The sequence below is a fragment of the Engystomops pustulosus genome, chromosome 10, assembly GCF_040894005.1.
Source record: "Engystomops pustulosus chromosome 10, aEngPut4.maternal, whole genome shotgun sequence".
Lineage (NCBI taxonomy): Eukaryota > Metazoa > Chordata > Amphibia > Anura > Leptodactylidae > Engystomops > Engystomops pustulosus.
Genome location: NC_092420.1, coordinates 2,171,733 through 2,243,821, shown reverse-complemented (window position 1 = coordinate 2,243,821; position 72,089 = coordinate 2,171,733). Strand labels below are relative to the sequence as shown.

Below are 72,089 nucleotides of genomic sequence, written 5' to 3'. Positions count from 1 at the left end.
CCCACAACCCCTGTCCCCCTCTCCCATGTCCATGGTGGCCCTGATCATCAAGGCGTCTGGGGCTTATGATGGTCTTAGGACATTTTCGGAATGGGCCACCACTGAGCTTTTTATTTTTATGTGAACATATTATAACATCTCAATTCTGTCATCCCAATAGGTGATGGTGTAATATTACAATTAATATTGTATAATTGATCAAGAAACATTAAACCTGATAGAGTCCAATGTACAGCATATGAATATATCACTATATATATGTGTATATATATATATTAATCTTCTATTCTGCCTCAACCACCAAACCCTTCCCAGATATCACATATAACACACAGCACATACATCCGCACCTTTCAGATGAGGCTCCGGGGCTGAAGTCTGGACGTTACTTTTCCTTCCTCTTCCTCCTCCAGATTCTCCGGGAATCAGAGAGAATTCAGCGTCTTGTATATTCTCCTTATACAGAGGGAGGTGTATACAGGCAACTACTGCCCCCCCCCCATTACTAATACATTAATTCCATCACTGATACATTATATCCATCACTGATACATTATAACCATCACTGATTGGACACTCCCCGCTCAGGATGTGGACACAGATTTACTGAGAAACACTAAAAGTCATAATTATCACTCAGATTAATAATGTATAGAATATAACAATGAGAAATTTCTGTAAACTTTAAAATGTCAGGGAAGAAGAAATGCAAATATCAAATATCACAGCAGAATAGTGAGTGCAGCTCTGGGGTATAATACAGGATGTAACTCAGGATCAGTACAGGATAAGTAATGTCATGTATATACAGTGACTGCACCAGCAGCAGAATAGTGAGTGCAGCTCTGGGGTATAATACAGGATGTAACTCAGGATCAGTAAAGGATAAGTAATGTCATGTATGTACACAGTGACTGCACCAGCAGCAGAATAGTGAGTGCAGCTCTGGAGTATAATACAGGATGTAACTCAGGATCAGTACAGGATAAGTAATGTCATGTATGTACACAGTGACTGCAGCAGCAGCAGAATAGTGAGTGCTGCTCTGGGGTATAATACAGGATGTAACTCAGGATCAGTACAGGATAAGTAATGTCATGTATGTACACAGTGACTGCCCCAGCAGCAGAATAGTGAGTGCAGCTCTGGGGTATAATACAGGATGTTACTCAGGATCAGTACAGGATAAGTAATGTCATGTATGTACACAGTGACTGCACCAGCAGCAGAATAGTGAGTGCAGCTCTGGGGTATAATACAGGATGTAACTCAGGATCAGTACAGGATAAGTAATGTCATGTATGTACAGTGACTGCACCAGCAGCAGAATACTGAGTGCAGCTCTGGGGTATAATACAGGATGTAACTCAGGATCAGTACAGGATAAGTAATGTCATGTATGTACACAGTGACTGCCCCAGCAGCAGAATAGTGAGTGCAGCTCTGGGGTATAATACAGGATGTTACTCAGGATCAGTACAGGATAAGTAATGTCATGTATGTACACAGTGACTGCACCAGCAGCAGAATAGTGAGTGCAGCTCTGGGGTATAATACAGGATGTAACTCAGGATCAGTAAAGGATAAGTAATGTCATGTATGTACACAGTGACTGCACCAGCAGCAGAATAGTGAGTACAGCTCTGGGGTATAATACAGGATGTAACTCAGGATCAGTACAGGATAAGTAATGTCATGTATGTACACAGTGACTGCACCAGCAGCAGAATAGTGAGTGCAGCTCTGGAGTATAATACAGGATGTATCTCAGGATCAGTACAGGAGGAGTAATGTCATGTATGTACACAGTGACTGCACCAGCAGCAGAAGAGTGAGTGCAGCTCTGGGGTATAATACAGGATGTAACTCAGGATCAGTACAGGATAAGTAATGTCATGTATGTATACAGTGACTGCACCAGCAGCAGAATAGTGAGTGCAGCTCTGGGGTATAATACAGGATGTAACTCAGGATCAGTACAGGATAAGAAATGTCATGTATGTACAGTGACTGCACCAGCAGCAGAATACTGAGTGCAGCTCTGGGGTATAATACAGGATGTAACTCAGGATCAGTACAGGACAAGTAATGTCATGTATGTACACAGTGACTGCACCAGCAGCAGAATAGTGAGTGCAGCTCTGGGGTATAATACAGGATGTAACTCAGGATCAGTACAGGATAAGTAATGTCATGTATGTACACAGTGACTGCACCAGCAGCAGAATAGTGAGTGCAGCTCTGGGGTATAATACAGGATGTTACTCAGGATCAGTACAGGATAAGTAATGTCATGTATGTACACAGTGACTGCACCAGCAGCAGAATAGTGAGTGCAGCTCTGGGGTATAATACAGGATGTAACTCAGGATCAGTAAAGGATAAGTAATGTCATGTATGTACACAGTGACTGCACCAGCAGCAGAATAGTGAGTACAGCTCTGGGGTATAATACAGGATGTTACTCAGGATCAGTACAGGATAAGTAATGTCATGTATGTACACAGTGACTGCACCAGCAGCAGAATAGTGAGTGCAGCTCTGGGGTATAATACAGGATGTAACTCAGGATCAGTAAAGGATAAGTAATGTCATGTATGTACACAGTGACTGCACCAGCAGCAGAATAGTGAGTACAGCTCTGGGGTATAATACAGGATGTAACTCAGGATCAGTACAGTATAAGTAATGTCATGTATGTACACAGTGACTGCACCAGCAGCAGAATAGTGAGTGCAGCTCTGGAGTATAATACAGGATGTATCTCAGGATCAGTACAGGAGGAGTAATGTCATGTATGTACACAGTGACTGCACCAGCAGCAGAAGAGTGAGTGCAGCTCTGGGGTATAATACAGGATGTAACTCAGGATCAGTACAGGATAAGTAATGTCATGTATGTATACAGTGACTGCACCAGCAGCAGAATAGTGAGTGCAGCTCTGGGGTATAATACAGGATGTAACTCAGGATCAGTACAGGATAAGAAATGTCATGTATGTACAGTGACTGCACCAGCAGCAGAATACTGAGTGCAGCTCTGGGGTATAATACAGGATGTAACTCAGGATCAGTACAGGATAAGTAATGTCATGTATGTACACAGTGACTGCCCCAGCAGCAGAATAGTGAGTGCAGCTCTGGGGTATAATACAGGATGTTACTCAGGATCAGTACAGGACAAGTAATGTCATGTATGTACACAGTGACTGCACCAGCAGCAGAATAGTGAGTGCAGCTCTGGGGTATAATACAGGATGTAACTCAGGATCAGTACAGGATAAGTAATGTCATGTATGTACACAGTGACTGCACCAGCAGCAGAATAGTGAGTGCAGCTCTGGGGTATAACACAGGATGTAACTCAGGATCAGTACAGGATAAGTAATGTCATGTATGTACACAGTGACTGCACCAGCAGCAGAATAGTGAGTGCAGCTCTGGGGTATAATACAGGATGTAACTCAGGATCAGTACAGGACAAGTAATGTCATGTATGTACACAGTGACTGCACCAGCAGAAGAATAGTGAGTGCAGCTCTGGGGTATAATACAGGATGTAACTCAGGATCAGTACAGGATAAGTAATGTCATGTATGTACACAGTGACTGCACCACCAACAGCAGAATAGTGAGTGCAGCTCTGGAGTATAATACAGGATGTAACTCAGGATCAGTAGAGGATAAGTAATGACATGTATATACACAGTGACTGCACCAGCAGCAGAATAGTGAGTGCAGCTCTGGGGTATAATACAGGATGTAACTCAGGATCAGTACAGGATAAGTAATGTCATGTATGTACACAGTGACTGCACCAGCAGCAGAATAGTGAGTGCAGCTCTGGGGTATAATACAGGATGTAACTCAGGATCAGTACAGGATAAGAAATGTCATGTATGTAAAGTAAATTAGATTTACTATAATTAACAGAGATTTACCAATGACACCAGGGATGCTATAAGAGGAATAGCAGAACAACTTGGTCCAATATCCCTAATGACATGGCAGAATAGGATAGTCGTAGGTATGTTGTTAACTGAGGTTTGTAAAATATCTGTCTCTTATTGTACCTGTACTATTGTTGTATTTGAACTTTTATCCCAAATCATACAGCTCCAGATGGGAGCATAACCAAGGCATTAGAGGGTCTTACATCACAATCGGAAGATTTGGCAGAAAATTCTGGTAACAATAGCACCTTTTCAAATTGGCTTAAGTCTTTTCTGAAAAAGAAGGATTGATAGGGGGAGCATATAATTAAAATTTTAGGGAGATACTTTTAATCTTTAGTGTTTCAGACATAATTTTGGTGATAGACCTTTAACCTACTAAGGAATCAAGATGTTCTTTGTTTAAGGTTTAAAATCTAAACATTAAAAATATCTAGCAAACCCACCTGTGACAACATAAGGGGAAGTGATACTTTGAAACATAATGAAACATTCCTGGTGAAATGTTTTACAACACTCTGAAAAGTAATCTAACAAAGACAACGATCTATTCAAATAAAGTGAGCTTTTTGCTCAGACTAACTTTGAGTCTGTGTTGATTGCACGTTGTTTGCCGGACCAGACCTAACACCCCCATACGATTGTGTGCATAAGACCCAAAATTGTGCACTCCAACTTCTCCTACCAAGTTGTTATGCGCTGCTCAAAGTGCTGCATGTATCTTCTAACAGGTTTTTGACAGACAATCACAAGCCTACCAACCCTCCTCAATAATTTTAGGCCTCTAACTTATCATTTGCCCCTTTAAGAGATCGGTGAGCTCATAGAAGAAGAGGATTAGACTTTGCACTATAAACTTTTAGTTTTCGGCACCATAACAGTTTCTCCCCAAGTTTCCTCTTCAAATGATTTGTTTTTACATCATGCCGTGCAAGTCTTAAAGGGATATTCCTCCCACGAAGACAAGTTTCGTATATGTACTCAGGATAACAAAATAACAAATTGTCCAATTCACTGTTATTTACAAAAATCCAGCATTTCACAGATATAATTCCAACCTGTCTCTAGCAGTCCTGGTGTACACAAATTCACTTGCCCCTAGACAAGACCCTGTAACTTCTGACTTTAGGGTTGTCAGCCATCTTGGTTTTCTGTTTCACGGCCGTAGAGCTGAGATTTCTTTCTCTTTTGTTTCTCTGCCTCTAGCCCCGCCCCCTGCAATCAAGTCCCGCCCCCTGCAATCTAGCTCCACCCCCTGCAATCTAGCCCTGCTCCCTGCATTCCGGGACAGAGCTCACACTGACACATACACTGACTTCCTGCAGGCGGGAGCGTAAATAGTGTAAAGCTACACAGACAGATAAGTCTGAGATAAGATATCGGGAGAGGGGGAGGAAGGCAAAGCAGATCTAGTAGTGTGTTTGTTGCTGAATATCAAAGATGTAGCAGAGCTGACTGTATCATTGTGTGTAATCTCATGGATCTCATCATCTCTGATTTGTCTCAACTCTCTTCCTATGTGTCAGATACTAATACAATGTTCAGAAATAAAAGTGTAGATAAACCTTGGACCCTGATAATCTAACCACATTTTCAGCTCACGGAACTAGATGGATTATAATGTGTCTGCTCAGAGATTCCCCACCCCCACCCTGGAATCTTACATCACTGAGTGATAGGAGCTAAAACAGCAATACAACTGAGTAACACTGTAGTAAAGTAAAGATTCAAGTAAAGTGTTAAAATGAATCTTTATTGTGTAAACATCACTAGGGGATTAAAATTTGAGAATTTTCTGCCATGGAAAAACCCCTCTAAGTATCAAGTAAATGATAAACGTTCACAAACTACTATTTTAATGTCCCGCAAGATGGGTCATCTATGAGTTTATCACCTTTAAAGGGGCTCTACAGTCATAGAAAGTTAGAAAATCAGTGGGGGTCTCAGTGATGAGACCCACATGGATCTCAAGAGCGGGGGTCCGTTGTACCCCTGTTACACTTGAGATGTAGAGAGCAGCAATGTACCGGTTGCTCTATTCATCTCTATGGCATTGATGAAGATTGGCGAGTATGGAGCTCGGCGATCTCTGTCAGTGGACCCCCATTCTCGAGATCCAAGGGGGGTCTCATCACTGACACACCCAATGATCAGCAAGTTAGGACCTAACTCGCAATGACTGGAGAATCCCTTGAAGCGGTTTCATTTAATCTATGTTATAGTTCTTATAAACCTGCTCATTTGCTGCCATCTACTGCCTAAAGGGAGTCTTTACATTGGTCTTACTTCGCTCCTGCTACTAAGGAGTTAATGTGCTATCTATTAATTAATTATTAATGTGACTTTCCTCCTGAATCCCAGGCTTGGGTGAAGTATTGTTATGTGTTTAATGAAAATGCTTTTATATTTATATGCCTGATAAATGCTGAAACTAAGAGGAATCTTGACTGTGGATGAAGATTGATGACAGTGTGATAACACACTCCTGCGCAGAAAAAATGTAACACTCCCTGGGCTGATCTACGACACTACCGATTCCAGGGAAAGAGACGTCTTTTGTTTCTGCGATGCCCATGTGATCATTTACTAACCAATGAACTATAGACATTACTTCTTTATCGTTAACTAACCAAGCCCAGGTCCTGCCCCACTCAAAGTTTCTGTATAATCCTTTGTGACGCAAATAAAGCCTCTCACATCTGCCCAGCCTTGCAAGGCATCAGTTCTCCGCAGAGATTGAGAGCTTATATCATACTTCTGTCTTGGTGTGATTTCTTTGAGCTCACTCATTTTATGAATAATTAGAGAACCTGAGGTTGTGTGAACAGGGGCAGAACTCAACACCTGTGACCGTTTGGAAGGCTCAGAATATTCCCAAATTGTCCCTACAGAGTAAGTCTTTGAATTCAAGCTCTGTTTATGAGATCTAAGTTATTTTATCCTGCCTTTACTCCCTCCCCTATTCCCCTAATATTCTGTCCTCCTGTCCCCCATCTTATCTCATATTGTAGACTCTTTTCTCTATGGTTGCCTCCTGACCTCCCCTCATATTGTGGCCTCCTGTCCTCTTATATTGTGGCCGCAAGTCCGTCCCTCATCTTTTGGCCCCCTGTCCCCCCTCATATTGTGGCCTCCTGTCCCCCCTCATATTGTGGCCCCCTATCCTCCCCTCATATTGTGGCCCCCTATCCTCCCCTCATATTGTGGCCCCCTATCCTCCCCTCATATTGTGGCCTCCTGTCCTCTCATATTGTGGCTCCCTGTCCTCCCCTCATATTGTGGCTCCCTGTCCCCCCTCATATTGTGGCCCCCTGTCCCCCCTCATATTATGGCCCTGTGCTCCCCTTATATTGTGGTCCCTTGCCCTCCCTCATATTGTGGCTCCCTGTCCCCCCTCATATTGTGGCCCCCTGTCCCCCCTCATATTATGGCCTCCTGTGCTCCCCTTATATTGTGGTCCCTTGTCCTCCCTCATATTGTGGCTCCCTGTCCCCCTTCATATTGTGGCCTCCTGTGCTCCCCTCATATTATGGCCTCTTCTACTCCCCTTATTTTGTGGTCCCTTGTCCTCCCTCATATTGTGGCCCCCTGTCCTCCCTCATATTGTGGCCCCCTGTCCTCCCCTCATATTGTGGCCTCCTTTTCTCTCATATTGTGGCTCCCTGTCCCCCCTCATATTGTGGCCTCCTGTCCCCCCTCATATTATGGCCTCCTGTGCTCCCCTCATATTGTGGCCCCCTGTCCTCTCATATTGTGGCTCCCTGTCCCCCCTCTTATTATGGCCTCCTGTGCTCCCCTCATATTGTGGCCCCCTGTCCTCTCATATTGTGGCTCCCTGTCCCCCCTCTTATTATGGCCTCCTGTGCTCCCCTCATATTGTGGCCCCCTGTCCTCTCATATTGTGGCTCCCTGCCCCCCCTTTTGTTGTGGCCCCCTGTCTCCCCTCATATTATGGCCTCCTGTGCTCTCATATTGTGGCCCCCTGTCCCCCCTCATATTATGGCCTCCTGTGCTCCCCTCATATTGTGGCCTCCTTTCCTCTCATATTGTGGCTCCCTGTCCCCCCTCATATTGTGGCCCCCTGTCCCCCCTCATATTATGGCCTCCTGTGCTCCCCTCATATTGTGGCCCCCTGTCCTCTCATATTGTGGCCCTCTGTCCCCCCTCATATTATGGCCTCCTGTGCTCCCCTCATATTGTGGCCTCCTTTCCTCTCATATTGTGGCCCCCTGTCCCCCCTCATATTATGGCCTCCTGTGCTCCCCTCATATTGTGGCCCCCTGTCCTCTCATATTGTGGCTTCCTGTCCCCCCTCATATTGTGGCCCCCTGTGCTCCCCTCATATTGTAGCTCCCTGTCCCCCCTCATATTATGGCCTCTTCTGCTCCCCATATATTGTGGTCCCTTGTCCCCCCTCATATTGTAGCCCCCTGTTCGCCCCTCATATTGTGGCCTCTTCTGCTCCCCATATATTGTGGTCCCTTGTTCTCCCTCATATTGTGGCCACAGTCCTCTCCAATTCCTATGTATTAAACAAAAAACAACATACCTACCTTTCCATTCTTTGCCTCCTGCTTCCTCATCTCCCATTTCTGAGATGGCTGCGGAGGGGTCAGGGGCAGCCAGGGGACAAGATACCTCCACACATATCTGCTGTAGAGTAGTGTGAGATGTGTGGAGGCAGCAGGAGCTGATCACGCCTCCTGGTCCCGGCTCTACAGCTCTAGTGGGTCAGGGCGGGGACTAGTAGCAAAAATTGGTGTTTATAGAGAAACACATACAGACACAAACACAAACACATAAGACTTTTTTTGTACCATAAGGAAAGAGAAGCGATTTTTTTTCTAAAATTTTACTTTTATTAGTATTCAGGTAAAAAAACCCACACAATTTTAGCACTCGATGTTAGGTTAAAATTAGACCAGTTTGGATGCTTCTTGGATCTTCTAGACTATAGTCATAATACTGTAAATGTTGTTTCAAAGAGCCTTACAAGCGGAAGCCACACATGCGCAGGATCTTAGTGACTCCCCGCACAGCGCATTATACACGGACAATGCACTTACATGCACCAGGAAGAAGAAGGTGAACTCCAGGGACCTGAGCGGGGAAGTGACACATGCAGGATATCGGGCGCAGGATCTTAGTGACTCCCTGCACAGCGCATTATACACGGACAATGCACTTACATGCACCAGGAAGAAGAAGGTGAACTCCGGGGACCTGAGCGGGGAAGCGACACATGCAGGATATCAGGCGCAGGATCTTACTGACTCCCCGCACAGCACATTATACACGGACAATGCACTTACATGCACCAGGAAGAAGAAGGTGAACTCCGGGGACCTGAGCGGGGAAGCGACACATGCAGGATATCGGGGGCACAATCTTAGTGACTCCCCGTACAGCGCATTATACACGGACAATGCACTTACATGCACCAGGAAGAAGAAGGTGAACTCCAGGGACCTGAGTGGGGAAGCGACACATGCAGGATATCGGGCGCAGGATCTTAGTGACTCCTCGCACAGCGCATTATACACGGACAATGCACTTACATGCACCAGGTAGAAGAAGGTGAACTCCAGGGACCTGAGCGGGGAAGTGACACATGCAGGATATCGGGTGCACAATCTTAGTGACTCCCCGCACAGCACATTACACACGGACAATGCACTTACATGCACCAGGAAGAAGAAGGTGAACTCCGGGGACCTGAGCGGGGAAGCGACACATGCAGGAATTCAGGCGCAGGATCTTAGTGACTCCCCACACAGCGCATTATACACGGACAATGCACTTACATGCACCAGGAAGAAGAAGGTGAACTCCGGGGACCTGAGCGGGGAAGCGACACATGCAGGATATCGGGCGCAGGATCTTAGTGACTCCCCGCACAGCGCATTATACACGGACAATGCACTTACATGCACCAGGAAGAAGAAGGTGAACTCCAGGGACCTGAGCGGGGAAGCGACACATGCAGGATATCAGGCACAGGATCTTAGTGACTCCCCGCACAGCGCATTATACACGGACAATGCACTTACATGCACCAGGAAGAAGAAGAACTCCAGGGACCTGAGCGGGGAAGCGACACATGCAGGATATCGGGCGCAGGATCTTAGTGACTCCCCGCACAGCGCATTATACACGGACAATGCACTTACATGCACCAGGAAGAAGAAGGTGAACTCCAGGGACCTGAGCGGGGAAGCGACACATGCAGGATATCAGGCACAGGATCTTAGTGACTCCCCGCACAGCGCATTATACACGGACAATGCACTTACATGCACCAGGAAGAAGGTGAACTCCAGGGACCTGAGCGGGGAAGCAACACATGCAGGATATCGGGCGCAGGATCTTAGTGACTCCCCGCACAGCGCATTATATACGGACAATGCACTTACATGCACCAGGAAGAAGGTGAACTCCGGGGACCTGAGCGGGGAAGTGACACATGCAGGATATCGGGTGCAGGATCTTAGTGACTCCCCGCACAGCGCATTATACACGGACAATGCACTTACATGCACCAGGAAGAAGGTGAACTCCGGGGACCTGAGCGGGGAAGCGACACATGCAGGATATCGGGGCGCAGGATCTTAGTGACTCCCCGCACGGCGCATTATACACGGACAATGCACTTACATGCACCAGGAAGAAGAAGGTGAACTCCGGGGACCTGAGCGGGGAAGCGACACATGCAGGATATCTGGGGCATGATCTTAGTGACTCCCCGCACGGCGCATTATACACGGACAATGCACTTACATGCACCAGGAAGGAGAAGGTGAACTCTGGGGACCTGAGTGGGGAAGTGACACATGCAGGATATTGGGCGTAGGATCCACAGACAGATACAAAAGAGCATTTCCAGGCCGGATACAATCATTATGCAGGTAACTATTTAGGTATAATCTAGAATAATCACCATTTAGCTATCTCTCATTTTCACTGTATCCATCTCATAGTTATCAATCTCTCACATATCCATCCATCTTATCATTGATCTTATATCCATCTCATGGCTCTGTGATCTAGCTCTAATCTCTTCTTCTAGGTGTCACACATTATTAGTAGAATCATCAGAGGATGAAGGAAAGTCTAACTAAACCCTGAACCATGATATAAGCACAGTCTGCACCCGGTAACAGGAGACCGGACACTCACGGGCACGAGCACTGCAGACAGAGGAATCATGGGAAGTGACCGCTCAGCCCAATGAAACTGATGTGTACCAAGTGACCACTGTGTACCATTTGACCGCTTGGCCCAATGTGACCGCTCAGCACCATGTGACTTCTGTGCACCATGTGACCGCTCAGCACCATGTGACCGCTCTGCACCATGTGACTTCTGTGCACCATGTGACCGCTCAGCACCATGTGACCGCTCTGCACCATGTGACCGCTCAGCACCATGTGACTTCTGTGCACCATGTGACCGCTCTGCACCATGTGACTTCTGTGCACCATGTGACCGCTCAGCACCATGTGACCGCTCAGCCCAATGAAACTGATGTGTACCAAGTGACCGCTCGGCCCAATGTGACCGCTCAGCACCATGTGACTTCTGTGCACCATGTGACTTCTGTGCACCATGTGACCGCTCAGCACCATGTGACTTCTGTGCACCATGTGACCGCTCAGCACCATGTGACTTCTGTGCACCATGCGACCTCTCGGCTGGTGCCACCCACAGTGCTGAGTCTGAGGAGCTGCTGTAGTGATAGGAGCAAAAACTGAAAAAAAAACAGTGTAAAAAAGCAAAGTAAGTAGTTAAGCGTTATGTTTATCGTGTTAGGGTCACTAGGGGTTAATTATTGAAGACTTTCTTTCATGGGGAAACCCCTTTAAAGCTGCAACTTCATGGGTGAATTTACTCTTTATAGAAAACGCTTGTGTTGCACCCGGAAGGTCGGTAACAATATCACAGGGAACACAGTGTCCACCTATAGTTTTACTCTTTATCCTTCCGTACGGAAAGTCCTGAAAAAAATCATCTGGAAACTTTTCTCCATTAGGAACAGAGTTTTGTAAGAAGCACCCGACACAAATCATGAATAAATTTGATTATTTTCCAAGTTGTGATAATTAAGAACAAAACCATTTAAGATCTTAACCCCTATTAATGATGAGACCAATCATAAAGCTTCATGACAATATGTAAAACCATAGAAACTGTAATATGTAGAGTTAGGAGCCCATACATCCAGCATGAAGGGGAGATCACTGAATCCTGTAGACTTGTTTCCTGTCCATGATATCATGGGAATACCCAGTGATGTCATGAGAAGATCCAGTGATGTCATGAGAAGACCCAGTGATGTCATGAGAAGACCCAGTGATGTCATGAGAAGATCCAGTGATGTCATGAGAAGACCCAGTGATGTCATGAGAAGACCCAGTGATGTCATGAGAAGATCCAGTGATGAAATGAGAAGATCCAGTGATGTCATGAGAAGATCCAGTGATGTCATGAGAAGATCCAGTGATGTCATGAGAAGATCTAGTGATGTCATGAGAAGATCCAGTGATGTCATGAGAAGATCCAGTGATGTCATGAGAAGATCCAGTGATGTCATGAGAAGATCCAGTGATGTCATGAGAAAATCTAGTGATGTCATGAGAAGATCCAGTGATGTCATGAGAAGATCTAGTGATGTCATGAGAAGATCCAGTGATGTCATGAGAAGATCCAGTGATGTCATGAGAAAATCTAGTGATGTCATGAGAAGATCCAGCGATGTCATGAGAAGATCCAGTGATGTCATGAGAATACCCAGTGATGTCATGAGAAGATCCAGCGATGTCATGAGAAGATCAAGTGATGTCATGAGAAGATCCAGTGATGTCATGAGAATACCCAGTGATGTCATGAGAAGATCCAGCGATGTCATGAGAAGATCAAGTGATGTCATGAGAAGATCCAGTGATGTCATGAGAAGATCCAGTGATGTCAAGAGAAGATCCAGTGATGTCACAACGAGATCATGTGACTGGGGTCTGTCTTCAGGTCATGTAGGGATCATATACAGGTTTCATGCTTATAGGATAAGGCAGATTATAATATGGCCGATCCTTCGTGAGACTTGTCTCCACTCTGTAATCTATCAATATTACACGTCTTCTTTCATCAGTGAGATAGGAAAACTTCTCCCGTCGTACCTGCAAAATAATGACAACATTGTGAGCCTATGGATTAGCAGGAATGAGCAGGTTATGCGCAGGTTGATTTTCTTGTTGATCAATGAGGATCTGATATCCTGTATAGAAGTCCCATCCTTAGACACTTACCATGTGACGACTCCGTATAACTGGAGGGTTTCACCCACTTTCCTCTCTGTACATTCTTCTCCGGGTGAAAGAAGATGATATAAAGTTTTGGCACGAAGAGACCACCAAGTATGACGAGACCGCAGAGACTGATGGAGGCGCAGAGAGTGATGACCTGAACCTGCAGGAGATACAAGAGATGCAATGTCATCATAAAGGGTCCTCACTGCCCCCTACAGTGTGGAGACCACAGAGGATGACGAGAGCGGAGAGACTGATGGAGGCACAGAGAGCGGTGACCTGACCCTGCTGGAGACACAAGGGGCACAATGTCATCATAGAGGATCTACTCTACAACCACCTACAGTATGGAGACCACAGAGGATGACGAGAGCGCAGAGACTGATGGAGGCACAGAGAGCGGTGACCTGAACCTGCCGGAGATACAAGACACACAATGTCATCATAAAGGGTCCTCACTGCCCCCTACAGTGTGGAGACGACAGAGGATTACGAGAGCGGAGAGACTGATGGAGGCACAGAGAGCGGTGACCTGACCCTGCTGGAGACACAAGACACACAATGTCATCATAGAGGGTCCTCACTACAGCCCCCTACAGTATGGAGACCACAGAGGATGACGAGAGTGCAGAGACTGATGGAGGCGCAGAGAGCGGTGACCTGAACCTGCTGGAGACACAAGGGGCACAATGTCATCATAGAGGGTCTACACTACAACCCCCTACAGTATGGAGACCACAGAGGATGACGAGAGCACAGAGACTAATGGAGGAGCAGAGAGCAGTGACCTAAACCTGCCGGAGATACAAGAGACACAATGTCATCATAGAGGGTCTACTCTACAGCCCCCAACAGTATGGAGACCAGAGGATGACGAGAGTGCAGAGACTGATGGAGGCGCAGAGAGCGGTGACCTGAACCTGCCGGAGATACAAGAGATACAATGGGGCAGATTTACTTACCTGGTCCTGTCACAATCCAGCGGCGCGTTCTCTGTGGAGGATTCAGGTCTTCCGGCGATTCACTAAGGTCGTGCGCCCAATGTCCCCCAGGTGTCGCTGCTGCGCTGAAGTCCGTCGGAGTTTACTGAAGTTCACCAAGCTAGCCTGGGTGCAGGTAAGCGCGTGTTAAGCGACACTTTTTAAAAAAATATACTGCGTTTTTTCCGAATCTGTCGGGTTTTTCCAACGGCCACGTCCCTCGATTTCCATCGCGTGCCTGCCGGCGCCGATGCGTCACAATCCGATCGTGTGCGCCAGAAACCTGGGGCAATTCAGGGAAAATCAGCGCAAAACGGTAATATTCGGGTAACCCGACGGGAAAGCGCGATTTGGGCTCTTAGTAAATGACCCCCAATGTCATCATATAGGGTCCTCACTAATACTCCCTACAGTATGGAGACCACAGAGGATGACGAGAGCGCACAGACTGATGGAGGCACAGAGAGCGGTGACCTGAACCTGCCGGAGATATGAGACACAATGTCATCATAGAGGGTCTACACTACAACCCCCTGCAGCAGTAGTGGCGAACCTATGGCACGGGTGCCAGAGGTGGCACTCAGAGCCCTTTCTGTGGGCACCCAGGCCTTCACCCTAGCACAAAATTTGCTAGACGTGACTCAAGGTTTTCTCCTGCGGTCCAATACTATTTTAAAGCAACACCTTCTTGGCTGCCAGGACTACACGAGAAGCGAGAAGGTATGGATAGAGATGGATTATGGTTGGAGCTCCTGTTCTGGGTCCTCTGATTCTTCCTCTTCAGGGGACCCTGGAAGGAAGCTATAATCCAAATTTTCTTTCTTTTGTATTGGTGTCCTCAGAACGCCAATACGATTAAGACTTATGACACAGTTGGGATTAATAGGTTACTGCTTACAATGTCATCTTGGGACTTTGAAATATAAAAGTAGGTTTTGGTTGTAGTTTGGGCACTCTGTGTCTAAAAGGTTCGCCATTACTGCCCTACAGTATGAAGACCACAGAGGATGACTCTGGTTATAATTGGTTTTAAGTGACACCAGACCTCACAAACATCCAGACTGTTTGAGATCCTGAGAGCTGGAGAACATCCCTGGTGGAATCGAGAGATAAAAAATAAATAAATCCTACTTTCTTGCACTTGCTCCCCATACCCAAGGAGAAGACCACCAGTTGCCTATATTGCCGGCTCTGTGTGACCCCTTGGGAAACCTGTGTCCTCCAGAGACACAAGAGCAAGAGTTGATATCACCTCTAAAGGTCCACATTCTAGCTCGGTGTAAACAAGCAGCCATTGTGCCTACATTATGGAGAGATTTACTAAACCTTTACTAAGAAAACTGGCGGAGAAGACATGTAAATTTCCTCAGTAGTTTGAAGCGTCTTCTGGGCCATCGCATCATCCAGTCAGATCCTCTTAAGTAATCAGGACACAAGGGGGAAGTCTTCTCAGATCCACCTGCTTTACCACATGCTACTGGCAGAAAGGAGATAATGTAGAATGTGCTTAGCTCCTGCTGCTCTGTAACATTTAGTAACATTGTAATATTTAGTTATGAAATGAAAATACTGGAAATCTAATAATAGTGAAAAATTCCCTTTTATATTTGAGGAGTCAAGAACCTTTCCAAACAATTAACCCAATCCATGGTCTCAGTATGATAAAGTAATGTTATGTATGGAGATTTTACCTTGTAATTATTGGAGGTGACATAGTAGACGGGCAGGGAGGACAACCAGATGATGCAGGTGGTGTACATGGTGAATCCAATACATTTGGCTTCATTGAAGTTTTCTGGATACTTGCGGGTCTTGAAGGCGTAGACTGTGCAGAGGAGAATGAGGAGGACATTGTACCCCAGGGAGAGCAGTATCCTGATGTCTCCTGATTTACACTTCAGAATTAAGATTTGGTTAATGGGAGATGGGATCTCAATGACCTCAGCCGGGTCTACAATCAGCCATATCACCAGCCCCAGGATCTGGCAGGTGATGAGGGCCAGGCAGATAGACAGCTGGGACGCCAGGTTGATGTAGCGCGGCGGTGCAATCCCCTTCTGGGCGCTGTTGAAGATGCGGGTGATACGATTGGTCTTGGTCAATAAGGCAGAATAACAAATAGCGAATGATGCGGCAAGTCCCAGGCGTCGGAGACCACAGATGACAACAGAAGGATGAGCAATGAAGATAAAAGTCATGATATAGAGGAGCAGGACTCCACTCAGCAGGATGTAACAGAACTCTCGCCCCGAGGCCTTCACTATTGGGGTGTTGTTATTCCATAACAGGACTCCGCCCACAAAGATGGTGGAAAGTATTCCCAGGCCGGAGAAGCAGAGCGATCCGATAGCCAGTCCATCCCCCCACCGGATGTAATCTACAGGGAGCTCGGAGCAGTTATTGTGGTCTGTGTCGGGCCGGTACCCGAGGTCACAGGCTTTACATGTGGTCTCATTTATTACAATCTGATTTGGTTGACACTTTTGGCATTCCCAACAGCAAGGATACCCGGGCACAGTCATCTTCTTTTCTTGGTTTCCACAAGTTTTGCCACAGCTGGATTCAGGCGCCGTGTTATTCTCCCACATAATCTGATTGCTGTTGAGTGTCAGCTTCTCTGCCCAGGATCCAATCTGCTGGTACTGGAAGCTTCCATTGATCTCCTGGATGGTGAAGATGTCGTATCGGGCAGGTCCATAACTATTGTGGTCAAACTTCACCGTGTACTGAACATCCGGAGGAATTAATGGAGCTGAGGAGGAAACACAATATTTCACATGATAGAATATATAACATATGGAGAAACATTTCTTACCAAAATATCTCATTCCTTTATTGTAGAGGCAGAATATAAAGGTAGAGAGAGGAATCCTGTGACTACTCAGGCACTTAGTATCTGTGTAACACTCACTGCAATACACCTGTGATTAGCTTGTACAAGTGGTTCCTCTATTACTTTGCACAATAACACCTTTTGGTAGCAGTCAAATTATTCCATTAAATAGTTTCCATGATCCACACATAATAAAATATTGGTCCCTGCGACTATTACCTACAGAGTGGCCCTGGGATTTTGGGACACGTGACAATTTTGGCTAAAATTGGCTACTGCAGAGCCCTGTTCCTATATTGGATATTGAGTGGGCATTGTTACAATATTGGCTACAGTGGGGGCACATTACTATCTTTACTACTGTGGGGGTACTGTTACTATATTTGATATAGTTGGTGCATAATAGTCATATCTAGATCATTAGTAAGAACTGAACTGAGAAACTACATGATTTGCTTAATCTGCGCAGTTGAGTTGTGGCTGGAAGAAGCTGACATGGTGGTCAGGTAAAAGAATAAAATGAAAAAGACTCATCCAATCAAAGACATCACATACGAGTCAACAGATTTACAATACAATACAATAAGGGTCACCCGTGAGTTCACATTTCTGCAAAATCTCCTCTCTGTTGTCTTTTGCATTCAAATATCTCTTTATTAATTGTTGTAAATTATTCTAACTATTGTAAAGTTTAATATATACAATGTACAAAAAGATCGACACAATTAACAATGGAATCCTAAGCCTTCCCTAGGAGAGAAAGATAAAAAGATTGAAACAAAACTCAAACAAATTTTAGAACCACTTTCCCCAATTTATTTACATTTTTTTCAATTGTTTAAAGGAAATCTACCATCGGGAATCTACTTTCTAAAGTAGTTTCCGTGGTAGATTCCACATCCCTGCACCATCCCCAAACCATGTTAGCTATTATGTAGCCTTTTGTAAAATAAAGTTTATTTTATCAATATGCAAATTAGCTAAGGGGGCTACTGGGACCTTGGAGTAGCTTCTGTGAGCTCTGGTGGCAAAGGCTACTTCACGGCACCTGTAGCTTCTGCAGATCCGCTTACCTGTTAGTCGTCTTGAATGCGTGCGCTGTATTTTGGCTTCTGACACTTCGCCACCAGCAGCAGGGGAGCTCTACGCATGCGCTCCCATTGCACTGCTGGCAATGCACCCACAGCTACTGAGCTCTGCACATGCGCAGTGGCTCCTTTTCCTCTGCTGGTTATGCGCAGTTCTGTGCTGGAGAGTTACAGAAGACAAAGCACCTGCTTGGGTTACAGAAATGTGTTCACAGAAAAATACTACAAACAGGCAGGCAGATCTGCAGAGGCTACTGAAGGCGTGGAGTAGCGTTCACCACTGGAGCTCATAGAGGCTACTCCATGCCTCACAAAATGGCCCCTGATCAAACTTTTAGCTCCAGGGTTCTTCCACAGTAGCTGCATTAGACAGTCTGAGATTTTTGGAGACATTTGCCATGGCGTGTCATGGGAAATAAAGCACATACCACTGTGTCAGTGACTTGGTTTACAATCTGGATGCACTTATGGACAATGGATAAGAGGATTATGAAGCCGATAGAGGCAGTGCTATTGTGGTAATGGACAGGAAGGATTATATAGAGGAAATTCTTAGCCAACAATCAGACACACAGGAATACAGGAAACTCCGGAATAACCCCACATCCATACGAGCAGCTAAAATAAAGGAAACCCTTAATGATCATCTTGTGAAACAGGTGATTGATCAGAGAAGATACAACCAGAACCCTGTGACCCCTGTAATCTAGATACACAAGAGGCTAGACAAACCCACAGGAAGGCCCAGTGTGGCCTCCACTGATTCTCATACATCCCCATTTGCAATATTTCTCAAAAAAATCCTCTCCCTGCTGGTTAAAATGATGGCAGCTTTATTACTAGACACAAATCATTTTCAATCAGTCTATTTCTCTCCAAAGCACAACTGGTTACCAGGGACGTCACAAGCCTTTATACGGCCAGTGAACATGACAAAGGCATTTTGGCTGTAGCTGAACTACAGAATTATTTCTTTTTCCAGGATACATTTTATTTACAGACTTGTGGCACCGCTATGGGGTCTATTACAGCCCCAATGCCTATATGGCATACTTTGAAGAGCACTTCATATACCGTATATACTCGAGTATAAGCCGACCCAAGTATAAGCCGAGGCCCCTAATTTTACCACAAAAACCTGGTAAAACCCTATATATTTTTTACTCGACTATAAGCCGAGTTTGGGTTTTCAGCACATTTTTTTGTGCTGAAAAACTAGGCTTATACTCGAGTATATAAGGTACCCACCTTCTCTACTGCAGACACATGACAACACACGGTGCAGATATAGTGATGAAATTGTGTGCACATTGGATGGTTCACCACAGTCCTATTGGAATTTCAAGAACTGATCAATCACATATGACCCTAACCATTAACCCTTTTCTATATTATAAGTCTCATTTTCTGTCCTACGGACAATAATTCTCATCGCTGTTCAGGTCTTGTTCTCTCGGGAGATGTACAGTAAGTGGGTTCAAACTGGAAATGTTTTCACCGAGGCTTAGTAAATCAGCACCACTATTAGGAATGAATTGTACTTTAATCTTAGCACCATTAATAAAATAAAAAAGATCTCTGTCTCCTATAAAATAACTTTTAGGAATTAAATAATTTAATTCCCTGCCCGTGTAAATATTTCAGTGAAATTCTGATCATTTAGCTGATGTTTTACTACAGTGTATAAGTCTGGCCAAGCACCTTGCACCAGTCCTCTCTCCTGTCCAGGACTTCTGGCCCCTACACTGATACATCCCAGACCTGACATCAGATTCCCCCCTGCCCCCAGTGTAATAACCTCTGGACGTCCCATTCTCACCGGTAAATCTTGTCTGTCGTTGAAATGTCATGAAGATGTCATTGTGCTCCCTCACACAGTCCGCGCTCATATCGGGGCAGGTGGAGGAGGACATGTTCTGCAGGGCGTGAGCGATGGCGTACACTGCGTTCACGAGAAACTGGATCTTGGGTGAAAATTTTATTTTTTCCCTAGGCTTTGAAAAATCATCAGAAAACAAGGGTTTGATCTGTGGATCTGTATTATAGGGGTTTGCTTCCGTCTTTGTCTGGAAATATTCTATAAATCTGTGCAGGGGATGAGACTGGATGTCCACGGCAATGACACGTCCTACAGCTTTATTATATGTCTTCAAAAACATATCTGGTAATTTCCAGGGAGTGACGACCACCCAGGTGAAGGAGAAATTGTGTGCATAAGAAGCAGTCATGAGTTCTTCGAGAAGACTTGGCAGAACAAACAGAACCAGCACTTGAGCTCTGGGGTCATCCCGCAGGCTCCTGAAGTCCATCATGTAGTATTTTACGTTACTTATTATTACACTGGCAGCAAAACAGATCTTATGATATTCGGCTTTTCTCTTGAATTCTTCTACAACTGATTCAAAAGGGTAGTACGAAGCCACAATGGAGACGTAGGTCCAACCATGATGGATGAGGAGATCTATAATAGCTTTAAACTGATATGAGACAGGGGGCACCATGTTTAGGAGGAAAGATTGTTTGGGTAATTGTGATTTGCCGATGGTATAGGTGATTGCTGGGACTTTTAAACTTTGGATGTAAGGAAGAGTCTGAAAAGCAAAAATATAAGTCAATGTCATGAGAAGAAGAGCAGAAATGAACATGATAATACGAAAGATCTTCCCAGGGTGGAGCTGCTGCTAAGACCATCACTTGGGGAGAGGGTGGGGGGTATTTATCAGGGCTTCTACGCCACACTCTAAAATAATCGCAAATCCTTGCTTATTGCCTGTACTTGCGATTATTAACTTCTTTCTGACACCTCTATGCCAGGTGGGGGGGGGGACGTGGCCATCTGGGGAATCGGTGCGGTGGCAGGAAGTGGGCTGGCGTGGGGCTTTCCTGTCCCTGAGCCTGGACACTCATATGTGAAAAGTCACCGGCTGCGTTGATAAATAACCCCCCAAAATGTCTATGTGAACAGTATTTCATTTCAATGTAGACAGCACCATACATTTCCCTTGTCAGGGCTCTACAGGAATATAAAACACCGATTTCAATTGATTATAAGAGATCAAGGTAACAATTGTCCAAAACGAAACAACAAATCAAGAAACGGATACGTAGAATACATGTACACTTAATCATCAGTGCCTAATATCAGGACATCGTACCTGATCAATTACAAAGTCGCTTTCACCTCCAACGACCGCTGCTATAGTTGAATTCATCACACGTTCCGGTTTTGACCCTATTATTGTGTCACAGATGAACCTGAAGGATGAGACCAGTTTTATCCCTGGAAGAATATTGGAATTTCTATTAATTTCTTCTATGGCGAATCTCATGGCTTCTGATAGCTGCACACGTTCATCCAAATATGATCTTTTGTTCAGCGGTTGATAGGATCCATAGCATTTTTCATCATCTGCGAAAACCCAAAGAATATCCAGTTCTGGTTCTGTAGACTGGTCCCCAGACACATGACCCCCATTACTGCATAGAACTGCCAGGGACAGTAGAGTCCAGAACAAGGCGGCCATCGATGGAAAGACCCGGACCTCAGAGACGACCTCCAGAAGAGATGAGGAGAGAACTTCCTGCGCTCTGTTTGAGGCCTAAAATGAGAAGATAAGAAATGATCCGTGGCTGTGATACTGTAAGAGATATATTCCTCTACAGACGCCATCTTGGACCAACTGGACGCCATTTTAGTCTTATGCTGACCACTGTCAGCCATGTCATGATTCAAACTGCATTCTGTGTGAACTGTTTAGAAATGACTGTGTCTTCGCTACTGCTACCTTATCTTTTCTGCAGCTTCTCTGCTTGAAGGCCATGTTGTGACTTATCCAGAGCTAACACAAGGACAATTAGTATAAACATTCTGTTTATATGAGAACAAGGCCTCTGGAGGAAGCGATGTATAGCTCATCTACATTTTGGTAGAATGTCTTAAAGAGGATGTCCTGTTATATTCATGATGGCCAATAGCATTGCAGTATTCTATCACCTTTTCACGTCCCTATGCAGATGATGGGGCAGATTTACTTACCCGGTCCTGTCGCGACCCAGCGTCGCGTTCTCTGCGGAGGATTCGGGTTCTGCCGGGATTCACTAAGGTAGTTCCTACGACGTCCACCAGGTGTCGCTGCTGCGCTGAAGTTCATCGGAATGCACGGAAGTTCACCGTCCTATCGTGGGTGAAGGTAAGCGCGTGTCAAGCGACACTTTTTATTTTTTAAATGCTGCGTTTTTTCCGAATCCGTCGGGTCTTCGTACGGCCACGCCCCCCGATTTCTGTCGTGTGCATGCCGGCGCCGATGCGCCACAATCCAATCGCGTGCGCCAAAATCCCGTGGCAATACAGGGAAAATCGGCGCAAATCAGAAATTTTTGGATAACCCATCGGAAAAATCAGCCACCTGTCACCGGACCTGGCCGACTACTTTAAAGATAAAATTGACTATTTAATTTCCCAATCCATTAACTGCCATAAACCCTACTAAATCAATGGCAACAGGGCAGAGTTTAACACTAGGGGGTAATTATATCTCCTGATATTGGAGCGTTCTAGATAAATATCACAATTTTGTTAAAATAAATCATGAACACGATGCAGGTCTGGAAAAACCTGCGGATGACTGCAAGTATAACTTTCAAAGATATAACTGAAGATAAATTGTGTCATTTCATTAACCCAAGGTTAAAAATAGACCAACTGAAAAAAATCAATAAAAAAAATATTATCTGGCTGCCCAAGTCAATTCAATGGGGGTCATTTACTAAGGGCCCGAATCGCCTTTTTTCCGACGTGTTTCGCGAATATTACCAGTTTTCCCTGAATTTCCCCGGGTTTTTGGCGCACGCGATCGGATTGTGGCCCATCGGAAAACCCGAAGGTTTCGGTAAAATCGTTGTATTTTTTTAAAAAAATGTCGCTTGACACACGCTTACATGCACCCGGCCTAGCTTGGTGAACTCCGGCGGACTTCAGGTAAGTAAATCTGCCCCAATGTGTTCCTAGAAGCCAGATTGGACCTGGGCCGGTGTCAGGGTAAGAGTTATAACATCTGTGGGCTAGGGAAGAAATATCCTACTTTACTTTCGGAATTACGGAACATTTTTCAATGTAGAAGACTTTATTACAATTCACCTTTATGGGGGAAGTTTGTTTTAATGAGGAATAAAGGTGGCTGTATGTAATGATTCCATAGGGGGCCAGGGGCATTATATAAAATAACCATGAGGGGCTGTTTGGTATGATAAACTAGGGAATATTTTAGGGAACAGGAGACTGTTTTAGTTTCTGAATTTTCACTGCCACCATGTGAGTTCACTGCAAAGGGGCCCACTGAGGCTCTGTCACAGAGGGGCCCACTGAGGCTCTGTCACAGAGGGGCCCACTGAGGCTCTGTCACGGAGGGGCCCACTGAGGCTCTGTCACGGAGGGGCCCACTGAGGCTCTGTCACCCAGGGGCACACTGAGGCTCTGTCACCCAGGGGCACACTGAGGCTCTGTCACCCAGGGACCCACTGAGGCTCTGTCACCCAGGGGTACACTGAGGCTCTGTCACCCAAGGGCCCACTGAGGTTCTGTCACCCAGGGACCCACTGAGGCTCTGTCAGCCAGGGGCACACTGAGGCTCTGTTACCCAGGGACCCACTGAGGCTCTGTCACCCAGGGGCCCACTGAGGCTCTGTCACCCAGGGGCACACTGAGGCTCTGTCACTCAGGGGCACGCTGAGGCTCTGTCACCCAGGGACCCACTGAGGCTCTGTCACCCAGGGGCAAACTGAGGCTCTGTCACCCAGGGACCCACTGAGGCTCTGTCACCCAGGGGCCCACTGAGGCTCTGTCACCCAGGGGCACACTGAGGCTCTGTCACCCAGGGGCACACTGAGGCTCTGTCACCCAGGGACCCACTGAGGCTCTGTCACCCAGGGGCAAACTGAGGCTCTGTCACCCAAGGGCCCACTGAGGTTCTGTCACCCAGGGACCCACTGAGGCTCTGTCACCCAACAAACCATTTAATTTTCTGAAAGCAGTCACTTGCCCAATTTTTAAAATTGCATTTTATAGACATAGGCACCTTCATGCAATTTTGATTGAAAGTGTACAATTTAATAAAAAAATGCATAAAAATTGATTTTGATGGCAAAAATTGTGCCCGAAACAGAAAAATATACAGCTACACATGTACTAAATGTAAAAGATGGACATGACATGTAGTCATATGTTGTCATGAATAAATCATCATAATATCACTAAAACTACAAAAAACAAAATCTGCTTTCCAGCTAGAAATTTTAGGACAGTTACAACCTGTAAAATACAGCACTAAAATCGATGAAAAAGTAAAAAAACTAAAACATATATATTTTTTAAAGCATACAACCAGGCGATTGCATTTGTCTTGTTTAACAGTTGATAGCCTGTATGTACCACCATCATGCAACTTTGTGACAAATTATTACCTAAAAATGCATTGAAAATGCAACGAAAACATAGATTTTTGCATAAAGCGGAGGTTTATGCACAAATAGGGATTTAAAAATAATAACACAAAGTGAGCAGATTTGTATATAACACAACACACAAAATCAACAAGAATTTACACTCCCAAAAATGCTATAACATAAAACATGCAATATTTGGTTGCAATCCACAACTGTATATAATGCACACTGTAAAAATCAGATTTTTTTCAGAAATATCACAGCCTACCATGTATACAACAATAACTTTTCTATTCATACACACTAGCGCCTTCATGTAACTTTGCAGCAAACAGTAATAAACTGAAAAAATTACATGAAAATTCTAAATTTTCACTAAAATATGTACAAATCCAGAAACTTCTATAAAGAAAATATACTTTCCTAAAAACATGTACAGGCAGTCCCCGGGTTACATACAAGATAGGGTCCGGAGGTTTGTTCTTAAGCTGAATTTGTATGTAAGTTGGAACTGTATATTTTATAATTGAAGATCTAGACAATTTTTTTTCTTTTGCCCCAGTGACAATTGGAGTTTCAAAATTTTTGGTGTAATTGGACCGAGGATTGTCAATAAAGCTTCATTACAGACACCTTACAGCTGATCATTCCAGCTTGGGACTATAGTAAAGCATTCAGAGACTTTACCAGAGGTCACAGTGGGCAGAGGGATCCGTCTGTAACTATGGGATGTCTGTAAGTCGGGTGTCCTTAAGTAGGGGACCGCCTGTATATATTCAGCAAAATATGCAAAGTGAACGTTAAATCCACAGGGGGGCGCCAAACTATTCTTGTTGAAAATTGCACTGAGCGTCACACAGATATACAAGAGAGGGTTAACCATGGAAAAGATCCAAATATTACGTTCTATGAAGTATGACTGTATATGACCATAACTTATAGGCTAAAATAACAAAAACGTTCACGTTAAAACATATGCGAAGAAGATACCAATTTGAAAAAACTTTATTTATAACACATATTAATAAATAACATTGTCCTTTAGATAACAAAAAAACAGACAGCAAAATAGTGAAAAGCAAGATTAAAAATGTAAATGTATTCAAAAAAATGAATATTAGACGATTCCCTAAATAAAGCAGAAGGGTAGAACATGGTCCAAATATAGGGACAACTAGAAGACACTATTAGGCTCCCGATACAGCTCAAAAAATACACCAATCATAGGATAACCCCGTGTGCAATGCCGGATTTGGGCACCGAATGAACTTAACACGAGGGGGTCACATAACATACACATTTATTGTGGGATATACATTTTTTAATATTGTTTCTCACTATTTTGCAGTTTTTTAACTGGAGGACTATGTAATTTATTACTGGGTGTATAAATAAAGTTTTTTCAAATTGGTATATTTTTGGGATTTTTTTTATCCTGGAAGTTTTTGTCATTTTGCTTCTTTGCTTTGCTGGCAGTAATGTCTCTGATACCAGCCGGATACCATAATGTATACACTGTAAGAGGTATAAAGGGGGCGGGGACAATGAAATGTGATTGTTTATTGTATCGAGAATAAAATAAAGTTTATAGTTAACTTTAATTAATTATAGTTTATATGTAACTATAATAAATTCTCTGCAAAGTCTCAGCTGATCAAGTCTTAGTACTTTGCCTTTATATCTTAATTATAAAGTTTTGGGTTATTTTTAATCCAGTAGATTTGGAGCCAGATCATCTGCTGGTAACGTCTTATAGCGAGAGGCAGGGATGGCAGATACTATGATAAGGGTAATGTATGGCCGGATGGATATGTACATTCTGTATACATCCAGCTATTGTATCCATTCTATATGCATAGTCCTTTCCCTAAATTCTAAGCTGTGCAAGTGCGACCACTACGACCCTATGACCACTATGACCACGACAACACCTACAGATGACATCTATGACCCTCTCCGAGCCCGAGCACTTCCCAATATATCACTCATCATCTCCGCGTGTCTACACTCCAGCATCTTTCCCTTCTGAAGAAAACTCACTGCTTATTATCCTCCGACTCCAGAATCCTCCTGTGCTGCATCCAGAATATAGAAATTCATCTCTCAAATCCTGACCATCAGTGATAAGACAATCATTAGGGATGGATCATATATAACACACAGCACATACATCCGCACCTTTCAGATGAGGCTCCGGGGCTGAAGTCTGGAGGTGACTTTTCCTTCCTCTTCCTCCTCCAGAGTCTCCGGGAATCAGAGAGAATTCAGCGTCTTGTATATTCTCCTTATACAGAGGGAGGTGTATACAGGCAATTACTGACCCCCCATTACTAATACATTATAACACATATCCATCGCGGACACATTATAACCATCACTTACACCATCTCTGATACATTATATCCATCACCCCCCACCCCCCAATACTGATACATTATATCCATCACCCCCCACCCCCCAATACTGATACATTATATCCGTTACTAAAAGTCACAACAGTTGAACAGATTGAACATTTACATAATAGAAAAGGCAGAAATTCTTGGAAACTAAAAGATATAAGAGAAGAAGGAATGAGAAACAATAGAATTTTCCATTGTGGATCTGACACCACAGGAAATTGTAATCTTTATAGGACGTGTAGCCTGAGTCTTCCTGGTGATGGACGTGTCCTACTAAGAAGGTTCTAAACATCAATGTTCCTCAGCACTTGTCTTATTATAACTCTTTGCCCCTCAGAGCACTCACTATTCTGCTGCTGGTGCAGTCACTGTGTACATACATGACATTACTTATCCTGTACTGATCCTGGGTTACATCCTGTATTATACTGCAGAGCTGCACTCACTATTCTGCTGCTGGTGCAGTCACTGTGTACATACATGACATTACTTATCCTGTACTGATCCTGGGTTACATCCTGTATTATACTGCAGAGCTGCACTCACTATTCTGCTGCTGGTGCAGTCACTGTGTACATACATGACATTACTTATCCTGTACTGATCCTGAGTTACATCCTGTATTATACCCCAGAGCTGCACTCACTATTCTGCTGCTGCAGTCACTGTGTACATACATGACATTACTTATCCTGTACTGATCCTGAGTTACATCCTGTATTATACTCCAGAGCTGCACTCACTATTCTGCTGCTGGTGCAGTCACTGTGTACATACATGACATTACTTATCCTGTACTGATCCTGAGTTACATCCTGTATTATACTCCAGAGCTGCACTCACTATTCTGCTGCTGGTGCAGTCACTGTGTACATACATGACATTACTTATCCTGTACTGATCCTGAGTTACATCCTGTATTATACACCAGAGCTGCACTCACTATTCTGCTGCTGGTGCAGTCACTGTGTACATACATGACATTACTTATCCTGTACTGATCCTGAGTTACATCCTGTATTATACTCCAGAGCTGCACTCACTATTCTGCTGCTGGTGCAGTCACTGTGTACATACATGACATTACTTATCCTGTACTGATCCTGAGTTACATCCTGTATTATACTCCAGAGCTGCACTCACAATTCTGCTGCTGGTGCAGTCACTGTGTACATACATGACATTACTTATCCTGTACTGATCCTGAGTTACATCCTGTATTATACCCCAGAGCTGCACTCACTATTCTGCTGCTGGTGAAGTCACTGTGTACATACATGACATTACTTATCCTGTACAGATCCTGAGTTACATCCTGTATTATACCCCAGAGCTGCACTCACTATTCTGCTGCTGGTGCAGTCACTGTGTACATACATGACATTACTTATCCTGTACTGATCCTGAGTTACATCCTGTATTATACTCCAGAGCTGCACTCACTATTCTGCTGCTGGTGCAGTCACTGTGTACATGACATTACTTATCCTGTACTGATCCTGAGTTACATCCTGTATTATACCCCAGAGCTGCACTCACTATTCTGCTGCTGGTGCAGTCACTGTGTACATACATGATATTACTTATCCTGTACTGATCCTGAGTTACATCCTGTATTATACTCCAGAGCTGCACTCACTATTCTGCTGCTGGTGCAGTCACTGTGTACATACATGACATTACTTATCCTGTACTGATCCTGAGTTACATCCTGTATTTTACTCCAGAGCTGCACTCACTATTCTGCTGCTGGTGCAGTCACTGTGTACATACATGACATTACTTACCCTGTACTGAGCCTGAGTTACATCCTGTATTATACCCCAGAGCTGCACTCACTACTCTGCTGCTGGTGCAGTCACTGTGTACATACATGACATTACTTATCCTGTACTGATCCTGAGTTACATCCTGTATTATACCCCAAAGCTGCACTCACTATTCTGCTGCTGGTGCAGTCACTATGTACATACATGACATTACTTATCCTGTACTGATCCTGAGTTACATCCTGTATTATACCCCAGAGCTGCACTCACTATTCTGCTGCTGGTGCACTCACTGTGTACATACATGACATTACTTATCCTGTACTGATCCTGAGTTACATCCTGTATTATACCCCAAAGCTGCACTCACTATTCTGCTGCTGGTGCAGTCACTGTGTACATACATGACATTACTTATCCTGTACTGATCCTGAGTTACATCCTGTATTATACCCCAGAGCTGCACTCACTATTCTGCTGCTGGTGCAGTCACTGTGTACATACATGATATTACTTATCCTGTACTGATCCTGAGTTACATCCTGTATTATACTCCAGAGCTGCACTCACTATTCTGCTGCTGGTGCAGTCACTGTGTACATACATGACATTACTTATCCTGTACTGATCCTGAGTTACATCCTGTATTTTACTCAAGAGCTGCACTCACTATTCTGCTGCTGGTGCAGTCACTGTGTACATACATGACATTACTTACCCTGTACTGAGCCTGAGTTACATCCTGTATTATACCCCAGAGCTGCACTCACTACTCTGCTGCTGGTGCAGTCACTGTGTACATACATGACATTACTTATCCTGTACTGATCCTGAGTTACATCCTGTATTATACCCCAAAGCTGCACTCACTATTCTGCTGCTGGTGCAGTCACTGTGTACATACATGACATTACTTATCCTGTACTGATCCTGAGTTACATCCTGTATTACACCCCAGAGCTGCACTCACTATTCTGCTGCTGGTGCAGTCACTGTACATACATGACATTACTTATCCTGTACTGATCCTGAGTTACATCCTGTATTATACTGCAGAGCTGCACTCACTATTCTGCTGCTGGTGCAGTCACTGTGTACATACATGACATTACTTATCCTGTACTGATCCTGAGTTACATCCTGTATTATACCCCAGAGCTGCACTCACTATTCTGCTGCTGGTGCAGTCACTGTGTACATACATGACATTACTTATCCTGTACTGATCCTGAGTTACATCCTGTATTATACCCCAAAGCTGCACTCACTATTCTGCTGCTGGTGCAGTCACTGTGTACATACATGACATTACTTATCCTGTACTGATCCTGAGTTACATCCTGTATTATACTCCAGAGCTGCACTCACTATTCTGCTGCTGGTGCAGTCACTGTGTACATACATGACATTACTTATCCTGTACTGATCCTGAGTTACATCCTGTATTATACCCCAGAGCTGCACTCACTATTCTGCTGCTGGTGCAGTCACTGTGTACATACATGACATTACTTATCCTGTACTGATCCTGAGTTACATCCTGTATTATACCCCAAAGCTGCACTCACTATTCTGCTGCTGGTGCAGTCACTGTGTACATACATGACATTACTTATCCTGTACTGATCCTGAGTTACATCCTGTATTATACCCCAGAGCTGCACTCACTATTCTGCTGCTGGTGCAGTCACTGTGTACATACATGACATTACTTATCCTGTACTGATCCTGAGTTACATCCCGTATTATACTCCAGAGCTGCACTCACTATTCTGCTGCTGGTGCAGTCACTGTGTACATACATGACATTACTTATCCTGTACTGATCCTGAGTTACATCCTGTATTTTACTCCAGAGCTGCACTCACTATTCTGCTGCTGGTGCAGTCACTGTGTACATACATGACATTACTTATCCTGTACTGATCCTGAGTTACATCCTGTATTATACCCCAGAGCTGCACTCACTATTCTGCTGCTGGTGCAGTCACTGTGTACATACATGACATTACTTATCCAGTACTGATCCTGAGTTACATCCTGTATTATACCCCAGAGCTGCACTCACTATTCTGCTGCTGGTGCAGTCACTGTGTACATACATGACATTACTTATCCTGTACTGATCCTGAGTTACATCCTGTATTATACTCCAGAGCTGCACTCACAATTCTGCTGCTGGTGCAGTCACTGTGTACATACATGATATTACTTATCCTGTACTGATCCTGAGTTACATCCTGTATTATACTCCAGAGCTGCACTCACTATTCTGCTGCTGGTGCAGTCACTGTGTACATACATGACATTACTTATCCTGTACTGATCCTGAGTTACATCCTGTATTTTACTCCAGAGCTGCACTCACTATTCTGCTGCTGGTGCAGTCACTGTGTACATACATGACATTACTTATCCTGTACTGATCCTGAGTTACATCCTGTATTATACCCCAGAGCTGCACTCACTATTCTGCTGCTGGTGAAGTCACTGTGTACATACATGACATTACTTATCCTGTACAGATCCTGAGTTACATCCTGTATTATACCCCAGAGCTGCACTCACTATTCTGCTGCTGGTGCACTCACTGTGTACATACATGACATTACTTATCCTGTACTGATCCTGAGTTACATCCTGTATTATACTCCAGAGCTGCACTCACTATTCTGCTGCTGGTGCAGTCACTGTGTACATGACATTACTTATCCTGTACTGATCCTGAGTTACATCCTGTATTACACCCCAGAGCTGCACTCACTATTCTGCTGCTGGTGCAGTCACTGTGTACATACATGATATTACTTATCCTGTACTGATCCTGAGTTACATCCTGTATTATACTCCAGAGCTGCACTCACTATTCTGCTGCTGGTGCAGTCACTGTGTACATACATGACATTACTTATCCTGTACTGATCCTGAGTTACATCCTGTATTTTACTCCAGAGCTGCACTCACTATTCTGCTGCTGGTGCAGTCACTGTGTACATACATGACATTACTTACCCTGTACTGAGCCTGAGTTACATCCTGTATTATACCCCAGAGCTGCACTCACTACTCTGCTGCTGGTGCAGTCACTGTGTACATACATGACATTACTTATCCTGTACTGATCCTGAGTTACATCCTGTATTATACCCCAAAGCTGCACTCACTATTCTGCTGCTGGTGCAGTCACTGTGTACATACATGACATTACTTATCCTGTACTGATCCTGAGTTACATCCTGTATTATACCCCAAAGCTGGACAGTGTAGCTCTTGTAGCTCTTATTCCTTCATCTTGCCTTATATTTTACGCTTTCCAGGGATTTCTTGCTGTTATATACATTATTAATCTGAGGGAAAATTAGGACTTTTAGTGTTTCTCAGTAAATCTGTGTCCACATCCTGAGCGGGAAGCGTCCAATCAGAGATGGATATAAAGTATCAGTGATGGATATAATGTATCAGAGATGGATATAATGTATTAGTAATGAGGGGGGGCAGTAGTTGCCTGTATACACCTCCCTCTGTATAAGGAGAATATACAAGACGCTGAATTCTCTCTGATTCCCGGAGACTCTGGAGGAGGAAGAGGAAGGAAAATTCACCTCCAGACTTCAGCCCCGGAGCCTCATCTGAAAGGTGCGGATGTATGTGCTGTGTGTTATATATGATCCATCCCTACACAATGATTGTCTTATAGTAGTTGCTGTGTAGGTTTTATCGTTCAAACAGAAATTTATAGATTATGGATACAATGCTGGGGATAGAGGAAGATGTATAGTGATATAGTCTTATACTGTACATTGGACTAAAGTCTAAAGGGTTTATTGTTTCTTGATTAATTATAAACCATTCATTGTAATATTATTGTCACTTGTAATTAGATACTTTGTGGCACATTTACTTTGGGGAAACCAGACGAAAGTGTGCGATTCGGACCCTTTGTAAATGAGTCCCAATGTGTCTGCTCTTTTTCTAAGTCCTTCCATAGTGTCTGCCATTATCACATGTTGTGGCTGCCTGTCCTGTCTATAGATGTCAGGGATCCTCTTCCCTCTCCGTATAATGTAATATAATAATAATAATAATAATAATAATTCTTTATTTATATAGCGCACACAGATTACGCAGCGCTGCACAGGCATGTCAAACTGGTCCCTGTCCCCATGGGGCTCACAATCTAAACAACCTACCAGTATGTTTTGGAGTGTGGGAGGAAACCGGAGTACCCGGAGGAAACCCACGCAAACACGGAGAGAACATACAAACTCTTTGCAGATGTTGACCTGGGTGGGATTCGAACCCAGGACTCCAGTGCTGCAAGGCTCAGCCACCGTGCCGCCCTAATGTGTGTATATATATATATATATATATATATATATATATATATATATATATATATATATAATGTATATATGTCTATACATAATGTATAATGTATGACCCCTGGTTCTCTGTATGGTCTGTGCCGGTTCTCCAAGACGTAGTATCCATGTCTTATCCTTGACTCTTCAGAGCCCTGTAACCACAAGGACCGATGTCTCCCCGTCACACGAGTCAACGAGAAGCCGTAATTGCAGCCGATGCCTCCATTCACTTTCCCAATCCAACTACTTCTGTATTCCTGTAATCACAGCGGGTGACAACCAGGGACGTTACTAAGAATTTCGTGTCCCAATTCCCGCCTTCCGGAGCACATTAGTTTCTCATCTTAGTTTTGCAATATGATATTGTGTTAGAAGCATAACTCGAAGACTATCACACGTGAATAGAAACAGTAGCAAAACCAATCTTACTACATGCATCACTAGAACTGAGATAAATACATAGATGTGGTACCAGAACCAAGCATAGAGACTGACAGTCTGATACTGAAACTGATATATCACTATCTGATGCATGTAGCTCCTGCTCATAAGAGAAGATAACAGAGAGTAACGGCTCAGAGGAGATGCTGCAGAATTGTGAGCTAATGTCTTTTGTTGGAAGATTTCTCATTCAATTTCTTCTTCAACCTGGCCTCCATGTCAGCTTCTTCCAGGCATAACTCATCGCTGCAAAGATAAATTTAGCAACATCAAAACACAAAGATAATAATGTGCTGTAGAGTTGCAGTAGTCACACAGCCCCCACAGTAGCCAATAAAGTAATGGTGCCGCCACAGTAGCCAATAAAGTAATGGTGCCCCCACAGTAGCCAATAAAGTAATGGTGCCCCCACAGTAGCCAATAAAGTAATAGTGCCCCCACAGTAGCCAATAAAGTAATGGTGTCCCCACAGTAGCCAATAAAGTAATGGTGCCCCCAAAGTAGCCATTAAAGTAATGGTGCCCCCACAGTAGCCAATAAAGTAATGGTGCCCCCACAGTAGCCAATAAAGTAATGGTGCCCCCACAGTAGCCAATAAAGTAATGGTGCCCCCACAGTAGCCAATAAAGTAATGGTGCCCCCACAGTAGCCAATAAAGTAATGGTGCCCCCACAGTAGCAAATAAAGTAATGGTGCCCCCACAGTAGCCAATAAAGTAATGGTGCCCCCACAGTAGCCAATAAAGTAATGGTGCCCCCACAGTAGCCAATAAAGTAATGGTGCCCCCACAGTAGCCAATAAAGTAATGGTGCCCCCACAGTAGCCAATAAAGTAATGGTGTCCCCACAGTAGCCAATAAAGTAATGGTGTCCCCACAGTAGCCAATAAAGTAATGGTGCCCCCACAGTAGCCAATAAAGTAATGGTGTCCCCACAGTAGCCAATAAAGTAATGGTGTCCCCACAGTAGCCAATAAAGTAATGGTGCCCCCACAGTAGCCAATAAAGTAATGGTGCCCCCACAGTAGCCAATAAAGTAATGGTGCCCCCACAGTAGCCAATAAAGTAATGGTGCCCCCACAGTAGCCAATAAAGTAATGGTGCCCCCACAGTAGCCAATAAAGTAATGGTGCCCCCACAGTAGCAAATAAAGTAATGGTGCCCCCACAGTAGCCAATAAAGTAATGGTGCCCCCACAGTAGCCAATAAAGTAATGGTGCCCCCACAGTAGCCAATAAAGTAATGGTGCCCCCACAGTAGCCAATAAAGTAATGGTGCCCCCACAGTAGCAAATAAAGTAATGGTGCCCCCACAGTAGCCAATAAAGTAATGGTGTCCCCACAGTAGCCAATAAAGTAATGGTGCCCCCACAGTAGCCAATAAAGTAATGGTGCCCCCACAGTAGCCAATAAAGTAATGGTGTCCCCACAGTAGCCAATAAAGTAATGGTGTCCCCACAGTAGCCAATAAAGTAATGGTGCCCCCACAGTAGCCAATAAAGTAATGGTGCCCCCACAGTAGCCAATAAAGTAATGGTGCCCCCACAGTAGCCAATAAAGTAATGGTGTCCCCACAGTAGCCAATAAAGTAATGGTGCCCCCACAGTAGCCAATAAAGTAATGGTGCCCCCACAGTAGCAAATAAAGTAATGGTGCCCCCACAGTAGCCAATAAAGTAATGGTGCCCCCACAGTAGCCAATAAAGTAATGGTGCCCCCACAGTAGCCAATAAAGTAATGGTGCCCCCACAGTAGCAAATAAAGTAATGGTGCCCCCACAGTAGCCAATAAAGTAATGGTGTCCCCACAGTAGCCAATAAAGTAATGGTGCCCCCACGGTAGCCAATAAAGTAATGGTGCCCCCACAGTAGCCAATAAAGTAATGGTGCCCCCACAGTAGCAAATAAAGTAATGGTGCCCCCACAGTAGCCAATAAAGTAATGGTGCCCCCACAGTAGCCAATAAAGTAATAGTGCCCCCACATAAAATCGGCGCAAATAGGAAATATCCGGGTAACATGTCGGGAAAACGCGAATCGGGCCCTTAGTAAATGACCCCCAGTGTGTCACAGTATTCCCCCTGAAGGTGGCGCTGGTGAAATTGCTTCAGCTACCCTGATTGAATTATAGAGGATGCAGTGCAGGAGACTTTGTATGTGGGGACCCCTAAGATGCTGTGTTAAATATCGACTGATAGGTAAAAGGTCCATCAGCAGTTTTATGAAAGATAAAACATAATAACAATTGTACATAAAAATATACAAAAAGTCAGAATAAAATAAACTATGCACATTCAAGGCCATTAATAATCTGAGAATTGGAAATTTGAGGTGATTAAAAAAACAGAGAGCAGACATATTGGGGCTCATTTACTTACCCAGGCGCTGGAGTTCACCGGTAGTGCATTGTCTGACGATTGTGCGCCCGATATCCTGCATGTGTCACTTCCCTGCTCAGGTCCCTGGAGTTCACCTTCTTCTTCCTGGTGCATGTAAGTGCATTGTCCGTGTATAATGTGCTGTGCAGGGAGTCACTAAGATCCTGCCCCCGATATCCTGCATGTGTCGCTCCCCGCTCAGGTCCCCGGAGTTCACCTTCTTCCTGATGCATGTAAGTGCATTGTCCGTGTATAATGTGCTGTGCGGGGAGTCACTAAGATCCTGCCCCCGATATCCTGCATGTGTCGCTTCCCTGCTCAGGTCCCCGGAGTTCACCTTCTTCCTCCTGGTGCATGTAAGTGCATTGTCCGTGTATAGTGCGCTGTGCGGGGAGTCACTAAGATCCTGCGCCGAATATCCTGCATGTGTCGCTTCCCCGCTCAGGTCCCAGGAGTTCACCTTCTTCCTGGTGCATGTAAGTGCATTGTCCGTGTATAATGCGCTGTGCGGAGAGTCACTAAGATCCTGCGTCCGATATCCTGCATGTGTCGCTTCCCCGCTCAGGTCCCCGGAGTTCACCTTCTTCTTCCTGGTGCATGTAAGTGCATTGTCCGTGTATAATGCGCTGTGCGGGGAGTCACTAAGATCCTGCGCCCGATATCCTGCATGTGTCGCTTCCCCGCTCAGGTCCCAGGAGTTCACCTTCTTCTTCCTGGTGCATGTAAGTGCATTGTCCGTGTATAATGCGCTGTGCGGGGAGTCACTAAGATCCTGCACCCGATATCCTGCATGTGTCACTTCCCCGCTCAGGTCCCCGGAGTTCACCTTCTTCCTGGTGCATGTAAGTGCATTGGATGCGACGCACTTTGAAAGTTAAATCCCGCGCTCAGTCCAAATCAGTCGGATCTCCCCCGGCACGGCCCCCAATTTGTGTAACATGAAAGCAACGCCGCCCTGCCATAAAACGATTGCATGCGCTTAAATCCCAGCGCAGACATTTGAAAAATACCTGTGCAAGCTGTGCAATCCCTGAAAAAGGTAAACAGTCCGACCCTTAGTAAACGAGGCCCATTGTATGATGGCGATAGCAGAGGAGCTTGTGTATCCATCAGAGAGAATGTGCACAGTATTACACTCACTCATCATTTATCTTCTGTGTTTAGCCCCCAGACTCAGCACAAGAAGTTCTCTCCTCATCTCCTCCGAGGTCCGGATCTTTCCATCTGATGGCCGCCTTGTCTTGGACTCTGCTGTCCCTGGCTGTTCTGTGCAGTAATGGACAGTCTGGGGATCAGTCTACAGAAGCGGAACTTGAGATTCTTGGGGTTTTCCCAGTTTATAGTTGTGATTATGACTATGAATGGGATTCTTACAGATCTTACTTTTATAAACAATTGCAGCTGATGGAGGCCATGAATTTCGCTATTGAAGAAATTAATCGAAACTCCACTATTCTTCCAGGGATAAAACTGATCCCATCCATCGCGTTCTTCTGCATTCATGATACAATGCAAACACAATTGGAAGATCTGATGAAGTCACATCCTGTGGCGGCCGTGGTCGGGACCGTAGGAGAGGTTATACCTGATCAGGTAAGTTGTCTGATAAAACAAGGTGATGTTCTTCTAATCAAATGATCTGTTCCTCACATTGAGGCTTCACTTTAGACAATCTCTTCAGGTTAAATGCAACATTACACACCGTTTGATAGAGTATAGAGGTGCCAGATTTACTTACCCGGTCCTGTCGCGATCCCCGTGGTGCGTTCTCGGACGAGGATGAAGTCCAGCACGATTCTTCAAGATCGTGCGTCCATTTTCCTGCATCTGTCGCTTCCCCGCTCAGGTCCCCAGGAGTTCACCTTCTTTTCCCCAGTGTATGTGAGTGCATTGTCTTGCGACACAATTTGAATTGTAAATCCCGCGCTTAGTCCGAATCAGTTGGGTTGTCCGTTGGCCACGCCCCCTGATTTCTGTCGGATGCAAGTTGGGGTGTTTGCACCAAAAACCCCACTTAAATGCGGCGCAAATTGGAAATAGTCGGGAAACCCCATGAAAATGCGCCGTGCAGACCCTTAGTAAATGAGCCCCATAATCTGTACCCCATCTCATGGTTGAGGACTCTGATTTGGCTCATGGCTCACACAGATCCTGGGGTTTTGTGGGTTACTAGAATTTCTGCTCTTCTAGTCATGACATTGATTTGTATCGTTTCTTTTTAGATTGTTGCTCATGTTGAAAGATCTAAAGTTCCAGTGATCACTTACGCCACCAGAGCTCTGGAATCACGGAAGCGTCCTTACCTCCTTAGCATGGCGCCCCCAGTCCAAAGTCAGTTTAAAGCGGTTGTAGATCTTCTTGTCTATTATAACTGGACCTATGTCTCCCTGGTGACAACGTCTGATGAGACATTTACTTCAGGTTTGGAGGAGTTCAAGAAAGAAGCTGAACGTCATGGGATCTGTTTCGCTACCACTGTGATCATGTGTTATAACAATGACTATGACCATGTCATCGGGAGCCTGAGCAGCCACCCCAAGGCTCGGGTGGTGGTTCTGTTTGCTGATCTGAGTAATCTGAGAAATCTCCTGAGTGCCGCAGATCTGCACCGAACATTCTTCACGTGGGTGGTGGGCGCTCCATTGAGATTCACAGAAAAGATAGTGGAGAAGTATAAGAGGGCTTCACGACATGTCATCACTCTGGAAATCCAGTCCCATCCACTTCCGAGGTTTAATGAGTATTTTCAGGCACGGATACAAGCAAAAGTCCACAAGTACAGAGATCCACAGTTCAGAGCCTTCTTTTCGAGATATTCATTCCGTTCACTTCCTGATGAAGACAGAATTGTAAAACCGGAGTCCAAAGAACAATTTCAATCTTCATATCAGATCCAGTCTGTAGTGAACGCAGTGTACGCCATCGCTCACGCCCTGCAGAACATGTCCTCCTCCACCTGCCCCAATATGAGCGCGGACTGTGTGAGGGAGCACAATGACACCTTCATGACGTTTCTAAGAAAGACGAGATTTACCGGTGAGAATGGGACGTCCAGAGGTTATTACACTGGGGGGGTGTCGGGTCTGGGATGTATCAGTGTAGGGACCAGATATCAGTCTGGAGTCCAGAACAGGAGTCAGTACTGGTGCTGTGTCTGGACAGGAGAGGATTTCCTACATCTTTATATTGAAGCAAATCATCAGCTATGTCTTGTCTGGTATAGGGGAAAGTTGCAAAATATAAAGGCACAACCTCAATATTGTTTTTTAAAAGAATACAAATAGCTCTTGTGATGTAGAGCAACTTTGCTTATCACTTTCATTATCTCATGTCCAGCCTCCTCTTTGCTATCCTCCTCAGTTTAGCTTTTCCCTGCAGTATCTGTCTCTCCTGGTTGTGCTGCTTATGTCTTTGAGACCATAGATCGTTTACACAAAAACTTAATGGATTCTAAGTGCTGGAGGGGAGCGGCTGCTGATCCCTACTCATTCTAGAGAGAGGGGGAGGTCATGTGATGCTGCTCTGTGTAGCTAGCAGGGAAGCCTTGTATCGATGCAGGTGTGTGGGTGTAAAAGTCTCCTGCGAAGAATATTGAAGTAGAATAGCTCCCTGTTATCTATGTGCCCCTCAATCCCAGAAAGTCATTTTGCAGAACTGTCTCTCTCTTCATCTCAAGCTGTGTCATAGACTCCTCTGCAGCCTCCTCTCCAGACCTTCTGCTCTCTAGACAAAATCTACACAGCAGGGAAGCTGTAAACCGTTAGTGCTATCACAACACAGACTATACACACTACATTGTTTCACTGCTGGTTTCTGCAGCTTATTCTATGTTCCATTCTCCTCCATGTGATGAAAGATGCCAGGCTAGGGCACTGTATAGATCATGTATTTATACACTTAACAGAGCTCAATATTTACTTGTAGGAATTTTACTGTATTTGCTGCTACATTTCTTTATTAAAGAGAATATAAAGCATCATTGGATGCTGCTGAAGCAGCTTATAACTAACTCTGCTTCAGGGCAAAGACAGGAAGAGGGTAGACTCCGCCCATTTCATTGGTTCTGAGGAAGATTTCTGACAAGTAGCATAGGACAGAAAAATGTTAGAAGGGTGAGCAGAACAATATGGACATTGATCTGTATGTTTTGAAAAGGTGAATCACAATGACAATCTGATTGGTGGTTAGAGCAATGTCAGCTCACCAAACACCACAAAATGGGGCACAGAAATGTGTCCAGAGTCCAGGACAGCAGGAGGATGCAGGGATATCCAGCACTCTGAAGTCTTTGAGTAAAATCCAATCCTTCATTGTAGATGCATCAATGGGTTTCAACTTGTAAGTCTTTGTCAAGGTCTAACTTACATTTTTTTAACATTTATAAAAGGTGTGAAGGAAGTCAGGGGGAAGGACTAAGTCCCATCTGTACTTCATCACAAATCATCAAATAGAAAAGAATAGACGCATTGGGGCTCACTTACTAAGGGTCGGCAGAGCGCATTTTCGTTGGGTTTCCTTGGCGATTTCTGTTTTGCACCGCATTTAACAGGGGATTTTGGCGCACGCGATCGTGAGCTTTGTGAATCACATCGGACTTCATCTTCGTCGGACCGTCCGAATCGGGGATCGCGACAGGACCAGGTAAGTAAATTTGCCCCAATATGTAGAAATGTTACCCTATACATTGACTGACTAGAAAACAACTATATACAGACAAGGGCATAACTACCCTGTTTCCCTCGAAAATAAGACACTGGGGCACATTTACTAAGGGTCCAAATCGCGTTTTTCCGCCAGGTTTTCCGAATTTTACAGTTTTGCACCATATTGCCCCAGGTTTTTGGCGCACGCGATCGGATTGTATCGCATCGGCGCTGGCTTGCAAGTGACGAAAAATGGGGGGCGTGGCCATCGGAAAACCCGACGGATTCGGAAAAAAAAAAAAGAAAAAAGTGTCGCTTGACACAGACTTACATGCACCAGGAATAGGATGGTGAACTCCGGCGGACCTCGGCGCAGCAGCGACACCGGGTGGACATCGGGCGCACTACCTTAGTGAATCCAGTGGACCCAAATCCTCATCAGAGAACGCGCCGCTGGATCCCGGCAGGACCGGGTAAATGAGTAAATGAGACCCATTGTCTAATATTAATTTTTGCTCCAGGCACTGGAGAGGCACTAGGTCTTATTTTCAGGGGACGTCTTATTTGTCCATGAAGAAGAATTTACATTTATTGGTGAACAAAAAAATCATCTTCTAAAACATCCTTATATCTCTCCAAACTCTGAATTATTGGAATATTTGGCCCTAATCTCTCATATTTAGCAATAGCGCTTTCCTTAAATGACCACTTCATGTCCAGTAGTTGCTTTTAGCTTATTTGTCCTGCAACAGGCACTGATTTTATTCTGCAACTCCTCACCCATGTCACAACCTATTGCAGCATCTACAAAAAATCTACTAATACTAATGTATGGTATGGGGGGGACTGCTGCAATGACTGCCACTAGGTCTTATTTTCAGGGGATGTCCTATTTTAGGGGAAACAGGGTAGGAGGGGCTGGGGCCCATAGCAGATTTCTGCATGGGGCTCCCCTTCTCCTTAAAACAATGTATACATATTTGGACACACACATTTATATACTCATACACACACATAAAGTTCTACACTCATACGCACACATTTATGTATCTATATATACATTCATACACTCATACATACAGAATATGCAAACTCATACAGTATATACACACAGCATGTACACATCCATAGATTTATACAAACATACAATAAATATATAAATTATATACCGTATATACTCGAGTATAAGCCATCCCAAGTATAATTTGAGGCACTAAATTAGTATGTAGCCAGCCTGCCCCCCCCCTGTAGTTTAAAGCCTGCCAGCCCCCTGTACTATATAGCCAGCCTGCCCCCCTGTAGTATATAGCCAGCTAGTCCTCTGTAGTATATAGCCAGTCTGTCCCCCTGTAGTATACAGCCAGCCTGCCCCCTGTAGTATATAGCCAGCCTGCCCCCCTGTAGTATATAGCCAGCTAGTCCCCTGTAGTATATAGCCAGTCTGTCCCCCTGTAGTATACAGCCAGCCTGCCCCCTGTAGTATATAGCCAGCCTGCCCCCCTGTAGTTTAAAGCCTGCCAGCCCCCTGTACTATATAGCCAGCCTGCCCCCCTGTAGTATATAGCCAGCTAGTCCCCTGTAGTATATAGCCAGCCAGCCCCCCCTGTAGTATATAGCCAGCCTGTCCCCCTGGAGTATATAACTTGTCAGTCCCCAGTATGGCCAGCACAGGACCCGTCGATGACCTGGTACCGGGGAACATGAAGTAAGAAGAGGAGCTGCCGGGGCTTCAGAATAGTGAGTACTCAGTTGTTGATTTTTGATATACCCGAGTATAAGCCGAGTGGGGAATTTTCGACTTATACGGTACACACATAGGGGGATATTTATCATACGCTGGCGCTCGTGCGCCAGCGTATGATAGCCCCGCCGCTGCAAATTCGCAGCCTGATACATGAAGAGGCTTCTGCCTCTTCATGTATCGGGCTGCCAGTTGCGCAGCGTATATCCTACGCCAGGCCCTGCCTGGCGTAGAAAAAAACGCAACCGGCGACTTTTCACGTATGAAAAGTCGCCGGCAGCAGCGAGTGCGCAGGCGCGGGGACAGTAACGCCCCGCGCCGGCCCACTCCCGTCTGGCCGCGCCCCCCGCTCGGCCGGCCGCGCCCCCCCTTCACGCCCCTTCACGCCCCACTGGCGTGAAGGTGACGGATTGGGGAAAATAATCGCAAAAGCTAGCAATAAGCTAGCATTTGCGATTATTTCAGGGCCTCTGCGCCAGTGGCGGTGCGCAGAGGTCCTGATAAATATGCCCCATAGTGTGTGGTGTATACACATTGGGGCAGATTTACTTACCCGGCCCATTCGCGATCCAGCGGCGCGTTCTCTGCGGTGGATACGGGTCCGGCCGGGATTCACTAAGGCAGTTCCTCCGACGTCCACCAGATGTCGCTGCTGCGCTGAATTTCCCCGAGGCCCGCTGGAATGCCCTGTAATTCACCAGCCTATTCCTGGTGAAGGTAAGTGCAATTTTTGCGACACATTTTTTTTTTTAAATGCGGCGGTTTTTCCGAATCCGTCGGGTTTTCGTTCGGCCACGCCCCACGATTTCCGTCGCATGCATGCCAGCGCCGATGCGCCAAAATCCGATCGTGTGCACTAAGATCCCAGGCCAATACAGGGAAAATCGGCGCAAATCGGAAATATTCAGGTAACACGTCGGGAAAACGCGAATCGGGCCCTTAGTAAATTACCCCCATTATATACACACATAGGGGGATATTCACAATATGGCATATGATTACTCATGCTCTGGCCTCTTAATGTATCCATTAGGGGCTTGTGCAGCTATTATTTCCACGCCAGGCCCTACCTACACCACTGGTGGGGTGCAGAAGCCCTGATAAATACCCCCCTACACCATTGCTGCAGGGTGGTCTTTGATGAACGCTTGTTTTTATCTCTTAGCGCATGAAATGATCAAATTGTTTGACGTTGTGTAAAATGCCGGGGGGATAATCTCTTTATCACCGTATATATCCTCCAAATGGCCAAAACCCTCATCTACTCTACAATTACCGAGTGCGCGGAATGTTGTTAATAGGGATGGGAGGATGTAGCCATTAATAAAGCATTACCGGCACTTTCCTTACAATCGGGAATGACCTCCTCCTGCTTTCTATATAGTGGATGGAAACCTCTGGTTTAGCTGTTTGTAGACATGTGTTGGTCAATTCCGATAAATGGATATTTTGTACATTTCAGTCTATAATGTCATCATGTGTAGGGCAGTATTCATACTAATTACGTCTATTCTTTTCTGTTTTTTTTCTTTTCTATTCTTTTCAATTGTTTTATTCATTACTATAGTAACACAGTGGTCGTGTGACTTAGTCCTTCCTTGACACCAGTAGTCAGTGTCGGACTGGGTTTCCTTAGGCCCACCAGAGAAAATCAATTTGGGGGGCCCATTCCTCATTATCCCCCAGCCTCCAAAATGTGATGTTTTCTGATGGACCTCTGGGGTTCAGTATTGGGTTGACCCAGGGCCCAATGGAGGATCCTCTGGTACTATGATGGGCCTGTCCGACACTGCCAGTAGTAGAGGGGTAACAAATAATAAGTTAGGCCTTTACAAAAATCTACAAGTCGAAACGCGTTGGTCAGAAGCTCATGGGGTGTTTTATATCTACAAATAAGGATTGAATTCCTCCTTCATGTCCATAGCTCTGTCCTCTACCAGCTTCAGCCCATACACTGTCTCTATGACAAAGAAGGTCCCAACAGAGACAAGGGAATGTTGTCCAGAGGACACAGATGAGACAGAGGACACGTGAGGGGATGTAAAAGATTCTGATATGTTCTTTCAATTGAAATATTGTGTTTCCTCCTCAGCTCCATTCACTCCTCCAGATGTTCAGTACACAGTGAATTTTGATGAAGAAGGTTATGGACCTGCCCGATACAGAATCTTCACCATCCAGGAGATCATGGGACGTTACCAGTACCAGCAGATTGGATCCTGGGCAGAGGAGCTGAAACCCAACCCCAGTCACAGCATGTGGGAAAGTAACACGGTGCCTGAATCCAGCTGTAGTAAACCTTGTGGCAAACATGAAGTCAAGATGACTGTGCCCGGGTATCCTTGCTGTTGGGTTTGCGTCAAGTGTCAACCAAATGAGGTTTTATTAAATGAGACCACATGCAAAGAGTGTGACCCCGGATACCAGCCCAACACAGACCATAGCGGCTGCATATCTTACATCCAGTGGGGGGATGGACTGGCTATCGGATCGCTCTGCTTCTCCAGCCTGGGAATACTTTCCACCATCTTTGTGGGCGGAGTCCTGTTATGGAATAACAACACCCCAATAGTGAAGGCCTCGGGGCGAGAGTTCTGTTACATCCTGCTGAGTGGAGTCCTGCTCCTCTATATCATGACTTTTACCTTCATTGCTCGTCCTTCTGTTGTCATCTGTGGTCTCCGACGCCTGGGACTTGCCACATCATTCGCTATTTGTTACTCTGCCTTATTGACCAAGACCAATCGTATCACCCGCATCTTCAACAGCGCCCAGAAGGGGATTGCACCGCCGCGTTACATCAGCCTGGCGTCCCAGCTGTCTATCTGCCTGGCCCTCATCACCTGCCAGATCCTGGGGCTGGTGATATGGCTGATTGTAGACCCGGCTGAGGTCATTGAGTCTGTATCTCCAGATAAACATATAACACTGCAATGTAATTCAGGAGACATGAGGATACTGCTCTCCCTGGTGTACAATGTCCTCCTCATTCTCCTCTGCACAGTCTACGCCTTCAAGACCCGAAAGTATCCGGAAAACTTCAATGAAGCCAAATGCATTGGATTCACCATGTACACCACCTGCATCATCTGGTTGTCCTCCCTGCCCGTCTACTATGTCACCTCTGATCATCCCAAGGTAAGGCGATCCAACCGGCCACTATACCAGTCCTAGAACATGTAACCACTCTATATCATACTAAGATGTACCACTAGGATCATCAATAATTTTGGCTAATTTTAAAAAAAAATTGCAATACGGCGCCGATGCACCACAATCCGATCACGTGCGCCAAAAACCCGGGGCAATTCAGGGACAAATGGCGCAAAATGGTAATATTCGGGAAACCCGGTGATTCGGCCCCTTAGTAAATGAGCCCTATTGTATCTCCGTCAGGTTCAGGTCACCGCTCTCTGCGCCTCCATCAGTCTCTGCGGTCTCGTCATACTTGGAGGTCTCCACACTGTAGGGGGCTGTAGTGTAGACCCTCTATGATGACATTGTATCTCTTGTATCTCCTGCAGGTTCAGGTCACCACTTTCTGCGCCTCCATCAGTCTCTGCGGTCTTGTCATCCTCTGTGGTCTCCATACTGTAGGGGGCTGTAGTGAAGACCCTCTATGATGACATTGTGTGTCTTGTATTTCCGTCAGGTTCAGGTCAGCGCTCTCTGCGCCTCCATCAGTCTCTGCGGTCTCGTCATCCTCTGTGGTCTCCACACTGTAGGTGGCTGTAGTGTAGACCCTCTATGATGACATTGTGTCACTTGTGTCTCCTGGAGGTTCAGGTCACCGCTCTCTGCGCCTCCATCAGTCTCTGCGCTCTCGTCATACTCTGTGGTCTCCATACTGTAGGGGGTTGTAGTGCAGACCCTCTATGATGACATTGTGTCACTTGTATCTCCTGCAGGTTCAGGTCACCGCTCTCTGCGCCTCCATCAGTCTCTGCGGTCTTGTTATACTCTGTGGTCTCCATACTGTAGGTGGCTGTAGTGTAGACCCTCTATGATGACATTGAGTCACTTGTATCTCCTGCAGGTTCAGGTCACCGCTCTCTGCGCCTCCATCAGTCTCTGCGCTCTCGTCATACTCTGTGGTCTCCATACTGTAGGGGGCTGTAGTGTAGACCCTCTATGATGACATTGTGTCTCTTGTATTTCCGGCAGGTTCAGGTCACCGCTCTCTGCGCCTCCATCAGTCTCTGTGCTCTTGTTATACTTGGAGGTGTTTTTGTGCCCAAACTTTACATCATCTTCTGTCACCCGGAGAAGAATGTAAAGAGTCGTCAGTAGGTTTAACCATCCTACAGAGACGTCACATGGTGAGTGTCCTATGGATGGGGCTTCCACACAAGGCATCAGATCCTCATTTGATCCTTATACTTGGGAATCAACTTATTGTCCTGGAGCCTGACTGACTATGTTGCTAAATATAATATATATTGGGGGTTTCTAGTAACGCTGTGACCTCCGTAGACCGGGCTGCTAATCACAATGTTGTAATTGTCTTTCAGGAACGACTGGAGAACTTTTTCCATCTCATTAATGAAGGAAGATGAATCATATTGTGGAGACGAGTCATCTGCATGAAGGATCCTCCATATTATAACCTGCTTCATCCTATGAGCATGACCCCAATATCATCCCTGCATGTAATGAGACTGGTGTAGCAGTCTATCCCAGATTAAACCCGGGGGCCAAGTTATGTTATCACTTCACTGGTTATAGCTGAGTTAGCAGAATGTCATTGTGTGTAATATGCATCTCATCATCTCTGATCTGTCTCATCTATTTTTCTATCTTTCAGATACTAGTAGAATGTTCAAAAGCTAAATAAAAGTGTAGATAACCCTGTACCCTGATAATCTAAGCACATTGTCAGCATACAGCATCTCACAGCACAGAGGGATCAAGAGTCTCTGCTCACACTCTGGAATCTTAAACCGACCATCACTGAGTGATAGGATCTAAAAAAAACAATAAAACTGAATAACATTGTAAGGTAAGGGGTTAAAAATCTTTATTGAGTGAGCATCACTAGGGGGGTTGAAATTTTAGAACTTTTTTAATGGGAAAACCCCTTTAATGATGGTTTGTTCAACAATAAATATTAATATTTGTTCATGGAAAAATAAGAAATCTCCTGAAAATAACAGAAAACCTGTAACAGCGCCGAAAGTCGCTGCACCGGGAGGCTCCTCCCCCTGATAGACCATTGGGAAATCCCGGGACTTTAAAGGATTTATCTGAAAATGTTATTGTTCAGCAGCAAAATAAAATTTCTGTGCAACGTTTTGGCAATCTCTCGCCTTTGTCACTATAACAAAACATGCAAATAATTAATTACAATCATGAAGTGAACATCAATAACTTGTCACATGGTGGGAAATAATGAAAGATACTTTATGGCACATTGCGTCACCGTAGTAACAACGATGAGAAGCGCAAGATAATAGATAAGAAAACGCTGATAATGGTGAATTGTAATCAAACATACAAGAGGTGAGGCTGACCTAACGCCGCTACACAAGGAGGAGATCGTGGATGTCACTGTAATGGGATTCAGCTCTCTGTACTATGTGCAGGGGGTGTACTATGTGCATAGCTCCCAGCCGTCCCGATTTTGCCGGGAAAGTCCCGTTTTTCTTACCTCTGCCCCGCGTCATGGGCAGCTATGAGATTGTCATGGATTTTCCCTCCTGGTCACACTGTGTTCCGGCGCTGTGTCCACATAGTAAATACTTTGAAAGCCTGAACTGATAGTAAAGAATGGCTTCTACAGAGATCGGGCAGGGAATCCTTTTTCAGAGAAGTATCGGGCTTAGTGGAGAGCAGGGACCACGTCATCAGGTTCAGATCTCTATCCATATATGGTCACTGCATCTCCTAGGGTTCCCCAGAGCAGACATCGGGCAGGGAATCCTTTTCAGAGAAGTGTCGGGCTTAGCGGAGAGAGCAGAGACCACGTCATCAGCTTCAGATCAGCATCTGTCCATATATGGTCACTGCATCTCCTAGGCTTCCCCAGAGCAGACATCGGGAGGGAATCCTCTTCAGAGAAGTGTCGGCTTAGCGGAGAGCAGGGACCACGTCATCAGCTTCAGATCAGCATCTGTCCATATATGGTCAGTGCATCTCCTAGGGTTCCCCAGAGCAGACATCGGGCAGGGAATCCTTTTCAGAGAAGTGTCGGCTTAGCAGAGAGAGCAGGGACCACGTCATCAGCTTCAGATCAGCATCTGTCCATATATGGTCACTGCATCTCCTAGGGTTCCCCAGAGCAGACATCGGGAGGGAATCCTTTTCAGAGAAGTGTCGGGCTTAGCAAAGAGCAGGGACCACGTCATCAGCTCAGATCAGTATCTGTCCATATATGGTCACTGCATCTCCTAGGGTTCCCCAGAGCAGACATCGGGAGGGAATCCTTTTCAGAGAAGTGTCAGGTTAGCGGAGAGCAGGGACCACGTCATTAGGTCAGATCAGCATCTGTCCATATATGGTCACTGCATCTCCTAGGGTTCCCCAGAGCAGACATCGGGAGGGAATCCTTTTCAGAGAAGTGTCGGGTTAGCGGAGAGAGCAGGGACCACGTCATCAGGTCAGATCAGCAACTGTCCATATATGGTCACTGCATCTCCTAGGGTTCCCCAGAGCAGACATCGGGCAGGGAATCCTTTTCAGAGAAGTGTCAGCTTAGCGGAGAGCAGGGACCACTGTTCTGCCCTTCAATGAGGGCATGAGGTGGAAAGCATTGTTGACCACATTATGATCATTATTAGAGATGAGCGAGCACTAAAATGCTCGGGTACTCGTTATTCGAGACGAACTTTTCCCGAAGCATTTTTCAAGGGGACCAAGGCTCTGCACAGGGAAGCTTGGCCAAACACCTGGGAACCTCAGAAAAGGATGGAAACACCACGGAAATGGACAGGAAAAAGCAGGGGCAGCATGCATGGATGCCTCTGAGGCTGCTTAATCGCACCATTATGCCAAAATTATGGGCAACAGCATGGCCATGACAGAGTGACAGAATGAAGCTAGATAGCATCTAAAACATCCAATAATTGACCCTGACACTATAGGGGACGGCATGCAGAGGCAGCGGCAGCAGCGGCAGGCTAGAGAGTGGCATGGCGACATACCCTAAATGGAGTCAGGCTTCAAACCAATGGGTGGCAGAGAGGAACCAAAGGAGGTGAGCAAGAAGCGCTCAAATAATATCGGTACATGATAAAAGTTTGCCAGTATATTTTGTGGATTACACAGCAGGGTGGCGACAAAGTTAACATGGAAGCCATGAAAACAACCCAAATTTCTGCCTGACACACCTCGTTTGATAAAGGGACGATGTATGGAGGCAGCTATATGGACGACTTTTGGAGGTAGCAATGGAGACAACGTGTGGAGGCTGCTATGGAGAGAATTTAATTTGGATAGTGCCTGTATGTGGCAGTCCAAAAAAGTTTTCAAACCAGAGGAGCAGGTAGGTGGCCCTCCAGAAAAATGAAATAGATTGAGTGCCTGTATGTGGCAGTCCAAAAAAGTTTTCAAACCAGAGGAGCAGGTAGGTGGCCCTCCAGGAAAATGAAATAGATTGAGTGCCTGTATGTGGCAGTCCAAAAAAGTTTTCAAACCAGAGGAGCAGGTAGGTGGCCCTCCAGAAAAATTGAATAGATTGAGTGCCTGTATGTGGCAGTCCAAAAAAGTTTTCAAACCAGAGGAGCAGGTAGGTGGCCCTCCAGAAAAATTGAATAGATTGAGTGCCTGTATGTGGCAGTCCAAAAAAGTTTTCAAACCAGAGGAGCAGGTAGGTGGCCCTCCAGAAAAATGGAATAGATTGAGTGCCTGTATGTGGCAGTCCAAAAAAGTTTTCAAACCAGAGGAGCAGGTAGGTGGCCCTCCAGAAAAATGGAATAGATTGAGTGCCTGTATGTGGCAGTCCAAAAAAGTTTTCAAACCAGAGGAGCAGGTAGGTGGCCCTCCAGAAAAATTGAATAGATTGAGTGCCTGTATGTGGCAGTCCAAAAAAGTTTTCAAACCAGAGGAGCAGGTAGGTGGCCCTCCAGAAAAATGGAATAGATTGAGTGCCTGTATGTGGCAGTCCAAAAAAGTTTTCAAACCAGAGGAGCAGGTAGGTGGCCCTCCAGAAAATGGAATAGATTGAGTGCCTGTATGTGGCAGTCCAAAAAAGTTTTCAAACCAGAGGAGCAGGTAGGTGGCCCTCCAGAAAAATGGAATAGATTGAGTGACTGTATGTGGCAGTCCAAAAAAGTTTTCAAACCAGAGGAGCAGGTAGGTGGCCCTCCAGAAAATGGAATAGATTGAGTGCCTGTATGTGGCAGTCCAAAAAAGTTTTCAAACCAGAGGAGCAGGTAGGTGGCCCTCCAGAAAAATGGAATAGATTGAGTGCCTGTATGTGGCAGCCCAAAAAAGTTTTCAAACCAGAGGAGCAGGTAGGTGGCCCTCCAGAAAAATTGAATAGATTGAGTGCCTGTATGTGGCACTCCCAAAAATTGTTTAAAACAGAGGACCGGGTAGGTGGCCCTCCAGAAAAATTAAATGCATAAAGTACTATAGCTAGAGCCAGTGGGCCCTGTCAAAAAATAGCCAGTTTCCTCTGCTTTACTGTACAAAGAGGAGGAGAAGGAGGAAAATGAGGAGGAGGAGGAGTGGATAAATTATTCAGGTTGAGCTTCCTTCACCTGGTGGAGATTGGAAATTATGAGAAATCCAGGCTTTATTCATCTTGATAAGAGTCAGCCTGTCAGCGCTGTCAGTCGACAGGCGTGTACGCTTATCGGTGATGATGCCACCAGCTGCACTGAAAACCCGCTCGGACAAGACGCTAGCGGCAGGGCAGGCAAGAACCTCCAAGGCGTACAGCGCCAGTTCGTGCCACATGTCCAGCTTTGAAACCCAGTAGTTGTAGGGAGCTGTGTGATCATTTAGGACGATGGTATGGTCAGCTACGTACTCCCTCACCATCTTTCTGTAAAGATCAGCCCTACTCTGCCGAGACTGGGGACAGGTGACAGTGTCTTGCTGGGGTGACATAAAGCTGGCAAAAGCCTTGTAAAGCGTACCCTTGCCAGTGCTGGACAAGCTGCCTGCTCGCCTACTCTCCCTCGCTACTTGTCCCGCAGAACTACGCACTCTGCCGCTAGCGCTGTCAGAAGGGAAATACTGTTTCAGCTTGTGCACCAGGGCCTGCTGGTATTCATGCATTCTCACACTCCTTTCCTCTCCAGGGATGAGAGTGGAAAGATTTTGCTTGTACCGTGGGTCCAGGAGAGTGAACACCCAGTAATCGGTGCTGGAATAAATTCTTTGAACGCGAGGGTCACGGGATAGGCAGCCTAGCATGAAATCTGCCATATGCGCCAGAGTACCAACGCGTAAGAATTCACTCCCCTCACTGGCCTGACTGTCCATTTCCTCCTCCTCCAACTCCTCCAACTTCTCTTCTTCTGCCCATACACGCTGAACAGTGAAGGACTCAACAATGGTCCCCTCTTGTGTCTCGCCAACATTCTCCTCCTCTTCCTCCTCATCCTCCTCCACCTCCACCTCCTCCGATATGCGCTTAGAAACAGACCTAAGGGTGCTTTGGCTATCAACAAGGGAATCTTCTTCCCCCGTCTCTTGTGACGAGCGCAAAGCTTCCGACTTCATGCTGATCAGAGAGTTTTTCAACAGGCCAAGCAGCGGGATGGTGAGGCTGATGATGGCGGCATCGCCACTGACCATCTGTGTTGACTCCTCAAAGTTACTCAGCACCTGACAGATATCAGACATCCACGTCCACTCCTCATTGTAGACTTGAGGAAGCTGACTGACCTGACTACCAGTTCTGGTGGAAGTTGACATCTGGCAGTCTACAATCGCTCTGCGCTGCTGGTAAACTCTGGATAACATGGTCAGTGTTGAATTCCACCTCGTGGGCACGTCGCACAACAGTCGGTGAGCGGGCAGTTGGAGGCGGCGCTGCGCTGCCCTGAGAGTGGCAGCATCTGTGCTGGACTTCCTGAAATGCGCACAGATGCGGCGCACCTTCGTGAGCAAATCAGACAGATTGGGGTACGTCTTGAGGAAACGCTGAACTATCAGATTTAACACATGGGCAAGGCATGGCACATGTGTCAGTCTGCCGAGTTGCAGAGCCGCCACCAGGTTACGGCCGTTGTCACACACAACCATGCCTGGCTTCAGGTTCAGCGGTGCCAGCCACAGATCAGTCTGCGCCGTGATGCCCCGTAATAGCTCTTGGGCGGTGTGCCTTTTATCGCCTAGGCTCAGCAGTTTGAGCACCGCCTGCTGTCGCTTAGCGACGGCACTGCTGCTGTGCTTAGAGCTACCGACTGATGGCGCCATGCCCACGGATGGTAGTTCGGAGGAGGAGGTGGAGGAGGGGTGGGAGGAGGAGGAGGCATAGTAGGCCTGAAACACCTGGACCGAGGTAGGCCCCGCAATCCTCGGCGTCGGCATTATATGACCAGCCGCAGGGTCAGACTCGGTCCCAGCCTCCACCAAGTTAACCCAATGTGCCGTCAGCGATATATAGTGGCCCTGCCCGGCAGCACTCGTCCACGTGTCCGTGGTCAGGTGGACCTTGTCAGAAACGGCGTTGGTCAGGGCACGGATGATGTTGTCTGACACGTGCTGGTGCAGGGCTGGGACGGCACATCGGGAAAAGTAGTGGCGGCTGGGGACCGAATACCGAGGGGCGGCCGCCGCCATGAGGTTGCGAAAGGCCTCGGTCTCTACTAGCCTATAGGGCAGCATCTCCAGGCTAAGCAATCTGGAGATGTGGACATTAAGGGCTTGGGCGTGCGGGTGGGTTGCACTATATTTGCGTTTCCGCTCCAGCGTCTGGGGTATGGAGAGCTGAATGCTGGTGGATGCTGTAGAGGATCGTGGAGGCGACGATGGGGTTTCTGTGGCAGGGTCCTGGGCAGGGGGCTGACTATCAGCTGACACAGGGGAAGGAGCAGTGGTGTGCACGGCCGGAGGTGAACGGGCTTGTTGCCACTGAGTGGGGTGTTTAGCATTCATATGCCTGCGCATACTGGTGGTAGTTAAGCTAGTAGTGGTGGAACCCCTGCTGAGCCTGGTTTGGCAAATGTTGCACACCACAGTCCGTCGGTCATCCGGTGTTTCCTTAAAGAACCTCCAGACTTCTGAAAATCTAGCCCTCGCCGCAAGAGCCCTCGCCACGGGAGCTTCACTAGTTGACACATTTGGCGCTGATGCACCAGCTCTGGCCCTGCCTCTCCGTCTGGCCCCACCACTGCCTCTTCCAACCTGTTCTGGTCGAGGACTCTCCTCCGTCTCAGAAGCACTGTGTTCACCCGGCCTATCAACCCAGCTTGGGTCTGTCACGTCATCATCCTCCGATCCCTCAGTCTGCTCCCCCCTCGGACTTCGTGCCCTGACAACAACTTCCCCACTGTCTGACAACCGTGTCTCCTCATCGTCGGACACCTCTTTACACACTTCTTCCACTACGTCAAGAAGGTCATCATCACCCACAGACTGTGACTGGTGGAAAACCTGGGCATCGGAAAATTGCTCAGCAGCAACCGGACAAGTGGTTTGTGAGTGTGGGAAGGGTCCAGAAAACAGTTCCTCAGAGTATGCCGGTTCAAAGGCCAAATTTTCCTGGGAGGGGGCAGACTGGGGGGGAGGAGGCTGAGGTGCAGGAGCTGGAGGAGTGGCGATTTCGGTGACATGGGTGGACTGCGTGGAAGACTGACTGGTGGACAAATTGCTCGAAGCATTGTCGGCAATCCACGACATCACCTGTTCGCACTGTTCTGGCCTCAACAGTGCTCTACCACGAGTCCCAGTAACTTCAGACATGAACCTAGGGAGTGTAGCTCTGCGGCGTTCCCCTGCTCCCTCATAAGCAGGTGGTGTCTCACCCCGCCCAGGACCACGGCCTCTGACCCCTGCAGTAGTTGGACGCCCACGTCCCGCCCTCGTCCTCTACCCCTAGCCCTCGGGTTAAACATTTTGAAAATGAGAGTTATAACTTTAATTTTTTTTTAACTTTTTTTTGTGTTTTTTGTTTTTTTTTGTGTTTTTTAGTTTTTAAAACCAAACGATGCTATCCTATTGCTATGGCTATTTTCTAGCCAAGTATGAAAGCACACTGCTATGCCAGATGAGATGACGCTGAGTTATTAAACAAAATAAACGTAAAATGAAAAAGGAAATGGCAGACTGTGCCTAATTGAAATCCAACCCCTAATAAATTTTCCCACTTCGGTCTTTGCGATGGATATGTGCGTCACTAAGCGCAAAACACAGCGGTCGCAAGTCTCACTACAAATTGCTCACAATTTGCTAGTAGATGCACTGCAGCAAGTACAGCCACCAGCAGATCAACCAGAAATCAAATATATATAACGCTACTGTAGGCGTAAGTAAGCCGTTTGGATTCTCCTATGGCTATTTTCTAGCCAAGTATGAAAGCACACTACTATGCCAGATGAGATGACGCTGAGTTATTAAACAAAATAAACGTAAAATAAAAAAGGAAATGGCAGACTGTGCCTAATTGAAATCCAACCCCTAATAAATTTTCCCACTTCGGTCTTTGCGATGGATATGTGCGTCACTAAGCGCAAAACACAGCGGTCGCAAGTCTCACTACAAATTGCTCACAATTTTCTAGTAGATGCACTGCAGCAAGTACAGCCACCAGCAGATCAACCAGAAATCAAATATATATAACGCTACTGTAGGCGTAAGTAAGCCGTTTGGATTCTCCTATGGCTATTTTCTAGCCAAGTATGAAAGCACACTACTATGCCAGATGAGATGACACTGAGTTATTAAAAAAATAAACGTAAAATAAAAAGTAAATGGCAGACTGTGCCTAATTGAAATCCAATCCCTAATAAATTTTCCCACTTTGGTGTTTGAGGTGGATATGTGTGTCACTAAGAGCTAAACACAGCGGTAGCAAGTCCCCCTGCAAATTCCTCACAATATGGTACTAGCTGCAAATAAAAAAAAAAAAGTATAACGTTATTGTAGCCCTAAGAAGGGCTGTTGGGTTCTTGTAGAATCACTCCTGCCTAACACTATTCTAATAGAATACCCTAACGCTTTCCCTGACCAGCAGCAGCTCTCTCCCTAGCGGCATCCAGACACAGAATGATCCGAGCAGCGCGGGCAGCGGCTAGTCTATCCCAGGGTCACCTGATCTGGCCAGCCAACCACTGCTATCGACGTGTAAGGGGACCACGTCATGCTGGGTGGAGTGCAGAGTCTCCTGGCTTGTGATTGGCTCTGTTTCTGGCCGCCAAAAAGCAAAACGGCGGGAGCTGCCATTTTCTCGAGCGGGCGAAGTATTCGTCCGAGCAACGAGCAGTTTCGAGTACGCTAATGCTCGAACGAGCATCAAGCTCGGACGAGTTTGTTCGCTCATCTCTAATCATTATGTTTAATTTTTTGGTTAGTACGCCGCCTAGTGGCTGTCAGCTGTTATTGTTATTAGTTGTAAAACATGTAATTGTCTAATGCTTATGTCATTGTCATGTGACCTATGACTTAATGCAATCTTATTGGTAGTAGGTGAAATGCAATGTGGGAGCTTCCACCATTTTGAGACTGTACTTTGGGGAGATCAGGCACTCTCCATCTTAGTCATTCTACCCGCCATATATTTTCTCCTTTTTATTCCTTGTGAACAGCATAGCTGGTAAGAGGTGTAAAATAATGTTATAGTCTATGAACTCAGTTACTGTTAATGCACTGTAATGCTTTGTAAGTAGACTGGCTAACATACATTATGTTGTATACATGTAAATGTATTCCTACTGTTCTTGCAGGATTATAGATCTGTACTTTATTCTGATTACCTATATGTGCTTGTTTCAGTTTTACCATTAAACAGACATCTGAATATCCAAATCCTCACTGTTCAGTTGTCGACCTGTTGGAGCAATAAAGTTTGACTACATAACCACAACAGTCCAGCTTATTGGAAGACAGGAAGGTTTATGCTGTATGTCAGAGTATACACAGCTGTGACGTATATGAAGACAGAACAACCACGTCATCAGGTCAGATCAGTATCTGTCCATATATGGTCACTGCATCTCCTAGGGTTCCCCAGAGCAGACATCGGGAGGGAATCCTTTTCAGAGAAGTGTCGGCTTAGCGGAGAGAGCAGGGACCACGTCATCAGGTCAGATCAGCATCTGTCCATATATGGTCACTGCATCTCCTAGGGTTCCCCAGAGCAGACATCGGGCAGGGAATCCTTTTCAGAGAAGTGTCTGCTTAGCGGAGAGCAGGGACCACGTCATCAGCTCAGATCAGCATCTGTCCATATATGGTCACTGCATCTCCTAGGGTTCCCCAGACCAGACATCGGGCAGGGAATCCTTCTCAGAGAAGTGTCGGGTTAGCGGAGAGCAGGGACCACGTCATCAGCTCAGATCAGCATCTGTCCATATATGGTCTCCAGGGCTTCCCCAGACACAAGCTATTTATTTAGTTAAATTAAATAAAGTTTTGGCCAGGCTGAGATTCGAACCTGGGACCCTCTGCACTGCAGACAGGAGCTTAACTAACTGAGCTTTAAGCCCAGTGATACACTGTTACACTGTGACACAGACTAATGCACTGATATATAGAGAGGGATCTTCTCAGAGATTATTATTGTAATTATTCAGACTATTATTATTATTATAAATTTTATTATTTTTATTATTATGTAGACGATTATTAATAATAGTAAAAATAATAATAATCATCTCAATAATAATAATAATCTCCATAATAATAATAATAATCTCTATAATAATAATAATAATAATAGTCTCAATAATTACAATAATCTCTGAGAAGATCCCTCCCTATATACCAAGGCATTAAGTCTGTGTCACAGTGTAACAGTAGTCATAGTTCTTAGTTACCAAAATTCAAATCCTTGATAATCACAGAGATTATAGCTCAGTTGGTTGGGGCGTTGTGACATTATTGTACATGGACAGTGCAGGTTCTAGGTTCAAATCCCATAGAGGATAATTTTTTTTTTTTTATTGAGATGATTTTTATTATTATAATATGGCTAAAATTTGGGGCGTGGCCAGGGAGTGCCGCCATTTTGTCCCTCTTTCCCTTTCACAAATGTTGGGAGGTATGCCATGTGCAGGGGGTGCACTATGTGCAGTGTCCTGTGTACTATGTGCAGGGTGTACTATGTGCAGGGGGTGTACTATGTGCAGTGTCCTGTGTACTATGTGCAGTGTCCTGTGTACTATGTGCAGGGTGTACTATGTGCAGGGGGTGTACTATGTGCAGTGTCCTGTGTACTATGTGCAGTGTCCTGTGTACTATGTGCAGTGTCCTGTGTACTATGTGCAGGGGGTGTACTATGTGCAGTGTCCTGTGTACTATGTGCAGTGTCCTGTGTACTATGTGCAGGGTGTACTATGTGCAGTGTCCTGTGTACTATGTGCAGTGTCCTGTGTACTATGTGCAGTGTCCTGTGTACTATGTGCAGGGGGTGTACTATGTGCAGTGTCCTGTGTACTATGTGCAGGGTGTACTATGTGCAGTGTCCTGTGTACTATGTGCAGTGTCCTGTGTACTATGTGCAGGGTGTACTATGTGCAGTGTGTGCAGTGTCCTGTGTACTATGTGCAGTGTCCTATGTACTATGTGCAGGGTGTACTATGTGCAGGGTGTATTATGTGCAGTTCTAGGTTCATAACTGGGGGAGCAGAGGGCACATTACAGAGGAGGGGCAGAGGGCACATTACTGGGGGGGGGGGCAGAGGGCACATAACTGGGGAGGCAGAGGGCACATTACTGAGGGGGCAGAGGGCACATTACTGGGGGAGGCAGAGGGCACATTACTGGGGGAGGCAGAGGGCACATTACTGGGGGGGGGGCAGAGGGCACATTACTGGGGGAGGCAGAGGGCACATTACTGGGGAGGCAGAGGGCCCATTACTGGGGGGGGGGAGTGGGCACATTACTGGGGGGGAAAGATATAAAATTAGTGCTCTACTCCTTATACTGTTTGTCAAATGGCTAGAGCCTCTCACCACCTCTTCATGGACTGGAAATAAAAGATATCCCCGACTCCTTGCATCACCAATCGTCCTCCTTTAGTGGGTTGAAACACAATCCTCGTCTCGTTACCGTGTCCACGGTGTGTTCCCAATCCTACACCAGGAGGTATGCGAAAGGATAGTGCAGATTGCCAGGTTCAAAAAGGAAATAGTATTTATTGTATATACTCACATATTCCAATTTAAAAGCGCGCATGTAGTAAAAGCATAAGACGCCTAAAACACCTCGCCCGACCCAGGTTTCGCCTATTCAGGCTTCTTCCGGGGCATGGTGTTTGGCGTCATCACTGGCGTTTTTATACCAAAATCACATACACCGACACAAAACCACTTCCCCCTTAACTCAGGGAGACCAAAACCTTCCATCTGCATAAACATGATGTCATGTATTGCCATACAAACCCATGTTAATTTGCATATCGAAATACAAAAATACACAAAAGCTTACTTACATGTAAACAAATTTAAAAAACTTTAAATATTCGTTCAATATTGATGCTGTACATATTAAGATCGCCGCCTTCATTCCTATATCATTCCTATATAAACATTATACAGTAATACAGTGATTACTAAAATAATTATACAAGAAAACTTTTTAGTTCGAAGTCTATATTAAGGCCATATGGTTGGAGGCTGTTCAGGTGGTAAATCCAAAAACTTTCCCTGACATTCAATTTCTTGTTCAGGTCTTCTCCCCTCCAGTGTGCCTCAACTCTTTCCAGACCAAAAAAAATTAAATCTTTAGTGGGCAGACAAACTGTGTGTCTTTAAACCCTTTTTTATATTTCTAACATGCTCGCCGATTCTAATTTTTAGCTTTCTCCCCGTCCTCCCAACATACTTGAGTCCACATGGGCAAACAATCAAATAAATAATGGCGCAAGTATCGCAATTTATAAACTCTTTTATCTTGTATGGGGGTGAGTTCCTGTCTATATTGAATTCCTTTACTACCCCTTTATCCACCCAACTTCTATACTTTCATCCCTGACATTTTTTGCAACTATAGAATCCTTGCATCCCTGGACCCTTAGTGTTTCCCTCTCTCACAAAGCTTGAGGTGACTAGATCCCTAATATTATGTGCTCTTTTAAAGACAGTCTTAGGTCTAGCGGTGACCACTTCACTTAACACCGGATCACTTGTTATGAGATGCCAATGTTTCTCTATTATTTTTTTGACATCCAGTGCCTCCCTGCAATATTTCGTAACAAAGATGGGGTTAGAGGAGATGCTTTCACATTTATCTTTTTTTTCCCCCAAAATTTTTTGTCTATTGTTAGATACCTCTTCATATGCCCTCCCCAGAATATCGCTGGTGTAGTTCCTTTCCTTAAACCTATTTAAGATGATTTCAGCCTGTGCAGAAAAATCCTCCTGTTTACTACAATTCCTTTGAATCCTTTTTAGTTGGCCTTTTGGTATGTTGTTAATCCAGGGGCGATGATGGCAACTATTAAATTCAATGAAACTATTTACATCGGTGGCTTTAAAATGATTTCTAGTTAGAATCTTATGATTTTCTATATATATTTCTAGGTCCAAAAAATTTATTTTTTTGCGATCAATTTCGTAGGTAAAATTTAGATTAAAATTGTTCGTATTGAGGTACTTAATAAATCTTTCAAACTCAATAGAAGTACCCAGCCACACAATGATGCAATCATCTATATACCTCCTGTATACTTGTATATATTGTTCAAAAGGGTTCGTAGTGGAGTAAATAAACTCCTCCTCAAACATCTCCATATACAAATTCGCGAAACTGGGTGCGAATTTCGCACCCATAGCCGTTCCGGTTGTTTGATTAAAAAAATTTCCCCCATACCAAAAGTAATTTCTTTTCAAGCAGTAAACAATAGCTTTAATGATAAATTCCTTATGTTCCAATGTTAATTCCTTATCCTTTTCAAGGCATTTTTTAATTGCCTCTACCCCCAGATCTTGTGGGATAGAGGTATATAGGGACGTAACATCACAGCTACATAAGAAAGGAGTACCACTGCCCAGTTCTATATTTTTAAAAAGATCTATAGCTTGCTGGGAGTCTTTTAGAAAAGGATAAGGAATTAACATTGGAACATAAGGAATTTATCATTAAAGCTATTGTTTACTGCTTGAAAAGAAATTACTTTTGGTATGGGGGAAATTTTTTTAATCAAACAACCGGAACGGCTATGGGTGCGAAATTCGCACCCAGTTTCGCGAATTTGTATATGGAGATGTTTGAGGAGGAGTTTATTTACTCCACTACGAACCCTTTTGAACAATATATACAAGTATACAGGAGGTATATAGATGATTGCATCATTGTGTGGCTGGGTACTTCTATTGAGTTTGAAAGATTTATTAAGTACCTCAATACGAACAATTTTAATCTAAATTTTACCTACGAAATTGATCGCAAAAAAATAAATTTTTTGGACCTAGAAATATATATAGAAAATCATAAGATTCTAACTAGAAATCATTTTAAAGCCACCGATGTAAATAGTTTCATTGAATTTAATAGTTGCCATCATCGCCCCTGGATTAACAACATACCAAAAGGCCAACTAAAAAGGATTCAAAGGAATTGTAGTAAACAGGAGGATTTTTCTGCACAGGCTGAAATCATCTTAAATAGGTTTAAGGAAAGGAACTACACCAGCGATATTCTGGGGAGGGCATATGAAGAGGTATCTAACAATAGACAAAAAATTTTGGGGGAAAAAAAAGATAAATGTGAAAGCATCTCCTCTAACCCCATCTTTGTTACGAAATATTGCAGGGAGGCACTGGATGTCAAAAAAATAATAGAGAAACATTGGCATCTCATAACAAGTGATCCGGTGTTAAGTGAAGTGGTCACCGCTAGACCTAAGACTGTCTTTAAAAGAGCACATAATATTAGGGATCTAGTCACCTCAAGCTTTGTGAGAGAGGGAAACACTAAGGGTCCAGGGATGCAAGGATTCTATAGTTGCAAAAAATGTCAGGGATGAAAGTATAGAAGTTGGGTGGATAAAGGGGTAGTAAAGGAATTCAATATAGACAGGAACTCACCCCCATACAAGATAAAAGAGTTTATAAATTGCGATACTTGCGCCATTATTTATTTGATTGTTTGCCCATGTGGACTCAAGTATGTTGGGAGGACGGGGAGAAAGCTAAAAATTAGAATCGGCGAGCATGTTAGAAATATAAAAAAGGGTTTAAAGACACACAGTTTGTCTGCCCACTTTCGTGAGAAGCATAACCAGAACCCTAAAGATTTAATTTTTTTTGGTCTGGAAAGAGTTGAGGCACACTGGAGGGGAGAAGACCTGAACAAGAAATTGAATGTCAGGGAAAGTTTTTGGATTTACCACCTGAACACCCTCCAACCATATGGCCTTAATATAGACTTCGAACTAAAAAGTTTTCTTGTATAATTATTTTAGTAATTACTGTATTACTGTATAATGTTTATATAGGAATGATATAGGAATGAAGGCGGCGATCTTAATATGTACAGCATCAATATTGAACGAATATTTAAAGTTTTTTAAATTTGTTTACATGTAAGTAAGCTTTTGTGTATTTTTGTATTTCGATATGCAAATTAACATCGGCTTGTATGGCAATACATGACATCATGTTTATGCAGATGGAAGGTTTTGGTCTCCCTGAGTTAAGGGGGAAGTGGTTTTGTGTCGGTGTATGTGATTTTGGTATAAAAACGCCAGTGATGACGCCAAACACCATGCCCCGGAAGAAGCCTGAATAGGCGAAACCTGGGTCGGGCGAGGTGTTTTAGGCGTCTTATGCTTTTACTACATGCGCGCTTTTAAATTGGAATATGTGAGTATATACAATAAATACTATTTCCTTTTTGAACCTGACAATCTGCACTATCCTTTCGCATACCTCCTGGTGTAGGATTGGGAACACACCGTGGACACGGTAACGAGACGAGGATTGTGTTTCAACCCACTAAAGGAGGACGATTGGTGATGCAAGGAGTCGGGGATATCTTTTATTTCCAGTCCATGAAGAGGTGGTGAGAGGCTCTAGCCATTTGACAAACAGTATAAGGAGTAGAGCACTAATTTTATATCTTTGACTCTGTGACTTTGTGGCATATACGGGAGTATGCCGTATTAGTGGCTCCTCCATATTTTTATGTTACATTTTCCATCTTTCCTGGATATTTTATTATTTATTTCTACATTACTGGGGGGGGGCAGAGGGCACATTACTGAGGGGGCAGAGGGCACATTACTGGGGGAGGCAGAGGGCACATTACTGGTAGAGGGCAGGGTGCACTTTAATGTGCAATAAAGAGGACTTTTTTGATCTTACCAATTGACTACAATGAAACAAAGAGTGAAAAAGAGGTCTGAATACTTTTGGTACCCACTGTATATCTAAAATGGCCACCATAGGATACTACAACTCCCATGAGCCTTCAGTTCTCAGAAACAGCTCCTCTACTTCACCATATCCTTCACCCAGAGGGGCCACTTTGGTATGTTTTAGGGTTTTCCTGTACCTTTGATGGCAGGTGTTTGCACTGTATAGGTAATGTATTGCACTGTGTTATTTTACAGGTTTGCACACAGATTGATATTGTTTTATACTTCCTATACTGTCTACAGTTATGTAAGAGCTGATGGGTCACTGTAGGGATCTCTCCTCCTCTCTCACTCTTGGATTCACTCAGAATATCCTGGAACCTTCCGGAAGACCCTGTGTGAAATTCTTACATTGTGCATTTACACAGGGCACCCTGCTGTTTGGCTGGGGAGACCCTGTGCAAGGTCAACACCCCCTGGGAGGTGTCTAGATTTTCCTGGGCCTACACAGTTAGTGTGTGCTGGGCATCAGCCGGGCCAGAGGTCTGCTCCTGCTCTCTCCATCCATAACCTACCTTAAGCAGCTGCCCTGGTGGCTAGAGTCGAAGACTCAGGTTTGTTATTCTGATCCAAAGGATATTACACGCACTTTTGAGCCCAGCTCCGCAACCAGGAGGAAATTTCGGTATTTTTCTTCAAGACATTCCTGCAGTTATTCGTCAGAGAAGATAACAATGGGGCAGATTTATCAAGCTGTCTGAAAGTCAGAATATTTCTAGTTGCCCAATCACAGCTCAGCTTTCATTTTACCAGGGCTCATGAATATTTTAAAGGGGAGCTACTACAACACCCAGCAAGCCCCTTATTCCCGGGATACTGCACTATGCTTTAAAATGTCTTAAAGGGACTGTGCACCCATTTCAAGGAACTTTGTTTCCCACACCATAGGGAAATCACCATAATCACATGCACGGCCTTATTCATTCCACTTTCTTGTATGGTTTGGGGGTCCTCTAAGTGTAAAGCTGTTGTTGTTTTTGGTAACATGACATATTGAGAAGATCCAGTGATGTTCCTGCGGGATCATGGGATTATATTGGCTTCATGCTTATTTGGTCTTGCAGCTTATAATATGGCCGACCCCTCATGCTAGAGGCTTAGGGTCTATAGATATGACTTGTCCTCAGCGAGATTGGGAGACTTCTCCAGTTGAACCTGCAAAAAAAAGATGGAGACATGAGCCGAAGGTGTTACTGTTATTGGAGTGGATATTGGACCTTGCAGGGAGCTCCCAGGATACTTAGTTTTTTCCTCCCTTGTCCCTTTACACATGAATTACGTCTGCAATGATCACAGCAAATACATTGGGGGTCATTTACTAAGGGCGTTTTACCGTCGTGTTACCCGAATATTTCTGATTTGCGCCGATTTCCCCTGAATTGCCCCGGGATTTTGGCGTACGCGATCGGATTGTGGCGCATCGGCGGTGGCATGCATGCGACAGAAATTGGGGGGCGTGGCTGAACGAAAATCTGGCGGATTCGGAAAAACCGCAGCATTTAAATAAAAAAATCTGTCGCGGAGCTTGCACTTACCTTCACTCAGCCCGGCTGGGTGTATTCCAGTGCGTTCCGATGCTCTTCAGCGCAGCAGCGCCACCTGGTGGACGTCGGAGAAACTACCTTAATGAATCCCGGACGGACCCGAATCCAGCGCAGAGAACGCGCCGCTGGATCGCGAATGGACCGGGTAAGTAAATCTGCCCCATTGTTGTGTATAGAACTCCTTCTGGAGGCGTCTTGTGTGGAAAGGCAGCGCAAAGACAGAAAAGTTCTATAATCTATCCCAATCTTATCCCTACTTGACTTTTTGGCTGTTGATCCTCCATTTTAATGGTCGTAGATTAGATTTAAATCAACAAAAATTTTGATATTTCTTATTTGGCTCCAATATTGAATTCCCATTACTATGACACTTACCACGTGACGACTCTGTGTGACTGCTGGGATTAACCCTCTGAACACTCTTTACATTCTTCTCCGGGTGACAGAAGATGATGTAAAGTTTGGGCACAAAGACCCCTCCAATTATGACGAGACCGCAGAGACTGATGGAGGTGCAGAGAGCGGTGACCTGAACCTGTAGGAGATACAAGAGACATAATGTCATCATAGAGGGTCTACACTACAGCCCCCTACAGTATGGAGACCACAGAGGATGACGAGAGCGCAGAGACTGATGGAGGCGCAGAGAGCAGTGACCTGAACCTGCCGGAGATATAAGAGACACAATGTCATCATAGAGGGTCCTCACTACAACCCCCTAAAGCAGTGGTGGTGAACCTATGGCACTGGTGCCAGAGGTGGCACTCGGAGCCCTCTCTGTGGGCACCCAGGCCACCACCCCAGCATGAAGTGCACCAGACAGGACTCAAAGAATCTTCCTACAATGATAGGCAAATTTGCCCTCCTCCTTTCAACTGTGTTGGTGTTCTTAGGAGGCTGAACGATTGAAAGTTGTCAAAGAACAAGGAAAAATAAATTACTGCTTAAATTGCTGCGCTGGCACTTTGCAATAAATAAGTGGCTTTTGGTTGAAGTTTGGGCACTCGGGCTCTAAAAGGTTCAACATCACTGCCCTACAGTATGGAGACCACAGAGTATGACGAGAGCGCAGAGACTGATGGAGGCGCAGAGAGCGGTGACCTGAACCTGCAGGAGATACAAGAGACACAATGTCCTCATAGAGTGTCTACACTACAACCCCCTACAGTATGGAGACCACAGAGGATGACGAGACCGCAGAAACTGATGGAGGCGCAGAGATCAGTGACCTGAACCTCCAGGAGATACAAGAGACTCAATGTCATCATAGAGGATCTACACTACAGCCCCTTACAGTATGGAGACCACAGAGGATGACGAGACCACAGAGACTGATGGAGGCGCAGAGAGCGGTGACCTGAACCTGCAGGAGATACAAGAGACTCAATGTCATCATAGAGGGTCTACACTACAGCCCCCAACAGTATGGAGACCGCAGAGTATGACAAGACCGCAGAGACTGATGGAGGTTCAGAGAGTGGTGACCTGAACCTGCTGGAGATACAAGAGACTCAATGTCATCATAGAGTGTCTACACTACAACCCCCTACAGTATGGAGACCACAGAGTATGACGAGAGCGCAGAGACTGATGGAGCAGAGAGCGGTGACCTGAACCTGCAGGAGATACAAGAGACACAATGTCCTCATAGAGGGTCTACACTACAACCCCCTACAGTATGGAGACCACAGAGGATGACAAGACCGCAGAGACTGATGGAGGTGCAGAGAGCGGTGACCTGAACCTGCCGGAGATACAAGAGACTCAATGTCATCATAGAGGGTCTACACTACAACCCCCTGCAGTATGGAGACCGCAGAGACTGATGGAGCTGCAGAGAGTGGTGACCTCACAACTATCCTGACTGATCTGGATCCTGAGGGATGGAGAATGTCCCAGAAGGACCGAGAGGAGACTTGTCAATGCTCACCTCTATGTTGCTGCTGTTTTGATCTCATCATTACTCAATATCTATTCTCAAAGTTGGCATAGAATCTAAAGAATCTGAAAATAGGGGGCAGGTTTTCCATAAAATAGAAAGAAGAAAGAAAATATACCTTGAGGAGGACATCACATGACTCAAGTGGTGCTTCAAATCCCATTGGAATAGAAGTTCTGACATCCTAGGTATTATGCACATGATTACGGAGCTAATGCCTGGCCTCTGCACTCCTATGCTATGTATTCTGATGTGACCTCTAAAGAGTCACACGGGCAGTGAACATAACATTACAACTTCCCATTTGTTGAGCCTGGAAGCCCTGGAAACCAAGACATTATGCTGAAGCTATGGAGGTCCCATCTGAGAGTATTTTTATTCCTATTTCGAAACAAGACTACTGAGGACTATGTACAATAGGTAGAAAACCCAACAATGGACAATCAACGGCAGCTTCCCTCTATAGACCTATATAAACTAATGGAGACCGATCTCAAAAATCCACAACTATTGTTGTCATTATTATTACGTCCCATCTCTTGCCAGATTATGTACACGGCAAGTAGTTCTCTAAAACCTACCTTGGGATGATCAGAGGTGACGTAGAAGACCGGCATGAAGGCCAACCAGATGATGCAGGTGGTGTACATGGTGAATCCAATGCATTTGGCTTCATTGAAGTTTTCCGGATACTTGCGGGTCTTGAAGGCGTAGACTGTGCAGAGGAGAATGAGAAGAACATTGTACACCAAGGAGAACAGTATCTTGATATCTCCTAATTTACATTGCAGTGTTATATGTTTATCTGGAGATATGGACTCAATGACCTCAGCCGGGTCTACAATCAGCCATATCACCAGCCCCAGGATCTGGCAGGTGATGAGGGCCAGGCAGATAGACAGCTGGGACGCCAGGTTGATGTAACGCGGCGGTGCAATCCCCTTCTGGGCGCTGTTGAAGATGCGGGTGATACGATTGGTCTTGGTCAATAAGGCAGAATAACAAATAGCGAACGATGTGGCAAGTCCCAGGCGTCGGAGACCACAGATGACAACAGAAGGACGAGCAATGAAGGTAAAAGTCATGATATAGAGGAGCAGGACTCCACTCAGCAGGATGTAACAGAACTCTCGCCCCGAGGCCTTCACTATTGGGGTGTTGTTATTCCATAACAGGACTCCGCCCACAAAGATGGTGGAAAGTATTCCCAGGCCGGAGAAGCAGAGCGGTCCGATAGCCAGTCCATCCCCCCACTGGATGTAAGATATGCAGCCGCTATGGTCTGTGTTGGGCTGGTATCCGGGGTCACACTCTTTGCATGTGGTCTCATTTAATAAAAGCTCATTTGGTTGACACATGACGCAAACCCAACAGCAAGGATACCCGGGCACAGTCATCTTCTTTTCTTGGTTTCCACAAGTTTTACCACAGCGGGATTCCGGCGCCGTGTTATTCTCCCACATGGTCTGATTGCTGTTGAGTGTCAGCTCCTCTGCCCAGGATCCAATCTGCTGGTACTGGAAGCTTCCATTGATCTCCTGGATGGTGAAGATGTTGTATCGGGCAGGTCCATTACTATTGTGGTCAAACTTCACCGTGTACTGAACTTCGGGATCAGTTAAAGGAGCTGAGGATGAAACACATTATTTCAATTGAAATTAAATTTTACAGTCCTCACATATCATGAACTATTGATGCTGTAGCCTTCTCTAGTATTTAGGTTGAAACCGGTTGAGGCCGGGGCCCCCAGGGCTGTTCCCCCTGAGCACATTCTTATGTTTGAGATGTGGTGGAGTAGAAGTAGAAGTTTAAGGCTATCAGGGGCTGGGATGTGGAGATTGTGGACTTCCCAATGGTCTACAGTTCTTAAATGATCTAACAGAAAACATAATGACATAACGAAACTAAACATATGTTGGTGGTGGATGTGGGAAAGGCACGGAGCTCACCACATGGGGGGGGTTATTCGGAGCTTTTTTCCAACTCATTAGCGCTATTTTACGTACCAGTATGTTATGGAGCTGTAAGGATGTACGAAGAGGGCTCACAGGGTGAGCCTCGTCATACATACATGGGATTTATATATATATTTCAGCAAATACCCACCGCTAACACCCACGATTGGTGCTAGCACTGATTGCAGGTTTTAACCCTTTGATTGCCGCCGGCAGCATTTAAAATACAACGGCGCCGAGGAGGCATGGGGAGGCATGGATTCAGTCTGAGGAGGCCACACACCCCTCGACTCTTCCTAGATCTAAATGTATGCCAGGCAAGATTATAAAGTTGATTTTATGGGGATGTGCGGGAACCGATTTATAGCTAAGATAAGGGAGCTTTATGGGATCCTGTCACTAAATGTATTTCTGAAAAATGGGGTGACAGGTTCCCTTTAAGGAGTAGTAGAAATTACAGTAATCAGGGTACAACTTTGATATTGTATCTTACTGTAAAACTACATCTCATTACCTAATAATATATTCTGCTTCTTTCTAATGTTCCAGCCAGACCTGCTCACAGCGCTGACAGTTGGATACAATAAAGAAGTTTTGATAAGACATGCAGATCCTACACATTCCAGGCCCCCCCCTGCCCCCCAGTGTAATAACCTCTGGACGTCCCATTCTCACCGGTAAATCTTGTCTTTCTTAGAAACGTCATGAAGATGTCATTATTCTCCCTCACACAGTCCGCGCTCATATTGGGGCAGGTGGAGGAGGACATGTTCTGCAGGGCGTGAGCGATGGCGTACACTGCGTTCACTACAGACTGGATCTTGGGTGATGGTTGAAATTCATCTACCGTAATGTTTTCTTCCCCAGGAATAGAATGAAAAATAAAATCATCAGAAAACAAGGATTTGATCGTTGGATCTGTATAATTGTAGACATTTGCTTCCTTCTTCATTGCCTGGAAATGTTCATTAAACCTCTGCAGGTGAGAGGACTGGATGTCCAACATGATGACATTTCCGTAAACCTTGTTATATGTATCCAGATCCTCCTCTGGTAATCCCCAGGGATTGCCGACCACCCAGGTGAAGGTGGCATTGAGCGTGTGAGCAGCGGCCAGGAGATGTTCTAGGTCATACTGAAGAACGAAGACGACCACCACCTCGGCCATGGGGTGACTCTGCAGGTTCCTGACGTAGTTTATGTAGTCTACGTGGTAACACAAGACTATAGTGGTAGGAAAACAGATATTATGAAGTTCGGCTTCTTTCTTAAAGTCTTCCACGAATGAAGCAAAAGTGGAACCAGATGACACCACAATGGAGACATAGGTCCAGCCATGATGGATGAGGAGATCTACAAGAGCTTTATTCTGATACTGGGCAGGGGGCACCACGCGCAGGAAGACAGGATGCTTGGGTAGGTTTAAGCCTCTCCTGGAATAGCTGAGCGCGGGGATTTTTAAACCTTCGATATAAGTGAGAGCCTAAAAAACAACAAAGCAATCACTATAATAAGTCTCTGTGTGGAATGCGGATTTTTCCATAAAATGTATAGATAGATATTAAAATATATAGATTAAGTAGACCTGAGGGCCTCCATTACAAGCCACAGTTACCAAGCTGGACAGAGGGAATCTCTGACCTCCAAAACCTCTTTGATGCCATGGCTGACTGTGGTATCTAAGGGGTAGGCTGTCATTAGGATCATAATGGGGGATCATAATGGAACTGTTCAATTCACTCATGGCAACCAATCAGAGCTCAGCTTTGAATTTCCAACAGCAGTTTATACTATGAAAGCGGATTGGTAGCCGTGTGCACATAGAAGAGTCAATATAATGATTAGAAGAGCATAAACCTATACTCTGTGTTTTCTGAATTGATAGAATGCAGAGAGCAGCAAGTAGGTTGCAACTTATTTCAGATGATTTCTGGATATGTTTGCCGCATAAATGTCGCAATTTTCCCCAAGGTCGTCCGTGATGATGTCACAGGGGCCATACAGATTCTGCCTGCAGCTTTGTAGCAGCATTTAAAGAGTTAACACCTGCAGAGTTCAGGCCCCGGAGATGACCCTGAACATAATATTGAAGGTCCGGCCATCACTAATCATAAAGTTTTCCATTACTTATATATGTAAGGACATCTTACCTCTGCAGAACCAACATCTTCTTTGATGTCCACGACCACGGCTACGGGCCTTGAGTTCCTCAGATCTCTCACCTGTGCGTCTATTAAAGTGCAAGTACAGAGGAACCTGATGACTGGGACCAGTTTTATCCCGGGAAGAAAAGTGGAATTTCTATTAATTTCTTCTATAGCGAACCTCATGGCCTCCACCGCCTGGACGCTTTCGTAAAAGTCTCCTCCTCTTCTAGCCCAGTCATGGGTTATATGACGGATATGCGTTGGGAAAATGCCAAAAATCTCTAGTTCCTGTTTTGGTGACTCCTCCCTGGACACATGTTCTCCATTACTGCATAGAACGGCCAGTGATAGTAGAGTATAGGACAAGGCGGCCATCAGATCCGGATCTCAGAGACGACCTCCAGAGGGGCCTAAATAAGAGATAAGAAACGATCAATGACTGTAACATCAGGGAGAAAAAAATTGTCAATATGTTCTATATATATTGGGGGTCATTTACTAAGAGCCCGAATCGCTATTTTTCGTCAGGTTTCCCGAATATTACTGATTTGCGCCGTTTTTCCCTGAATTGCCCTGGGTTTTTGGGACACAATTAGCGGATTGTGGCACATCGGTGCCGGCATGCATGCGACGGAAATCGGGGGCGGATTCGCTTGACACGCGCTTACCTGCACCCAGCCTAGCTTGGTGAACTCCGGCGGACTTCAGCGCAGCAGCGACACCTGGTGGACATCGGGCGCACGACCTTAGTGAATCCCAGCCGGACCCGAATCAGCGTCGGACAACCCGCCGATGGATTGCGACTGGACCGGGTAAGTAAATGTTCCCCATTGTCTCCATATCATTGACCTTTATCACAATGGATGCCACAGTCAGTACTGACCACAGCATCTAAGGCGGTGGTGGCGAAGCAATGGCCCTGGCACTCAGAGCCCTCTCTGTGGGCACCCAGGACATCACCAGAAAGGACCATCTTCCTCGAGGAGTGGGAAGGGTGGACATATCTGGATTATCATTGTAGCTCCTGCTCCGGCCCTGACAATTCCTCCTGTTTAGGGGACCTTGGAAAATAGCGATCTACATAGATCATCCAAATCTCTCCTATTCTCTGCTTTATTGGTGTCCTCCGGGTGCTGATACACATGAAAGCTGTGACAGAACACGGAGCTTAAATAAATCACTAATTACATTTCTGTGTTGGCTCTTTGTGATAAATAAGTCGGTCTTGGTGGTAGTTTGGGTAGTTTCGATCTCTAAAAGGTTCTCCATCACTGATCTAACCAAATCTCTACCATGGAAAAGTAATGACGTTCTAGATGTTTAAATGTGTGGAGCAAAATAATGGAAACTCAAGAAAGAAAAGGGGCCTCAGCGGGAAGGGGTTAAATAAACATAACCTTTATTGTGATTGCTGTGACCGGCTGTCCTCGTTATCACCACATTGGAAATCTACATGTGGTCCATGGACCATGGTGCGGCAGGTAAGTCTTATGACAACTTACCGTCCTGAGGCGTAAAAGCAGAGGATGCCAAATACTCCCTGCTCCTCCATAACCATGGCTGCCCGCCAGCGATATTGTTGTGCAGCGCATCCGGGGATTCTTTGGTGCAATTGGCCACACCCTTTTCCACACCCTTTTCCGCACCCCTAATCCCTCTCCCAGATTATGCGCAGATTAATGACCCTTACACTGTGCTCCGCCCTT

At 45.3% G+C, this 72,089-nt stretch overlaps 4 protein-coding genes across 4 annotated transcripts in view; 1 reads left to right on the top strand and 3 right to left on the bottom strand.

Annotated features, from left to right (window-relative positions):
* LOC140104624 (metabotropic glutamate receptor 2-like) overlaps positions 1 to 6,742 on the bottom strand; it is a 21,940-nt gene extending 15,198 nt beyond the window's left edge. The window contains exon 1 of the mRNA XM_072128241.1: positions 6,650 to 6,742. Coding sequence (XP_071984342.1) covers positions 6,650 to 6,742 — 93 coding nt within the window. The remainder of the gene's footprint in view (positions 1 to 6,649) is intronic.
* Positions 6,743 to 13,031: 6,289 nt separating this feature from the next.
* Positions 13,032 to 21,484, bottom strand: LOC140104623 (metabotropic glutamate receptor 2-like). The gene is made up of 5 exons (XM_072128240.1): positions 21,311 to 21,484; positions 19,975 to 20,746; positions 15,926 to 16,986; positions 13,255 to 13,414; positions 13,032 to 13,125 (listed from the first exon to the last, which is right to left on the bottom strand). Exons 1-5 carry the CDS (start codon positions 21,482 to 21,484, stop codon positions 13,094 to 13,096), a joined length of 2,199 nt encoding a protein of 732 aa, XP_071984341.1. The 3' UTR covers positions 13,032 to 13,093.
* A 10,839-nt stretch (positions 21,485 to 32,323) lies between these two features.
* Positions 32,324 to 47,362, top strand: LOC140103828 (metabotropic glutamate receptor 2-like). The gene is made up of 6 exons (XM_072127080.1): positions 32,324 to 32,403; positions 37,109 to 37,537; positions 38,167 to 38,980; positions 44,421 to 45,466; positions 46,493 to 46,647; positions 46,840 to 47,362. The coding sequence occupies exons 2-5, from the start codon at positions 37,172 to 37,174 to the stop codon at positions 46,616 to 46,618; spliced, it is 2,352 nt and encodes a 783-aa protein (XP_071983181.1). The 5' UTR covers positions 32,324 to 32,403; positions 37,109 to 37,171; the 3' UTR covers positions 46,619 to 46,647; positions 46,840 to 47,362.
* Positions 47,363 to 63,921: 16,559 nt separating this feature from the next.
* LOC140104622 (metabotropic glutamate receptor 3-like) lies at positions 63,922 to 70,758 on the bottom strand. The gene is made up of 5 exons (XM_072128239.1): positions 70,387 to 70,758; positions 68,912 to 69,719; positions 66,863 to 67,908; positions 64,718 to 64,877; positions 63,922 to 63,953 (listed from the first exon to the last, which is right to left on the bottom strand). The coding sequence occupies exons 1-5, from the start codon at positions 70,756 to 70,758 to the stop codon at positions 63,922 to 63,924; spliced, it is 2,418 nt and encodes an 805-aa protein (XP_071984340.1).
* Between the last annotated feature and the right edge of the window lie 1,331 nt (positions 70,759 to 72,089).

Excerpts from the sequence above, each read along its gene's own strand:
- LOC140104623 (XM_072128240.1), bottom strand. The coding sequence starts at position 21,484 with ATGAGATTCGCCATAGAAGAAATTAATAGAAATTCCAATATTCTTCCA. Across the intron at positions 20,747-21,310 it reads GCGACTTTGTAATTGATCAG|ACTCTTCCTTACATCCAAAG; the intron begins GTACGATGTCCT and ends TTTGCTTTTCAG. Across the intron at positions 13,415-15,925 it reads TCACCTCCAATAATTACAAG|GTTCAGGTCATCACTCTCTG; the intron begins GTAAAATCTCCA and ends TATCTCCTGCAG.
- LOC140103828 (XM_072127080.1), top strand. The coding sequence starts at position 37,172 with ATGGCCGCCTTGTCTTGGACTCTGCTGTCCCTGGCTGTTCTGTGCAGT. Across the intron at positions 37,538-38,166 it reads GAGAGGTTATACCTGATCAG|ATTGTTGCTCATGTTGAAAG; the intron begins GTAAGTTGTCTG and ends GTTTCTTTTTAG. Across the intron at positions 38,981-44,420 it reads AAGAAAGACGAGATTTACCG|CTCCATTCACTCCTCCAGAT; the intron begins GTGAGAATGGGA and ends TTTCCTCCTCAG.
- LOC140104622 (XM_072128239.1), bottom strand. The coding sequence starts at position 70,758 with ATGGCCGCCTTGTCCTATACTCTACTATCACTGGCCGTTCTATGCAGT. Across the intron at positions 69,720-70,386 it reads AAGATGTTGGTTCTGCAGAG|GCTCTCACTTATATCGAAGG; the intron begins GTAAGATGTCCT and ends GTTGTTTTTTAG. Across the intron at positions 64,878-66,862 it reads TCACCTCTGATCATCCCAAG|GTTCAGGTCACCGCTCTCTG; the intron begins GTAGGTTTTAGA and ends TATCTCCTACAG.